Genomic DNA, 72,089 nt, shown 5'->3' on the forward strand with positions numbered 1-72,089 from the left:
GGCTTTAAATGCCTATAATCAGATATAAAAGGAAACGTCCCTGAAGACCAGGAAACGCATAACTGACCAAATAATATCCCACGATTCTTGGGGATTTACATTAATAAATGAGGATCATATCCCATATCTACAACACTTGTAGACATTCAAGGTAGTCATTGCGTATCTCCAAGGCTTCACGTCATTGTGCGAGCCGCTGACACTTCCCGAGCTTACATTTCTTTCGAGATGGCATATCGAGCTCGAGATCCCTGCTCCGAAGTTGCTTCTGAAGATGAGGGGCTCACAGAGCTATCCTTCGAGATCGAGATCATTTCGAGGTCACCATATTCGAGATCTGTACCACACTTTGCAGGCTCCGATTTACCATCGTAGAGCATACCCTTAACCCTCACGAGACCATTTAATGCGAACTCAGCTTTCGAGGTCATATTTTCTTCGGCTCGAAATCTGGGTATAACATTTTGCCCCCTCAAAAGTATTTGTTCGAATCCTAAGAGAAGGAAACTTTTGAACTACTTTTTTCGGGAACCATACTGTCACTCTCTTAAAAACGGACACGTGCCAGATGGGTATTGCTCACTTTAGGTACTTGAGTACCTTGGGAACATGCCCACGATCGTTCGTCTGACAGCTTTTCGGCGCTTATCTCATCATCGACTCCCCTCCATTCGATCTGATGAGGATTTCAATCAACGTTCCTGATTAATTCAGTTTTCCCACCTATTTATGCAAGACTCCCTCTTCGTCTTCTTCACATTTTCTCATCACAGACCAGAAAAAAGAAACACTCCCTAAACCTCTTACCACAGTTCATGCTCATTGCATGTTTTCCAGGCCGAAGAAACAAAAGAATCCTGGTTTGTACGACTCAGTGAGTTCTTTCCTGCAACCTCTTCTCCACTCGACGATTTCGCTGCACTCCCCATTACTGTGTAAGTACGCCATTTTTGTTGTTCCTTTTATATTGTGCTGGCTGTGTATGTTAGTTTACGTTATTAGCATGATGCGATAGGAGGGTTTGAACCGATAGGTTTTTAGGCTTTCTGGATTTTCACTCTGGAAGTTCGTCTCTGGTTTATATTCAGATTCAATCGTTTGAATGTGGTTTCAACTTTCTGGGTTTTGAAGATTTTAGGCTATGATTCTTGTACACCAAGTTTTCGGGTAAAAACCCTTATTCTTGACAATTACACGAAACCCGAAAAAGCCCTTTCCTGGCTAACCGCCACCTTTCTTTCCCTTGAACTTCGGGATTTTCAAAACATCATCCACGTTCTTTTTCTTCCCTGTGGAACACGTGCTCGGGTCTTAATATTTAGTTTCTTGCCCTTAGTTATCCGAGCTTATCTTATCGAGTTCGTGATCCTTGCATGCATGGCCCTCACCATTTTTTCTTTCTCGTTAGATGTCACAGAATCTGGAAAGACGGTGGGGGTCATTACGAGCAATCCCTTACGAGCCCAAATCTCCAAGCCCGGAATCGGTCTTTGTCCGGAACCAGCGTCGGATTAAAGAGTACGAGATCGCACGCGAGCAAGAAGACATCCGAGCCCACTATCGCCGCCAGATTGACGAGGTCATCGAAAAGAAGAGAAGGGTCCTTCGGGAAGCCATCTATCCGGAGCCGAACCCCGGACCTAGGCCAGTTCCCCTTGACCCCGCGTTAAAAGTCACGGTAGCATACTATCCGGGGGAACTTCAGTTTTCCTTAATGGCGGAGCCTTCGTCTTCGCAGCCTAGGAGGGAGATGTTTGAAGCCGAGTTCTACCAGAGCTCGGTTACCACCTCCGACCAGATAACTGACATCCTGGCCCTTCATGGCCTTAGCTCATTGGACACACTGAACTGCCGAGCTCCGACAAGACATGAACGGAGCTGCTTCGCTCCTGGGGGCCGCGATTCCAGTGTGAAGTACGCGGCCTGGAGCCAGGAACACCTAAAGGCAGGAGCTTTGCTGCCCCTGAAGTCCTTTTTCAGAGATTTCACCAATTTCGTTGGGTTGGCTCCATTCCAACTCAACACCAATTCATACAGGGTGCTGTCTGCCCTGAGGTCCTTATTCCACGAGCTGGAGTGGATAGGACCTTCACCCCAAGAGATTTTATACCTCTTTTGTTTGAAGAGTAATCCCTCCCGAGCTCGGGGAGGAGATGGTTTTTACTACCTTTCGAGCTATCCCAAAGAGACAAAAATCTTTGAAGACCTTCCGAACCATCCCCCTGACTTCAAAAGGGCTTTTTTCTGGACAGACGGTCTGTTCCCGTCTCGACATCGTTCGTTTAGGCGAATTCGTAAGTATTCTCGTTACTTTCTATTTTTGAGCTCGAATCTTTAGCCCTTGTATCCATGTTTAGTTGAAGTGTATCTCGCCTTTCAGCTAACTTTCAGCGTCCCACCCCCGACGAGACAATGAAGGAGCACAGAGGGAGCCTGCTCCGACTCCCTTATGGCAGGAGGTCTCTTTCATTTCTGTTACATGAGGACAAGCTTCGAGCTTGTGGCTTGTTGGGACAGGGCCAGTCAACCTCTGACTGGTCCAGTAAAAAATACGAACGCTGGGAGGAAGTGCCTCTGCCCACAGGCATCCTTCCTCCGAGGAGGAAAAGGAAAACACCTCTCCCAATTCGCTCGAGAAGTCCGCGGTCAGGGAACGAGGCAAATGATGAAGCCTCGGGTTCGGACTCTGATGGAGGTAAAACCCTTCCTACTTCGCGAATGTGGTCTCCCACTTTATTAAAACACAGGCCCAATAGACTAGTCTCGTGCCCACAGGATAGATATCACTTCTATATATGGAGTTGGGTAGATGACTGTGTCCATAGGTTTGATAGTGGGCTCGGGAAATATGACACTATGTATACCACAGACGAGATGTGGAATGGGATAGCTGTGCAGTATGGGACCAATGACTATAGGGACCTTTCGAGGTTATCACCAACTTATAGGGAAGGCCCTCCCCCCGCCTCTTCTGAAGACGGGGGAATTTCATGGTCCCCAAGCTCGATCTCGGGGGAAAGTTCCAGTTAGGTTTTTTCTTTCACCACTCTATAGTGTTGGAGTAACTTGTATTTCTTTCACTGACTCACTGTGATGACTTGTGCAGGCAACATGGACTCCGACCTCGACGCCCTCATCGACAATGCGGGTGCCAAGAGGAGCAAGCGCCCCAGGGCAAGGGGACTGACAACCAGTCAGCCTGGGAAAAGCTCCAAGAGATCCAGGAAAACGCCTCCTCCTCCCCCGCCGGCTTCGAGCTCTGCTGCTGCGTCGACTGGCCAGACTAACGTCCCCACGACGATACCACCCTCGCAGGTCGTCGTCCCTGTGGTGGCGCCGGCCTCGCAGACTGATATCGCTGCCGTGGTTGAATCCCAACCTCCTATGGCGGGTCAAATGCCTTCTACCCAGCTCGCCAAAAGACCTTCTGCTTCCCGAGCCCAGAAGCTAACTATTTCCACCCATATGGATTCGTATGTGGTGGATAATGCTGCCGGTCCTCACGGGTCTACGCTGATCTCGGATGTAATGTCCCGGATTGGCCAGAGCTACGGCAATTTTGAGGCTCCTCAGTGGCAGTGTCTAACTGGCACTCGGGACCGCACTGTCCTGTACGAGAAGAGTATCGAGCACACTGCCGCGGTAAGTATCCTATATATTCCCTTTGCTTACATTCATGCTGTCTCGAGGCTAATGATGGTTTCTTCCTTTTTTCAGGCTCTTGCTTTCACTGCCCAGCTTAATTACGAGCTGAACAACGAGGTCCATACGAGCAGGACCCTCGCCCAAGAGGAGAGGGACCTCCACCTTAAAGCGAATGACGACCTGAAGGCAGTGAATACTAAGCTCGAGGCAGTGGTTAAGGAGCGTGAGGAAATGGCCAAGGAGCTCGGAAAGCTGAAAAACGAACTCGAGGAGCAGAAGAAAGACAACATCCAGCTTCGGGAGACCAACAAGAAGCTCGAGGAAGACAAGGCCGTCACCCTCGACCTCATGGAGGATATCAAAACCCGCCTTACTGCTGAGTTCAAAGAAAAGAAGGAAACGGCGGTCGATTCAGCCATGTACCGGATGTGGGCCTATAACGAAGAACTGGACACCAGTTTTTTGGGTCCCCTCGAGGCGTCCTTCCTCGAACGATGGAATGCCCGGCTCGAGAAGGAAGAGGCTGACCAGCTCGAGAAGGATAAAGCTACTCCGAGTACTGTTTCGGAGGGAGCTCAGGAGGATAGTCATGCTATTCGTCCTGAGGGGTCCGGTGCCACTGATGCTGAGAAGGCCAAGGAGACTCCTCTTCTTTGAATCTGACCTCGGGGAGATCAGTTTTCGGGGCTGCGTCCCATTATTTCTGTAATTATTTCAACTTGTGCCCACGGGGCTGATACAATTCCCTTTATTATTCTTTTATATACTTACATTTCTTGGTTCGAAATATTTTGCATATTTTTATAATTGATGGACCGGTTATGTTTATTTATGCATACAAACATAGTTTGGATTTAGGCTCGAAATTCGATGCATTCATGCATAGTTTATTCGATTTATCCGTTTCCAACCTCGTTATTTATCAAGGTCGGACATTACTGTAACCATGAACTGAAAAGTACTTATATGGCATGTAATATGAATGATTTGGTTAATCTTTTTAGTCACTTTCCCTCATCCTTAGTATCTTAGCTCCGAGGTTATGAGTTCGAAACTATTTTAAGATGTTCCAGCCTCGATCTCGACATATTTTGTGACGGGTTTAGGCTCCCATTCATCATTGATCGATAATTTGGCTGGTTTGTTCCAAACCTGTTATGCTTGCACATCTGGTTAATTCCAAACGTTTTTGGTAGCTCGGTAATGTCCGAACTATCTAAGCCCGCATACTTGGTTATTTCCAAATACTTAATGTTTTTTATAATTCGGTTAAGTCCGAACTATCTAAGCTCGCTCGGTTAAGTCCGAACTATCTGAACTCGCGTATTTGGTTATATCCAAATACTTTTTTGTTTTTGATAACTCGGTTAAGTCCGAACTATCTTAGCTCGCGTATTTGGTTGTATCCAAATACTTTTTGTATTGTATATTTTTTCTTTTCTTTTTAAAGCTAGAGGTATGTATACCAATGTTGCCCCCTTAATATCCTATGAGTGTGACCATAGGTTATTAAATTAAGAGAGATTGCAAAAATAAAAATAAGTTACATGTGAAACAAAGTAGACCCTTTATTTGAAATTCAAAAACAAACTAAGTACAGAAAATCATGGTTACGGGCGACACTTCCTACACTATTGATAATATGGTCTAAGGTGTTCGCCATTCCATGCTCGTGGTATGAGGTTCCCATCTAATCTCGCAAGTTTGTATACGCCAGGGCGGATGACTGATTCTATCTGGTATGATCCTTCCCAGTTTGGCCCGAGTACTCCTGCTGCTGGATCTCGGGTTGCTAAGAATACTCGTCTCAAAATCAGGTCTCCTACTCCGAACTTTCAACTTCGGACCCTTTTATTGAAATATCTTGTTGTTCGTTGCTGGTAAGCAGCATTTCTCAGCTGAGCCTCCTCCCTTTTTTCTTCGATCAAGTCTAGGGTTTCTTCGAGCTGAGTATGATTGGAACTTTGGTCGTAAATCTGAATTCGAATTGTCGGAATTTCGACCTCAATGGGCAACATTGCCTCGCAGCCGTATGCTAGAGAAAACGGGGTATGCCCAGTTGATGTCCGAGCTGTAGTTCTATATCCCCAAAGGACTTGGGGTAATTCCTCAGGCCATCGTCCCTTTGCTTCTTCCAACTTTTTCTTCAAGGAACTCTTGAGAGTTTTATTAACGGCTTCGACCTGACTGTTCGCCTGAGGGTGAGCCACTGACGAAAAGCTCTTTATTATACCGTTCTTGTTACAAAAGTTGGAAAATAAGTCGCAATCAAACTGGGTTCCGTTGTCAGACACAATCTTTCTTGGCACTCCATATCGGCATACGATGTTCTTTACCACGAAATCCAGGATCTTCTTCGAAGTTATGGTCGCCAATGGTTCAGCCTCCGTCCATTTTGTGAAGTAATCAACCGCGACCACAGCATACTTTACTCCTCCTTTGCCAGTTGGGAGTGAGCCTATGAGGTCGATGCCCCATACCGCAAAAGGCCATGGGGACGTCAACATGGTTAGTTCGGAAGGTGGAGCTCGGGGTATCGTGGCGAATCTCTGGCACTTGTCGCATTTTTTCACGAACTCGAAAGAATCCGTCTTAATGGTTGGCCAGAAATATCCTTGGCGTATAATTTTCTTGGATAGGCTGTGCCCCCCAGTATGATCTCCGCAAAACCCTTCATGAACTTCTCTAATAATCTTCTTTGCCTCGGGGGGAGTCACGCATCTGAGCAATGGCATGGAATACCCTCTTCTGTATAGCCTTCCATCCAGGATGGTGTAACGAGGAAGTTGATACATTAGTTTCCGAGCCTGACTTCGATCGTTGGGAAGAATTCCATTTTCGAGGTATTCAACGATCGGGCTCATCCAGGTCGGTTCTGTCTCGATCATGCACACATCTTCCTTGTCTGACTTAGTAATGCTGGGTGCTGACAGATGTTCTATGGGTACAACATTCAGCTCCTCATTTTCAGTGGAAGTGGCGAGCCGAGCTAAGGCATCTGCATTTGAGTTTTGCTCTCGGGGAACTTGTTCGATTGCATAAAACTCAAAAAACTCCAATGCGTACTTTGCCTTCTCCAGATAAGCTGCCATTTTTGTGCCACGAGCCTGATATTCTCCCAAGATTTGATTAACTACGAGCTGGGAGTCGCTGTAGCAATGTATAGCTCTGGCCTTGAGTTCCTTTGCTATTCGTAGTCCCGCCAGTAAAGCCTCGTACTCAGCTTCATTATTAGATGCTTTAAAGTCGAATCTTAATGCAGAGTGAAATTTGCTCCCTGCAGGGGTGATCAGAATAACTCCTGCCCCCGCTCCATTTTCATTTGACGACCCGTCGACGTAAAGTTTCCATAGCTCGTGGGCCGTGGTTGTTACTTCGTCGTCGGCTGTACCGGTGCATTCTACTATAAAATCTGCCAACGCTTGTGCCTTAATGGTTGTTCTCGGATGGTAGGTGATCTCGAATTGTCCGAGCTCAACAGCCCACTTAAGGAGTCGACCAGATGCCTCTGGTTTGGACAAGACTTGCCTTAATGGTTGATCTGTCAGTACATGGATAGGATGTGCCTGAAAGTAAGGGCGGAGCTTTCGAGATGAGTGGATCAGACTGAGGGCGAGTTTCTCCATCAGTGGATACCTTGACTCTGCCCCCAGTAATCTTTTACTGATGTAGTAGACGGGTTTCTGTATTCTCTCTTCCTCTCGGACGAGCACCGCGCTTATCGCGTGTTCAGTTGTTGAGAGATATAAGAACAGTACTTCTCCCGTCTCAGGTTTCGATAGGATAGGTGGTTCGGCTAAGTGCCTTTTTAGCTCTTGAAAGGCTAGCTCGCACTCGTCTGTCCATTCGAACTTTTTACTTCCTTTCAATAAGTTGAAGAACGGGAGACCGCGGTCCGTTGACTTCGAAATGAACCTGCCCAGAGCTGCCATCCTGCCAATCAAGCTTTGAACATCTTTATGCTTCCGAGGTGACGGCATATCAATCAGGGCCTTTATTTTATCGGGATTAGCCTCGATTCCACGAGAGTTGACAATGAAACCCAGAAATTTCCCTGAAGACACCCCAAAAGTGCACTTCTGAGGATTCAACTTCATGTTGTACTTTCTGAGCACGCCAAAGCACTCTTCGAGGTCATCAACATGGTTCTTGTTAAGTTGAGACTTTACGAGCATGTCGTCAACATAAACTTCCATGTTGTTCCTTATTTGCTCTGAGAACATCATGTTTACGAGCCGCTGGTACGTTGCTCCGGCATTCTTGAGTCCGAATGGCATGACATTGTAGCAGTAGAGCCCTTTATCCGTAATGAAGCTTGTATGCTCTTGGTCGGGGGCATGCATGGGAATCTGGTTATATCCAGAATAGGCATCCATGAATGACATCAGACCATGCCCCGCCGTGGCATCCACGAGCTGATCAATTCTCGGTAGGGGAAAACAGTCTTTCGGGCAGGCCTTGTTGAGGTCTGAGTAGTCAATGCACGTCCTCCATGTCCCATTGGGTTTCGGGACCAACACTGGATTGGCCACCCAATCAGGGTAAAAAGCGTCCCTTATAAAATTATTTGCTTTCAGCCTGTCCACCTCCTCCTTTAGTGCTTTCTTTCTGTCTTCATCCAGCTGCCTTCGCTTTTGCTGCTTCGGAGGAAAGCTTTTGTCTATATTCAATGCGTGGCTCGCTATATTAGGGCTTATTCCCACCATGTCAGAGTGGGACCACGCGAAGACATCCTAGTTTTTCTTCAGAAAGCAAATTAATTGCTATTTTGATTCGTCTAGGAGGTGTTTCCCGACCTTCACCTTTTTCGAGGGACTAGATTCATCGAGCTGAACCTCTTCGAGCTCCTCCAAAGGTTGGAGGTCAATCTTCTCTTCAATCCTTGGATCGATCTCCTCGTCAATTTTTAGAACTGTCCCGTCTTTATACTGTATGACAACAAGTGCTTGCGCGCTTGTTTGTTTCTTTCCCCTTAAGGAAATGCTGTAGCACTCCCTTCCTGCCAGTTGATCTCCTTTCAATGTTCCGACCCCGCTTGGAGTTGGGAACTTAAGGGCTAGATGCCTTACAGATGAAACTACCCCCAGCCCGACCAGGGCGGGTCTCCCGAGCAATACATTGTAGGCAGATGGTAACTCTACTACCACGAACTCCATCATCTTGGTCACCGAGACTGGATAGTCTCCCAAGGTCACAGGGAGTTCAATGGACCCCATACAAGCGGTTCCTTCTCCAGAAAAGCCGTACAAAGTGGTTGCACAAGCCCTCAGGTCGCGAAGGGAGAGCCCCATTTTCTCTAGGGTTGCTTTATAAAGAATGTTAACTGAGCTCCCATTGTCTATGAGAACTCGGCACACTCTTTTGTTGGCAAGCTGTAGGGTGATGACGAGTGGATCATGATGAGGGAACTGGACGTGAGAGGCATCCTCCTCGGTGAAGGTTATAGGCTGAGTCTCAACCCTTTGGCTTTTTGGTGCCCTTGGTTCGGGTTCATATGGAGACCCGTCCCCTGTTTTCAGGTCATTCACATATCGTTTTTGAGCATTTCTGCCCCCTCCTGCGAGATGAGGACCTCCCGAGATGGTTATTACGTCCTCTCCATCTATCGGTGGAGGCCTATCCTCATCCCGAGATCGGGAGTTATTATTCTGTGTCGCCGGAAGTGCGGCTACTCTCTGGCTGGCAGTAGTCTGTCCAGTATTCTGGTTTTTGACATACTGCCGGAAATAACCTCTCGAGATCAATCCTTCGATCTCGTCCTTCAGCTGTCGGCATTCATCAGTTGTGTGGCCGGTGTCCCTATGAAATCGACAATACTTGCTGGAGTCCCTCTTGGACTTTTGATTCCTCATAGGATCTGGTCGCCTGAAGGGGACCTGGTTTTCATTAGCCAGGTATATGTTTTCCCGGGACTCGTTGAGCTCGGTATGCACTTTATATACGGAGAAATATCTTTCTCCTTTTTTCTTCTTTCCTCCATCAGCCTCGGGATTATTTCCCTCGCTTTTTTTTCTCTTGGAAGGATTCTCCGAGGCAGGCTGTGTAACTAGAGGGTCAACCGAGGTTGAGGCGGAGTTAATGTTTATCGTTGTAGTTTCGGTCTGCGAGGTCGCTTTGAGTGTTGACCTCGCTTCCTCTACATTAACAAATTTCTGCGCCCGTCTGTTAAACTCGGTTATCGACCTCACCGGTTTCCCTTGTATGTCATCCCAAAGTGCACTCCCGGGTAAAACACCAGCTCGGATGGCCATCAAGTGCCCGCTGTCATCCACGTCACGAGCTCGGTCGACCTCTAGATTAAATCTTGTCAGGTAGCTCTTTAGTGTTTCGCCTGGTTGTTGTCGGACGTTAGTCAAAGTGGATGCTTCGGGTCTGACTCCCACCATAGCCCGGAACTGCTTCTTGAAGTCTCTAGACAATTGATCCCACGAAGTTATAGAATGTCTCTTGTACTTCTCGAACCAACTTTTGGCAGGCCCGGCCAATGATGTTGGAAACAACATACATCTGAGCTCGTAACCTACGTTACTAGCTCTCATAATAGTGTTGAATGTACTCAGATGGCTGCATGGGTCGGTTTTTCCTTCAAACGCTGGGACGTGAGGAATCCGGAACCCTTGGGGGAACTGAGTGTTAGAAATATTGGGAGCAAACGGCTCGAGCTCCTCATCAGAGTCCTCATATCGACCGTTTCCTCGCTCATTCTTCAAAAGCCTAAAGGCTTTTTCGAGCTGATCGATCCTTTCTTGTACTGGGTCCTTAGGCGGTGTTTGGAATTGATAGTCATTAATCGCGATCCCAGGCTCGCGTCTCCGTGAGGGATCTCTACGCCCATTCAGATGATTCCTAAGATCCGGGTTTGTCTGATCTCCCTTTCCCCTGCTCTGATTCAGGTGATTGCGCAGGTCGGGATGGCTCTTGTGATTCCCAGTATTTTTACGACCCCGGTCGTGTTTACTGACAGACCTTGTTTCTCCGGACTCATCGCTAGTGAAACTCATCGATCGGTCATTTCGTGGTGGATCCTTTCTACGTCGCCTCGTCACTGCAGTACGAGATCGGGACGTCTGACTTCTCTCGGATGGCGCGCCTTTCCGCCCCTGGAACGTCTCCCCGTTTCCTTGTCTCTCCCCTGTACGCCCTTGATCCTGATCTCGACCAGGTTGAGCGTTCCTGCGGGGAGGTGAAGGATATCTTATGGGAGACGGAGGAAATCGTATAGGTGACGGTGGTTGCCGCCCTTGCCTCGGCCTGGAAGGTCCAGAATTTGCCCGAGATGGGCCGGTTGCGTTTGGTGCGCTACCAGGAACCTGAGTCCGAGCCTCGACAGGAGCTTGGTTGTTCTCAGTTCCTGCAGGCACTTCCACAGGTGGATTAGGCGGGACCCGAGCTCGGGTACTCCTCTGAGGCCTAGAAGGAGCAGATGGCTCTGTTGGTGCTGGAGGCTGAGCTGGCCTCCTTGTGTTAGCATTTTTTCGTGGACGTCCACGGGGCTTCCGGGGAGGAACGTGCACGTCCCTTGGAGGAGGGGCTCGGTCTTCGCGCGGAGGTGGGGGCTGAGCCACCTGCGCCTCCGCGGCTATCCTAGTCAACTCCTCGTTACGTTTGTTGGCATCTGCCAGCAGTTGTTTCAGCTGCCGATTCTCCAATTCTACAATAGGGACATAACGCTCAGGGTTATAGTACATGTCCTCATCCCTTGGTTGTGGAGGTGGTCCCCGGGAATCAGAGGACCCACTCCTTTCATCAGCGTTCGGGTTCTCCATTGGCTGTTTTCCAGGACGCCTTGGGTAATTTTCTTCAGGAGTGTTCTGATTGTTTGTAGCCATGAATCTCTCAGGGATGGATGCTTGAGGCTCTCAATGAAAGCACCAAACTGTTGACGCCGCTTTTCGTCAACAGATAAAAGAAGAGAGCACGCAAACAATTAAAGACAATGACTAAAACAAACAAACGAATCAGACACGCGGTTTTTACGTGGTTCAGCAGTTAAATCTGCCTAGTCCACGAGTCTCTGTTATTAATCTCAAGATTATCTCTGAACAATCCTTTAGCATGAATTCTCCAGAGTTTTCTCTCAAGAATCAGAAATTCGATCCTTTACAATGGTGCATGCCTTCTCTATTTATAGAGAAGGATGCAGAATACTATCCCACATATTTTGGGTAGTTACTCTTTTGTGAATAAAATAAATGGCTTTAAATGCCTATAATCAGATATAAAAGGAAACGTCCCTGAAGACCAGGAAACGCATAACTGACCAAATAATATCCCACGATTCTTGGGGATTTACATTAATAAATGAGGATCATATCCCATATCTACAACACTTGTAGACATTCAAGGTAGTCATTGCGTATCTCCAAGGCTTCACGTCATTGTGCGAGCCGCTGACACTTCCCGAGCTTACATTTCTTTCGAGATGGCATATCGAGCTCGAGATCCCTGCTCCGAAGTTGCTTCTGAAGATGAGGGGCTCACAGAGCTATCCTTCGAGATCGAGATCATTTCGAGGTCACCATATTCGAGATCTGTACCACACTTTGCAGGCTCCGATTTACCATCGTAGAGCATACCCTTAACCCTCACGAGACCATTTAATGCGAACTCAGCTTTCGAGGTCATATTTTCTTCGGCTCGAAATCTGGGTATAACAAAAATCAAATTATCAACAAAAAAGAAAAGGTAAAAAAATTAAGATAAAAATTTCTTTAATCTTAACATTTTATAAAAGCATGCTTTAAATTTATATAAAATGAATATATATAATTTGCTATGAATAAAGAAAAATAACTAGAAATGAATATCTGCACTTTATGTTTTGAATGCAAATCATTTCGTTCCAAAAGTTTATTTCAGCAAAATGAATAACTATTTAAAAAACCAGAAAGAAAAAGGTAACCAATAACCTTGTCGACCTACACTATACTAATTAGGAGTGAACATTTGACTCGAAAAACCCGCCTGATCCGCAACTCGAAAACCCGATTTTTGGGAAAACCCATCGGATTCGGGTTAAATTCGACCCGAATCCGACAGGAGTTGGGTCGGGTCGGGTTTTGAAATGTGCTGAACATGGGTTCGGGTTCAAACCCGAAACCCAAAAAAAGTTAAAAAAACTTATTTTCTTTTTAATTTTTTTTACACTGCTGCTATGTTTATTGATTTTGAACCTAAGTCACTAAGTGTAACCCCCGACCCTCCCCTTTCTCTCTCTCTCTGCTTGCCTGCCCCCTGAGACCGCCACCACACAGCTGAAGCCCACCGAGCGACCACCATAAGCCCTCCCTCGCCTCAGACTCCACGGCCCTTTAGCGACCCAGTCAGCTGATGGACCCAAAACGGGTATGTTTTAAATATTTATAAATCGCAAGCGCACGAATCGCTCATATAGAATAGTGATCGTGTAAGCAAGGATGTTAAACCCAAAGGAGTTGTCTAAAATCGAAAAGAAAACTATTTTAAACCAAAATTAATAAATTCTAACCTAGTTTCAAAGATTGATAAGAATTTGTGACAATAAAATCTAATAAGAGTCAATAATAAAGAAACTTAAGACAATAAATAAAAATAAATTAATATTAGAAATCAAGATGGTAAAATAAGATTATTAAGGATTAGAATCCACAAAATATGAGTTCAATAATATTTAAAAGTACATTGATTCCCAAGTTTTAGTGATAGTTAAAATAAATCAAACTATCATTTTCCAAATAGATTTATAATTTTAAGCACAAATTACTTCTAAAAAGATAATTTTTTCTTCACTTTTCAAAATTATAATTTCAAAGCATTTAGTGTAAATCAATCTAATGAAATAACAAATAAATCAATAAACATTATTTATAAGGAAGAACATAATATTTTTGTTCTAAGCATGGATGTGTACAATTTAATAACACATCTTACACAAATAATATTATGTTTTTGCACTAATGAAGAACAAAGTGTAAATATGTGCTAACAATCCAAAATACATGATATTTAAGATGAAAGAAGATATTTGAAGAAGAAAATTCTATAAACTTTGTTGCACAAAATGAGAAATCAACATACAAAATAAATACTATATAGTTACATATTGTTTCATCATCACCTTAATAATCTTAAAAAGATTAGAAACTCATGACTAGAATAGAAAATATAAACAAAAAAATTACAAAGAGAAATAGGAAAATTTGGATGAGAAAACCCCCAAATTTTCCCTCTAAAAATACATAGAAAATAACCAAAAAGAAGAAGAAGATGAAGAGAATAGAGAGGTTTTGAAATGTGGTAAGTGTGTACTGTGATAACCTCTCCAAAATTGACTCCCCAAATCCCTTATTTATAGCCAAAAAATGAGGTATTAAAATAATTCATTTAAATTAATTTAATGAATTATAATATGGCAAATAGGGGTAAATTATAAGGTGTAATAAGGGATTTTTTCATAAATATGGCTTTTTAGCCATTAATATGCAAAAATATGGTAATTAAATTTTTCTTAGTTTATATGGACAAATTTAATTAAAAAAAATCAGATTATGGGAAAAAAAATATGGCATAATAATGATTTTTTATAAAAATATGGCATAATAATGATTTTTTTACAAAAATATGGGGAAAAAATTCCATAAAAGGGAATACAAGTTTTAAAAAGCCATAAAATAATACTTGTAAAAAAAAAGCCATATTTTTGAAAACTTTATTAAAAAACCCATATAAAATGTAATTTTTCACGTGTAATAATGATGTTTTGGGGTAAAATGTGTAGAAAAATTTAGTTAAAAAAAATGGTAATTTTGGCAAAGGGGACAAAGGTATAAAAGTGAGTACCCTTGTTGGGCTCAAGACATTTTTTTCTTTTGTCTTGCTGGGCTGGCAGATGTGGGGCGTGGGTGAGGAGCTAGGCATTGGGCCTAAGGTGGCAGGGAGCTTTGGTGTGGTGGAGAAGCTGCTTGGCGTGAGCTGGGGAGGCAAGTGGGAGACAGGTGGCGGCAGGAGGCAGAAGCTGGAGGCGTGCTGGTGCTTCGGCTAGCAGGGGAAGGTTGAGGCGTGATGTCTGCTGAAGGAAGGGGCAGCTTGCTGGGCTGGGCTGGCGTAGGCCCAAAGGAGATGAAGGGGCGGGCTGGGCCGAATTGGAGGGAGGCAGGCCTGGGCTGAAGAGAGAAGGCAAAAATGTCACATTTTTTCTTGTCTTGCTTTCTTGAAAATGTCATATTGTCCTTCATTTTTCTTTCTTTTCAAGAGCAAAAATGTCATAAATTCCCTACAAAATAAATATAAAATAAATCATAATACAATATTTTCAACTATAAAATAAATCAATTTAATTCTTTGAAAATATTAATTATAACTTAATTTATATTTAGCATTTAAGTTCAATAATACAACATTTTTTTACCACTAACTTAACAATAATAATTCAAATAATTAACTACAACATTTTACAACAAAATAACTATAAAAACACACAAAAATATAGAAAATCAAAATAAACCTAATAAATTCAAAACTACTTAAAAACTTAATAAATCAATTAAAAACTCAAGAACTAAGTAACAATTAGTACATAAAAAGTGATAAAATAACTTTATTTTGTAGAGTTATCATCGCCTCCGCCCCAACCTCCGCCCGTCAGCGAGCCAGCCAGTCGGCTTCGCCCCAACCTCGCCGACAGCCACGAGTCCCGACCCCTCTCGGCTCTCAGCCACGAGTCCTCGACCCCGACGACCCCCTCAGTTAGTGAGTGAGTGAGTTTTCCTTCCCTATTTAAGTTTATTAATATATAATTATATATTATACTATAGTTAAATTTAATTAGTTACTATATAATATATAAGTTTATATATTATACTTTATATATTATAATTAAATTTAATCAGTGATGAACTGGTATTTTTGAAAAAAAAATGGTATATTTGCAAAATTGGGATTTTCGGCCCAAAACCCAATAGGCCCAGCCCAACCTGAATCCCACCCGAACAAACCTGAAACCCGAAACTCGAAACCCAAACAAACCCCAAATATTTGGATCGGATTCGGCACCATTTTTCTCCACCCGAAACCCGCAAAACCCGAACCCGATGCACCTGAAACCCAAAAATCCGACCTGTGTGCGCCCCTAATACTAACTCCTTAATTGTTGCCAAAATTTGCATAAATGGACAATACTACTTCATTTGTTCAATTTGGAGGCAAGTGGAATGAAAACAATGAGTACCAAGGGTAGACAATGACTAGAACATTAATTCCACCAAATTATTCTCTTGATAACTTGGTGAATTTGATTAAAAAAAAAAAGAGAAAAAGGAAACAAGGGCAACTATTGAAGTTTCTTATCAAGTAGCCAAAGGAACACCACCAATGAAGTTGGAAACAGACAACTCAGTGTTGTTTTACATACAAATAAAGAAAAAGTTGTTGTAATCATAACAGACTTACCGTTATGTGTCACTATAGTTCAAGAATCATGCAATGAAAATAACCTTCTACTAGCAAATCAGATAAATAAAGTAGAAGAAATGGAGGTGGGAACATTATTAATGCAAGTTAGGGGAAACAATCTAAAAAACACTTAAGTAACCAGTTACCCTCGGTATATTAGCAAAGAAACAGCCTGAGTACCTAGTTACCCTCAAAATCATTCTTGCCCTAATTACACCTGAAAAATTAGCTAAACAACCCATTTTGGAACTAGTTACCCTCAAATAATTTCATAAAACAAAGGAAAAACATACAATATATATTAATAATTGAATTTAAACAACAACAAACCAAGGGGGAAAAATCTAAAAAAATACTTAAGTAACCAATTACCCTCGGTATATTAGCAAAGAAACAGCGTGGGTACCTGATTAACCTCAAAATCATTCTTGCCCCAATTACACTTGGAAAATTAGCTAAACAACACATATGGGAACTTGTTACCCTCAAATAATTCCATTAAACAAAGGAAAAAAAATACAAAATCAAATAGAAAACTAACTACCTGCTTTAAAGTGTTGTATACAACATATATTAATAATTAAATTTAAAAAACAGCAAACCTAGGGGGGAAAATCTAAAAAATACTTAAATAACCAGTTACCCTCAGTATATTAGCAAAGAACAGCGTGAGTACCTGATTACCCTTAAAATCATTCTTGCCCCCAAATTACACTTGGAAAATTAACTAAACAACTCATCTGAGAATTGGTTACCCTAAAATAATTCCATAAAAACGAAAGAAAAAAATATACAAAAACAAATAGAATACTAGCTACCTACTTTAAAGTGTTATATACAATATATATATTAATAATTGAATTTAAAAAATGAACAAAAAATAAAAATAAAACAACAAATGAATTAACAAAAGGCTAAACTGATATATATATATATAACGACCTTAAGAATCCCAATGTTTTACATAAGAAAAAATTTTAAATAGCTAATTGTAAAACTAGAAATTGACACATCATTTAATAACTGTTATAACAAAATAAAAAACAAAAGAAACATAACATCACTAAAAGCCTATGCACCAATCTTCATTATGTTTTGTCTCCTCTCCAAAAGTCTTTTATTGAACTCATCGTTAGTGAAGTATTCTTCAAGTTTTTTCTTCTTTCCATGAAAGTACAAGCTAACGGCAATGTCTTCGCGAAGGAGACGAATATCAATATGTTTAGGCATCTCATTCTCCTTCCCAAGTATTATTTGCTCAGCAAAATAAGTAGAAAAAACCCCACAATCACTGCATATTGGAAACAAACAAACAAAAAAACAACTAAGAACATATAAACAAAATGACACAAAGAAAAAAAAAACTAAAATCAAATAAACAAACTACCAATTAATCTGTTGAGGAATGCCTCTAGCAATGCTCAACTTCAAAGCATCATTCTCTGCCACATCATAAGGACTAACATCAATATTTATATCTTGACGATCATAGAAATCAATCTTCTCCAATAGAAGAGGGATCAAAACAGCAAATGCTTCAACAACAGGTAAAGTCTAATTTTCATGTTTTGCACCAAACATTGATCATACACCATGAGTGATATTTGTTGTATATCAAAGTGCAACACAATCCAATGCATAAGAGCATTCACATTAACAAGAATAACGACATTATCTAGCAAATTCCAACGAGTTGCACAAAACATGGATTCCCCCTTCATTATCTTCAAAGCAACGTAGTTGTCATCTACTTTAAATGTACCACTACCTTCTTTTTTTTTTTAAATCTTCATACATAAAAACTATGTTTTGACCAAAACAACTGTTAGTGGTAGATACTCTCCCCTTCAAATCTTTAGATAATTTAACATTTCTCCTCAAGTAATACATCATTACATCAATATGTTGTATAATAAAAAAAATACATGCTTATAAGATAATATATATAGAAACCAATCAACTATAACAGACAAAAAAAAATTATTACTCAAGGGTAACTAGTTGCCATCATCAACACATCACAGTTACACAAGCTTGGGTAACCAGCTACCCAATGAACTACAACAAAGCAAACAGTAAGGGAACTGGTTACCTAATAACATCATAATATATAATAAAAATAGATCACTAGACTTATTTTCTTTTAAAATCTACGGAAGGTAATAGCAATGAACACAAAATATCACTCAATGAACACAAAAAATCACTCAATGAATACAAAAAATCACCAAGAGAAACATATTAGCAATACATAAAAAAAAAAACAAATAAACAAGCTCTATGTACAAAGTGGACAACTTCAAGCAAATCTTAAAAGAAGGCACGATTAACCAGTCCGTTGGCCGACCTTGAAGACCTCTGATGTAATGCTCCACGTCACTATGGCTGCTTTTTGGAATGACGACTGACCCTACAAATCAACATGAGTATTTCCAACGTGTTTTGTCCTCATTCGCACGCTTCTTGGGAAAACTTCCCAGGAGGTCACCCATCTTGAGATTACTCCAGGTCAAGCACACTTAACTTTGGAGTTCTCTGATGGGCTACCGAAAAGAAGATATATCTTGTTGATATAGGTAGTACCCATCAATCCATTTAAGCCCTCTTCAACTGTGTAGTACCATACCTACACAGTCTTAGAATCATCACACTTGACCTTCCCCAGGCGGTGTGGGATTGCACAGCTTTACCCGGTCTTTCCCCTTACAGATCACAGGATTCTAACTGTCACATCTGATCTACCTGTTCACCTCTATTCGCCGACATTGAAGACCTCTGTTCTGCCCCTTCACTTCCGTTCCTCAACCGTGAAGACCTCCGTTCGCCTCCATTCTCCACAGTTCACTTCCGCCCCCTCCTTTCGTCGAAGATGCTGATAACTCTACAAAATAGAGTTATTTTACCACTTTTTATGTGCTAATTTTTGCTTAATTTTTGAGTATGTAATTGATTTATTAATTTTTTAAGTAATTTTGAATTTATTAGTCTTATCATGATTTCATATGTTTTTGTGTGTTTTTATAGTTATTTTGTTGTAGTTTAATTATTTAAATTATGTGTTTAGTGAGAAGTAAAAAAATGTGTGTTTTATTGAAACTAAATGTTAAATTAAATTAAATTTTAATTAATATTTTCAATGAATTAATATGATTTATTGGATAATTGAAAATATTTAATTTTGATTTAATTTATGTTTATTTTGTTAGGGATTTTGGTGTATTTTTGCTCTTGAAAGGCAAGAATAATGAAGAAAAAAAATGGCATTTCAAGGAAAAGAAAGTAAAGATGTGGCATTTTCTAAAGGCCCAACAACAAGACAGCCCTTTGCCGTCCAGCCCAGGCCCACGCCTTTCAGTTCGGCCCAGCCTTTCTCCCAGCCGTACGGGCCCAAGCATCCCCTTCCGAAGCAAGCCCAGCCCGCCTGCCATTTCTCTTCCAGCCAAAGACTCCACCTATTGCCTTCATCAATGCCCCAGCTCCTTTCCACGTGACCCATCAGCAAGCCTCCATCCAGCTGCCATCGAAGACCTCTTCCAAGCGCAATCCGAAGGCCTGCCATTCTCTCACCCAGCTGCCTCAGCTTGCTTCCCTGCCACAAAGCAGCCACCCTATGCATGCCATTTTTTTCCTTGAGCCCAACAAAGGCCTACTACTTTGTATCATTGTTCCCTTTGCCAAAAATACCACATTTTTACTCCACTTTCTACACATTTTACCAAAAAACATCATTATTACACCCTATAATTTACTCATATTTGTCATTTTATAATTAATTTAATTAATTAAATTATTTTAAATTTATTATTTTAATGCCCATTTTTTGGCTATAAATAAGGGAGTTTGGGTCCATTTTGGAAGAGATTACTATACCATAATTTCTACACATTCAAAACCTCTCAATTCTCTTCATCTTCTTCTTCTTTTTGGTTAATTTCTATGTATTTTTAGAGGAAAAATTTGGGGGTTTCTCCTCCAAATTTTCCTATTTATGTTTGTAATTTTTAGTGTGTATTTTCTATTCTAGTTATGAGTTTTTAATCTTTTTAAGATTATTAAGGTGATGATGAAACAATTTGTAACTAGATAGTGTTTATTTTGTATGTTGATTTCACATTTTGTGCAACAAAGTTTATGGAATTTTCTTCTTCAAATATCTTCTTTCATCTTAAATATCATGTATTTTGGATTGCTAGCACATATTCAAACTTTGTTCTTCATTAGTGCAAATACATAATATTCTTTGTGTAAGATGTGTCATTAAATGGTACACATCCATGCTTATAACAAAAATATTATGTTTTGCCTTATAAATAATGTTGATTGATTTATTTGTTATTTCATTAGATTGATTTACACAAAATGCTTTGAAATTATAATTTTGAAAAGTGAAGAAAAATCCTATCTTTTTAGAAGTAATTTGTGCTTAAAATTATAAATCTATTTGGAAAATGATAGTTTGATTTATTTTAACTATCACTAAAACTTGGGAATCAATGTACTTATAAATATTATTGAACTTATATTTTGTGGATTCTAATCCTTAATAATCTTATTTTACCATCTTGTTTACAATTTTTAATATATATTATATATATTGTCTTTAATATCTTTATTATTATCTTTTATCTTATTTTCATTATACAAAAATCTCACCAATCTTTGGAACTAGGTTATAATTTATTAATTTTGGTTTAAAATAGTTTTCCTTTCGATTTTAGCCAACTCCTTTGGGTTCGATCTCGTGCTTACACGAACACTATATTTCATATACGATTCGTGCGCTTGCGAATTATAAATATTTAAAACATATTCGTTTTGGGTCCATCAGATGCATAAAAGGTAACCCCAAAATCGCACAAACAAGGAAGAAGAAGAGTTAGTTTTGTCACAAGGTAAAAATGAAATATGAAAAAAAATATATATTAAGTTATAACGTAATAAAAAAACATCAAAACAAATAAAAAAATGTAAAAGCTGAAAATGTAATAATGATTAGTGAGTAGGTTAACTAAAATAGTTAAAATAAATAAAATGAAAAGAAATTTACATAACTACCCTTCTATTTTAATAAACTCTCATTAGTTATAAAAATATGGCATAATCAAGATTTGTTACAAAATATAAAAATATGGCATAATCTTTAGAGGATACCCTACAACAGTTCATGCAATCAACCTACCAAATCTTACTAGCCCAGTCTCAGTCAATCTCAAAAATTGAAACAATAGTAGGACAACTTGGAACTGTTATAGAGTCGGAAAAACAAGTTTATCCCAACCAACCCATTCCCAATCCAAATAGTCAAATTGAAAATGAAAAGGAGAATGAAGTTGTTGAAGAACTTATAATATGCTTCCAACCCCCTAATAAAACCAAAGAGTTGGATGAGATAATTTTTTAGGCTCATGAAGAAAATAAAAAAGATATAATTATATTTCAAGAGCCCATAATTGAACAAATTTGTATATTTACTCAAAATAAAAAGGAGCTTAATATAGATATGCAATTTTCGTATTTTATTGATATTCCATTAAAATTGCATAATTCTAATTTTCTTGTAGGTGTGATGTTATCAATTATTATTTATGGCATGTGCATCAAAGTCATAACTCACTCTACAAATGAAATTTTACACCATCGATTGGGTGTAGGTTGAAAGAAAAAAATATATAGTCGAGCTAAAGACTATAAACTAAAGCGCTTTGTGGGAGACAACCCATACTTTAATGTTTCATTTTATCTTTCACTTTTTGTTGTGTGTTTTTTTTTCATGTTTTTCAAAAGAGCTTGAAGGAAACTTCTTGTCCAAAAAGAAAAGAAGAGAAGAAAACAAAAAGAGCCAAATCAAGGAAGCATTCGTCAAAGGGAGTAGTTCTTAATTTTTTCCATTTTATTAAACATTGAGGACAATGTTTCATCACTACAAGAAAAAACAGTATTCATAACACTTAAAAACTGCTAACCGAGACTATTGATAGCACTTTTGAAAATGCTAACATAGCCCCTGTTATTAAAAGTCCAGTATTTTCTATAACAGTTTTTGAATGTTATGTTCGGTGTTATCTTAAACTATTCAATAACACATTTTTAGGTGCTATAATATTCAAATAATAACATTTAGATAGAGTTTTTGGTTACAAATTTGAAGTTTAATCTTGTACTTTTTTCATAACACTTTTCAACTGTTACATTTGATTGTTTTGATAACATTTTTAGTTTGTTATATTATATAAACCATAAGGATTTTTTACGCTTATAATATGTTTTTAAATCATAACATATAGTAATAAAATTTTAAATTTTATTTTGATAAGTATACTTATATGGTTTTTTTTTAATTAAAAGATTTTCATTATTATATTTTGATAAAAAAAATTCAAAATTAATCATAAAATGTAATTCTCAATAGATTGATAAACCATAAGTATTACATTAAACAATAACTAATTCAAACCATGAATGTGTCTACTTCATGAGATCTTAGTTCTAACTTAAGTTTGAATGCATAACATAATAAAGTTTTATAATCTTGAACAATTTTTACTTCAAAAATAAAAAATAGAAACATTACAAGATACACAAAAGTAAACCATTCGTGAAACTTGCTCCATCCTTCAATTCATCATCCTTTGTGCACTTGCTCCATATCTCTCTTCAACAACCTTATCCATTTCCAAATTTAGTCTAAAGCTCTTCCTCTTTTCATTGAGGAGTTTAACTAATTTTCCTGTAGGTATGTGTTTTGGCCTCTTTCCTTTTGTAGATGGAGGTGACATATCTTGTACTTGGCAAACTCTTTGACTAGTTTCTGATCAACCGTTTCTATAATTAGTACGAATTTTGATGAGTTACAAAAATCATATATAACAACATATTATCAATTATCATAAAAAAAAACTTATAATAAAAGTCAGAAAGAAAGAAATAAACAGTCATTCTTGGCATCAAAGAAATAAAAATTCAAAGTGTCATACTAATAGTAAAAGAGCGGATAAGCATCTCATGGTCCATTTTTGCCACTTTTATCCTCATATTATTTTATATTTACTTTTTCCACTCCATAAAAATGTAGAATTTTTACATTACATACGACTGTTTTAGTAGCCACTGTCAGCAAAAAATAAATAAATAAAAGACATATGTTGACTAAGAGAATATTCTTAGTGCCAGCACTTAGTCTACTTAGTGACTAAGAGAATATATATATATATGTGAGGTAGCTTTACATATCCTATGTACTTCTTTGTAGAATTTTTGGTTCCTATAAGTGTATATCTGACAAGTATAGAATGCCAAATTGCTATACTCCTCTTGAAGAGTTTCTTTATACTTTTGGAGGACCCTGGCATTTCTCAGTTTCTTTAGTGTAATGGTTTGATTTGAACCCATAAGTAGATCACTAGTATTACATCACAATAGCTGTCATAGAAAACTCTTGCTTGGAGAACCTAGAAGCAACATGATTCTTCACTGTACAATATTTGCATATTCAGGTGAGGGTTAAGATAGAAATAGAAGAAAGACTTGGATTTTGGGACAATTGTGAAATTGAGGAAGTACTTTTAAAGGACAACTTTAAATTCTAAGATTTTAGCTGTTTACTTTCTACATGAATGGAACTCACTATGTCTATTGGAAAGGATCATTCTACTCTGTCTCAGAGCTGGTGTTTTGCACAAAACCAGCAATGAGACAGTCAATCATTTATTTATTCATTGCCTTTTTCTGAAAGATTGTGGATAAATGTAAAACTATTTATAGTTGGAGGCTTTTTGGATTACTTTACAGTACTCTGTAAATTTGTTAAGTTTCAATTTTTAGGAGTGGGTAACGAAAATAGAAAGTAGCTGTGGGATTCTTCTGTGATGGCTATTTGTTGGTCATTGTGCTTAGAAAGGGACAAGATAAATTTTTTAATATTGAAAAAGAGATTGATATTATTTGGGCTAAAGTAGGCATCTCAGTGATTTGTTTAAAAAGAATTCAGGAATTGTATTTTTGGTTTTTCAAGAGATTGAACATTTTTTGTTATTTGGATTTCAGTGGACTTTTCATCTCCTTTATATTTTGTCTTTGACAATAGTAGGGTCTAGTTCTTATTAAACAAAATAAAATAATGTATAAATAATATGTTTTCTAAAGTCTATGGTTTAGCTCATTTCATTTTGTCAAACTTTCTGATTATGTTCATTGTGTTTCTCTCACACATAGATTATGATTAGAAGGCTGAAGATGCTGTTGATTATGAAGGACCAGAGATTCAAGCGGCCACTGAGGAGGACTATCTTTTGCCCAAAAAGGCATACATTTGTATATCAAACACCTTTAGGAATGTGCTATAAATGTAAAGTATTTGTATTTGTGGGTATATGTTTTCAACACAAAGTCCATATATGCATGTATCCAGCAATATGTATTTGAGGAATGAACATGCCTACCTAGGACACAAACACAGCATTTATTGATCAACGAAATAGTTGTAGAATGAGGGAGATCATACATTGCTTTTACGATGGTATACATTTCTATATTGGAGCAACAAGCAAAGTATGTGGATGCTTTGGAAATTCTCACTGGGAATTTAGGATCTCTGTTAATGATTAAAGTTGATAAACTATGTATACAGGTACATTAGAAGATTTATTTGCACTGTTTGATGTTTTTGGCTTGTCACCTACTCATGAACTCGTGAATATTGGTTATTACATTACATCTTATGAAGCATATTACATTAAATCTTTCATGTTTACAGAGGTTTAAGAAAATGGATAATTAATATAGGGTAATAATATTGATCCTCTAATCTTTTATAAGTGTATACAAAAGGGATACTAATCTTTTGAAGTTTATTAGATATACATCAAATAACTAACAGAAAATCAGAAAACATTCCAACCATATTTATTAATCAACCATCAATAATTATCAATTCAAAATATTCAAACACACAAGTTTTCTTCCTTATCTCGCCGCAGCACACAAATTTCTCAAAACCTACTTCACTAATACACACAAGTTCTCAACCTTCCGTTATCACCGCAGCACACAATAATAATAATCTTAGAACCTACTTCACTATGGATGAATATCTAAGATATTCAAACTCCTCTAACATTTGCAAAGTATTTTAACAAAAATAAAAGATAACATACCTCTTGCAAACTGCTGCAAATAAAGTTCCCTCCAATTTGAAATCCAATGAAGCCACTAAAATGAAAGCAAAATTACATACCAATTAATAAACTATCAACATCATTCGACCTTTAATTAGGAGTCATCATTAAAAAAAATTACAACTCTTACAGCCAAGAAACTATCCAAACCCACTATAGAGTCCTTGGAAACTAGAGCTCACAAAATAAAAAGAACAACAAAAATCTTAAATACAACGACAAGAGGCAGCAAAAACAGCAGAAAAACTAATAGCAAAGGCCAACAATAATGCAACAGTTTGAAATAAAACCAACAAGAAAAAGAAAAGCAGACACAACACACATAGAAAGAACAAAAAACCAAAAACAGTTTGTATTCCAATTTAAAAGGATGAAAAAAATCAAATTTATTATCAATACAAATAAGGGAAATGATAAATCCATGAAAGTTTGTTCTATCTTGAGCATTTTCTCTACAATAATGAATACCTTGAAAGTGAAAAAATAGCCAAATGAACCAAACCTAGCTGAGATGAAAATATGAGATCCCTTTATAAATGCCTCAGTTCCCTAAAAGGTAACAAAAATAAAAACAGGGTCAAGAAAAATAATAAGAAATCAAAACAGTTATTATGCATAGGTTAAGCACACCATATCACATAAAAAAGCTGATGAAACTGAATTATGATTATGAGAAAACAGAGCTTAAACAAGGCAATGTAACAAGACAGAGCACAAAAATTATTGATTCAAATCAAATTAGATTACTGCTCAAATAAAAAAATAAATACTCAAACCACAATATCAATAGCCTACTTATTTTTATTCTGAAACACACTATATCACATATTATTATTATCATATTTGCAATGATAAAACTAATGAAACGAAATCAATGATTCAGTGATAAACAAAACAGAAAGAGAAATTGAAGGAAAGATGATAAGGAGAGTGAGAATTAGGGTTATAATTGGGAAAAAATATGAGTGGAGATCGCAAAAGTGAAGATTCGAAGTACATACCCATGCCGATGAGAGCTTGAGATTGAGAGAGTGATCGCCAGAAATCGAAGAGAGTGACAGGAGAAATGGATGAGAGACACAGAGATGGAGAGAGAGACAAAATGGAATGTTAGTATTATATTTTTTTGACAAATATATCAAGGTTATTACTAAATAATAAATGTATATTAATATGAGTTAGTTACGTTTTTTAAAACACGCTATTATTTAATGTAATTAAATGGAAAAATTCTTGTAGTGGCTCTTTCCGCTGTGGTTCCAGGTCTAAAGAAGGTACTTACTGCTAGTTTTATGCCAATTAATTCAGCATGATATGACTATATAATCCTATAAGTTTCTTTTTATGGGATCTCAATACTACATTGTATATATGTAAAGCCATTAATATTTCTCAAATTTGTAAATGATGGTAAACTCTTAACAGATGGACAGGACTTCTGTTCTGGGAGATGCCATCAATTATGTAAAACATCTGAAAGAACGAGTAAAGACACTAGAGGAACAACAAGAAATGAAAACCGAAAACCGTAAACCAGTCATTTTGATGAAGAAATCTCTGCTATGTACTGTCGAAGATTCTTTGTCTGATAATGACATGGTTATGCAGCCACTGCCTGAAATTGAGGCCAGAGTTTCCAACAAGGATGTTTTGATAAGAATCTATTTTAAAAATAATAAGAAAAAAGAAATCATTCCTTTTAAATCGAAGTCCATAATATTAAGTGAACTGATCTAAAAGCATGTTGCTTCATGCATTTTAATTTCTCATTAAGACCTGGCTAAAAGCAATCAATACAAAATATTATATAACCACTATGTCAAAAAGCAATCAGTTGAATATTTATATTAGATGAAATTAACGCATAAATGATCAACTCTTAATATACCTTAATGTAGCAACAAGGAAGGGGTGGCCCTACACGGCCCACTGCTGTGTCATTTGCCTCAGAAAAAGCAGCTCCAGCAAAAGTTTCTGTCAAGCCATATCCTTGGCCAATAGGAGCCCTATTTAAGCATAATCAACCAAAAAGAAAAGTATGCAATAATAAGCAATAGATACACATGAAATGAAAAATAACACGACCCATTGCAAGAATTTCACAGTGCATAGTTAATCTAGCATGGAACTAAATATGGAAGTATTAGCATCTAAATGAATTTGGACGAGTGATTGCGTGCATATAAGTATGACATATAACTTCACATGTGGACACACTAATCTAGTAGAGTTTGCAATCCAATAATTTAACCTTTTAATCGTATTAAATAACAAGGTTAAACCTCAAATTCAATTATTGTAAATCTCAAGAATATGAAATAATTACCCCATGCAGATATTGATGAAGCGTAGAGAATCCGCAGATAATGGAGCTCCACCACAGAGCATAAATCTAATATCTCCTCCAAGTACAGAGCGTATTTTCTTAAAGATGATTAAATCCCACAGCATTTTTTCCAGTCCCCAAGCCCCAAACCAGCTTCCTTCTACAGATCTGTTAATCAAGCTTTATGGCTGAGATGGGAAGTTAGGAAGACTGAATTATTTGTAGAACAAATTTTGTGATGCTATAGGCTCTAACCACGAAATGAACTTATAAAGAACTTACAAGACAAAGTCACAAAAAGTAAACTTTGATGCTCTCAAGCAGTCAGTTGGATGCACAATATCAAGCCTCACAATATAATTCAAGATATATATATATATGTATATATACATGTATATAAGAGGCATTTACAAGAATTTGAACCTCACACCACTCACACAAGCAGTCACTTACAAATTGAGTTAGCCTCAAGTGGCATATATATATATAAGGAATAGTTTGCCCTTAGTCCCAGATAGGGGTTAGCCAAGGTAGAAACATCACAGTAAAAACAAAGCAAGTTTTCTCATTTCAGAAAGAATAGGAAATTAAGTGCCAAGGATTACACTACATATGTAAATTGCTAAAAAAACGTATGTACTAGTTTATGGGATATTTTTTTTTATCCAACAGTTGGTAAAGAGGAAGTAAAGGGAAAAGCAGACATAAAGAGTAAAATGGGCAGTTTGGTTGGAGAGAAAAGAGTGAAAGAGACAAGAAAAGTGAGACCTGCAATTTTTCTTTCTCCAGAAAAGGGGTGAGAACTTTTTGAAACAAGTGTTATACAATATTTCTATTTTGCCCTACATAGTACAGTTACCCACATACCCCTCTATTACCTATATTCTATTATTTTACCACTTTACCCCTCATTCTAGTTGCTTCTTAGGATGCAGTTTTATACATAAACCATTTAATGAAATGACTAGTGAACAATATAAGAACTCCCCACATGATTTCTATATACTCAACAGAATAAAATTCTACACACTTCCGTCAAAAAGTGTATTTTAGTAACAATGCATGCACAACATTTCTAGTCCCTTGATATGAAGAACCATATCTCATATCATATCTATACATGTATAGTGTATGTGAGAAAAGAGACATATTCTCTGTTTTTGTTTCCAATGCATTAAGCTCTGTTAAAAGGGACTTTGGAAGAGCTACTAAGTTTTGTTTCCAATGCATTAAGCTCTGTTAAAAGAGCATCGAAGCTCCAATCAGGTTCAGGGTCGGCAACAATTCCCTCAACAGTTTGGGGACAACGAAGTTCCAACTTAACAGCTCCCCTAAACAAATCCAAATTGATCCCACAGATCAGAAACAACCCATGATATCAACAGCCATTTGCTTATACGATTTAAAAATCATAATTTTTCAGTCAAAAAGAAAAGTGTCAAATTCGTATCTCTATTCCTAGATGATAATCAAACTATGAATTCCAATAAAAAAAACTGCATTCTCTCTTTATAAATGTAACTGAATTACAAAAGAAAATTTAACCAAAATATGAACGATAGAAAGAATCAAGCTTGAAACTTACATTGCGTAAAACTTCAATTCGAAAAGCTTCGGTTCCCCCAAATAATAGGGTTTCCGCAATCGACTGTATAGTACCTCCCCCTGTTCGTGGCTCAAAACGCAATCACCAACACCGAGTTAGGGTTTTTGGTTTTTGACCGTTGGCAGCAATACCACACTGGACGAAAGAGGTTGTTCAGTGATGGCCAAGCAAACTGTTTTAGTCCCTTCTTGGATTAAAAAGAAAAGAGAGAGAGTACTCACCATGAGACAAGAGCAAAAGCTGGGCCTAGCCTCGCACTGAGAGAGAGCCTCCTCTACTGGCTTGCGGACTATTTCGTCGCCACTCAATGAATTGGTCAAGAACGAGTATATCGCTGGGAGGTCCGATTTCGATAGCGTCATTACAAGCGAGCTTTCGAATCAGTGATTATCTGATATTAAATTGCAATCTTAAATTAAAAAAATACCTCACATAGACAAACGAGGTTAGAGTGCTCTTGCCTGGGTTTTTGCTTCTAGCAGGAGAAATGCCGTGAAGGAGAAGGAGCAGCAAGACTTGCATGAGGGAGACGGGGGAGACTGAGCAGCAAAAATCGCGTGAGGGAGAAGGAGCATCAAGAATCGTACAGATCTTGGTGATCCAGCGGCTGAATGGATTAGAGACATAGTATGAGAGAGAGTGAGAGAAGGAAAGATAGTGGAGTCTGAAAGAGAGGGGCAGAGGAGGAAAATGGGTTAGACAAAATTTTCATTAGGCGCTTCTTTCTTTTTTAATTGGCGCCTAAATTGGCTGTGAAAAAAAATTAAACGTGTATTAATAACGTTTTTTAATAAGTGCTATTTTTTACTGTAATATATACTCAAAATTGTTGTAGTGCATTTAAGTTTGGGGGTAGTGTGTACGTGTTTTTCTTAGTGTTTATGTGTGTTTTCTTTGTGTTTATGCATGTTTTTCACTTGTTGTAAAATTCAAACAAAAAAAAAATTATTTTCTTTATTTATTTATTTTTTTATGTGATTTTCACTTGTTATATATATACTTTCCTTGTTTTGTTTGAAAAAAAAAAATTGGCGATTGTCATAAGAATTATGATTGAAATTGTTCTTAGTTCTTAGAAAAATATAAATAATTATTAAGCTTTATTTTTAATTTCTAAGTTAGCTTTGTTTAAATATATATTTTTCATAATGTCACTTTATGAGTCCGTTTTTAGCATAGTTTTAACATGTGTTTAGGGTAAGTTTGAGTCATTTTGGTGGAGTGTTATGCGGTATTATGCTTGTTTTGGTATGTTTGCAGGAAATAGTTTAAGAAAATATGAAGTTTGGGAAATGACTGAAAAATCAGCTGAAATTGGGAAATTTGTGCTAAAAGTTGACAAGAAGAAAGTTGAAGACTTATTTGTGGAGATAATTGGTAGATTTGGAGTTTGGAATCAAGATTTTGGAAGAATTAGAGGGGCCGCGGCGCTTGAATGGAGAGCTGCGGCGCAAGGGAGAAACAGAGAAGGCAAATTCTGGAATTTTTGAAGGGCCGCGGCGCCTGAGGGAAGCGCCGCGACGTTCGCCGAAGTCAGAGAAGGGGCGCGCTAGGCATAGATGCGCGTCGCGGCGCCCGGATGCTAGGGCCGCGGCGCGTGTGGCTGAGCGTGACTTTCAGAATTGTCGAATTTGTTAGATTTTTTAGGGTTTTTGTTTAAATATGTTTTTAGAGTTAATTATTCTATTCTATTCTATTCATAATTAGAAGGGGGGAGAAGTCATTAGAGGCATAAGGAAAACATTGAAGACCTAGAGTTTGAATTCTTATTTTCTTCTGTAATTTCTTACTGGATTTCATGTTTATATTTAATTTGATTGATGTCATTATGTCTGCTTTGAACTAATTTTGTTATTAGGGTTTTAGTGGATTCTTCTTGAAACTTTTGATATCTTAATGAAATTTTCCTGAATTTATTTCTTCTGCTGTGGATTATTTATCATATGCTTAATGTTTGTGAATGTTTGATCATCATTTACATGTTTATATGATTTTAACCTAAACTCTGAAAAGAGAAGGATAATTATGCTATAGATAAATAATCACAATTTTATATTAGACGAAAGTACTTTTATGAATTGTGTAGTTTGGGGATTATGCGTTTAACGCCTGCAATATATTGATTTACCACAGAGACGTAGGAAATAGTATATTGTAGAGAATTATAGATCCTAACAAGACTATAATTTATAATTGTAATCTGCTACCACAATAGACTTAAGAAATCTTGAGAATTGGTTAGAAATCATAAGTGGATGGTTGATGAAACTAAAGCCCTAACTTTTGCATCTATTTGAATTAAATCAAATTTCATCTTTGCATTTCTTTAAGTGCTTAGTAGTTTTCTTAATTTTTAGTAATAGTTATTTTATTTATCAATCTGAAATTATTATTCAAATCAATTAGAGTTAGAGGTTAATTATTGGTAATTAATAGCAGTCTTCGTGGGATCGACACTTTACTTATCATATATTACTTGATTAGACCGCGTATACTTGCGTGTTACATTTTGGTGATCAAGTTTTTGGCGCCGTTGCCGGGGACTGTTTTTATTAATATCAATAAGTTAATTTTTGTTCTAATTTGATTTTTTTTTTCATTTTTTTTAACGTTTATTTGGATCAAGGTTCTCTTGTGTTTCAGGACTAGTTGGTATATGCGAAGCAATAGACAAAAACAGATTATACAAATAGACCGGGAAATTGAAAGAACGTGCAGGCAGAACAGAAAATAAAAAGGAAATTGGAATTCACCATGGCTGATAATTTGGGAAATGGTGCTAATAATGGTCAAGGGGCTGCTGAGGTTCCAAGGGAGCAAGGGGCACGAATATTAAGAGATTATGTACTCCCTACTGTTACAGGAGTGCATTCATGCATTAGACCTCCAACCATTGCTGCCAACAACTTTGAGATTAAGCCAGCAATCCTTCAGATGGTTCAAACAACTGTTCAGTTTGGAGGTATGCCGACGAAGGACCCTAATTTACACATAGCTAATTTTCTAGAGTTATGTGCATCGTTCAAGATGAATGGGGTGAGTGATGACGCTATAAGACAGAGGTATAACGACCTCCTTACTTAGCATACATATATAGTGTAAAAACAAATTTTAACCTAAATACGACAATACTGAAATTCTGAATTTACAAAAACTTTATTAAACAATACATAAATAATGTTTATAACCTCAAACCACACAATACTCACAACTAAATAAAAAACTTTATCTTACATACAATTCTTAATACTTTTATAAATCATTTTTGTGGCGTTACTACACCTTAACGTAGAAATGAAAATGTATCCAACTGATAAATTGAAAAGCTTTATGTAAATTACAAAGTTCATGAAATACTTTTAAAGCTTTAAGTAAATGATAAAGTTCACAAAATACTTTTAATGAAATATAATAAAACCAAGTTTCTTGTTTATTTATAAAATAGCATAGCAGAACTCCACTCCCTTCAGGTCAGCCCCATATGTACAGTCATGTTGGCCCCACGTATACTCATCAACAATTTATATTTGGGGTCTCTTACCTACAATACAAAACATTATCTGATGAGCTAAGGCTCAGTAAGCAGAATAACTACCTCATATGCATTAAAATAAACGTGCAACATGCTATGTATTCTCTTTCTTTCTTTCACTTTCCTTTCTTTTGGGCCCTAGAGGATGCTGCTGCCGGCATTACATAGGGAATCACATTCCCACCTGAACATAAACATGATAATAGGGAATTTCTCCCTCATAAACATTCATCATATAGGGACGTACATCTCCCTCCTTACATTTTTGGGACTTAGGTCTCCCAAGCAGCACCTCTACTTTAACGTTTTCAATAACTTGTCTGTGAACATTAAGCGTGCTTATGCATAATATAACATTCTTGAAAATAACTTATGCATAAGAACAATATGACAGATTAACATATAAAGCATATAAATGCACATAAGACACATAAAATACTTGTATTGTAGATGAGGATTCTACTTACCTTGCGTCTTGATAAAACAACCGAAATTGTTAGCTTCCTGGTAAAAACACAAACTATTAACTTACATAAAATCTACATGATGTAATTTTAGTTTATAATTGTTGTTATTCTATTTTTCTCTTCTTCTTATTTTATTGTTTATTTTATGTCCAGGCATATGGTCATACTATAATTGTCCATGGCAAGATCCTGGTCTAAAAGTCGTGGTCATGGTCATGGCCATACGGAAATGTCCAGGTCATAGTATCAGTCCATAATAATAGGGAATAAGGTCATAAGAGTCCATAATAATAGTCCAAAGTATGACCATAGCCTATATAAGTTTACTATTATGAGGATACATAAAAAAATAGTTCATATTTCAATTTTGGCATTTGTAAAATATGACGACATGGTAAAATAATCCATATATAAATTTTTGCATTTTAATGGCATAGTAAAGTAATCTATATAAATTTTGGCATTATAATGGCATGGTAACATAATCTATATATAAATTTGGCATTATAGTAAAATAATCTATACATATATAATAACTAAATAACTGAAAATAAAGGCTCGGGAAGAGCTTACCTAAAAGGTTTTCGTGGGCTAGCGTTATGGACAGAACTTCGCCTAGATTTCCGAGGTTTAGAACTTTAGAAGGATGTTAAGAAGATTTTTGGGTATAGTAAGAGAAAGGAAAATGAGGTTTTTGTGATTTCAAGATGAGTTTTGGAAGGGCTATTTATAGGAAAAACTTGGGATACTATTCTAATAAAATATTAAAAATAATAAGCATAGTGGAATAATAACATATTCAAAATATCAAGCATAGTAATTTGCTTAAGTCATCAATGTGTCACTACTGCATCAACATGTGGAACCCATGGGGTGGACCCCGCTGTGGGACCCATGTGGACCCTACTGTGGGACCCTTGCGGACCCCACTGTGGGACCCACTATGAATAGTACCCGGTGAATAGTAAAAAATGAAAATTTCCCAATCTTCTTATATTACTTAGTCTAGCATTTTTGACTCACAAACTTTTCTGAAAAAGTTTCTCTAACACCCATAAATTAATTATTCCCACCTGTTGGTTACTTCAACAACTTAGAATTGTTAAAATCCCATAATAGAAAACAACTACACCCCCAACGGTCATGAACACTATTCACCAACGGTCATAAACGGCTAGTTTTTGCCCTATAAATACTTGTTCCTTCAACCATTTATTTGCACAACTTCTTCATCTCTTAACCTTCTAGATAAAATCCATCATCAAAACATGAATTTCTCTTTATTTTTCATAACTTTAGTGATTGTTTGCTTGTATTTAGCATCATTCTATGGGTATTATACTAATGAAATGCCCATGAATGTTATAGTTGCATATTCATTAGTTATTCTTCCACTTTACTTAATAGCTCTAACATTCGGTTAGCATTGTAATGCACTCAAAAATGAATAAAAAAATATCTTCTCTTATCTTTCATAATTGTTATAATTTGTAAAAAGAAAATGGGAGTTACAAGAGGCTATTCCCATTTTCATTGAGGGATAGGGCGAAAAGTTGGTTGATTTCCTTACAAGCGAATTCGATCACTACATGGGAGGAGTTAGCTCAAAAATTTCTTGCCAAGTTCTTTCCTCCAGCAAAGGCTGCAAAGTTAAGGGGTGAGATTAATAATTTTTATCAGTTGGATGGAGAGTCACTGTATGATTCTTGGGAGCGCTTTAAGGAGTTGCTAAGGAAGTGTCCGCACCATGGAATAGAAAAGTGGATGTTGGTGCATAATTTTTATAATGGGTTGAATGGGACGACAAGAACAATTATAGATCCTGCAGCGGGAGGTGCCTTTATGAGTAAAAGTGATAATGAGGCATATGAGCTGTTAGAGGAGATGGCGATGAATAATTATCAATGGCCAAATGAAAGGGGACAGCCAAAGAAGGTGGCTGGAATGATGGAATTGGATGCCATAACCATGCTTACAGCTCAAGTAGCAGCCTTGATGAAGCAATTACAAAAGACTACACTCCCATCTCAAGCTATGCAAGTTCAAAACTTATGTGAAGTGTGTGGTACATCCCATCAACCAAACCAATGCCCTGCTATAGACATGAATAATATGCCCATGGAAGAAGTCCAAGCCATAGGAAATTACCAAAGACAGCCTAACAATCCCAATTCTATGACCTACAACCCAGCTTGGAAGAACCATCCCAACTTTTCCTGGTCTAACAACCAAAACACCCTACAACCTTATCCTCAACCTCAGCCACCATATCAACCTACCCAAAATAGGCCACCTTATCCACAACAATATGCACACCAAAATCCTCCATCGGGCTATTATCAACCACAAAATAGACCACCTCCCCAAATGCCAATGAAACCAGCTGAAACCCAACCTGATGTGCTTAACCAATTCATGACTGAAACTAGGGCATCCATAAGAAGTTTGGAGACTCAAATAGGGCAATCGGCTACTTTAATGACTAATAGAGCTCAAGGAAATTTGCCTAGCACTACAGAAGTTAATCTTAAAGAACAGTGCCAAGCTATTACTATGAGGAGTGGAACGAGATATGAAGGGCCAAAGAAGAGTCAGTCCGAAGAAGAAGAGAAAAAGTTGGATGATAAAAAGGTTACTGAAGACCTTAAGGAAGAGGAGGAGACCCCACCTGTAACTATTGAGCATCATGTGAGAGTTCCATATCCACAAAGACTTCGCAAGCATAATTTGGATAAGCCGTTTGCAAAGTTTTTAGAGGTGTTCAAGAAGCTACATATCAATATACCATTTGCGGAGGCATTAGAACAAATGCCTAGTTATGTAAAGTTTATGAAGGAGATTCTCTCGAATAAGAGAAAGTTGGACGATTACGAAACAGTGGCATTAACAGAAGAATGTAGTGCGATTTTGCAAAGAAAGCTTCCTCAAAATTTAAGAGATCCTGAGAGTTTTACCATTCCATGCACTATTGGGGAGTTTGAATGTAAGCATGCACTTTGTGATTTGGGGGCGAGTATTAATTTAATGCCTTTGTCTGTATTCCGGAGGCTTGGTTTGGGGGAAGCTAGGCCAACTACAGTAACATTACAGCTGGCTAATAGATCTGTGAAGCATCCCCATGGTATTATAGAAGATGTGTTGGTAAAGGTGGATAAGTTTATTTTTCCGGCTGATTTTATAGTTCTTGATATGGAGGAGGATGAGAATGTTCCTATTATTTTGGGGAGACCATTTTTAGCAACTGGGCAAGCATTGATTGATGTGCAAAAGGGAGAGTTGAAGCTGAGAGTTCAAGGGGAGGAAGTAGTATTTAATGTGTTTAAGGCTACGACTTATCCTAAAGCAAGTGATAGTTGTTTCTCTATTGATGTGGTCGAAGAAGTAGTAGAAAGCAAAAAATTAAGAGAGGACCCTCTTGAGTTGAGTCTCATAGTTGATGATGTAGATGGTGAGGAGAATGAAGAGGTGATGAGTTATTTAAAGTGGATAAAATCAGCTGAGCCGTGGAAGCATAAGAAATTTGAAGAATTGGGTGCAGGACCAGACAGACCATTACCATCGATTCAGAAGCCACCTGTTTTAGAATTGAAGGTTTTACCGGACCATCTCCGCTATGCGTATCTTGGGGAAAAAGAGACTCTTCCAGTTATAGTCTCATCATTTCTTTCGGAGGTTGAGGAGGAGAAATTGTTGAGAGTGTTAGGAGCTCATAAAACTGCTATAGGGTGGACTCTGGCTGATATAAGAGGAATTAGCCCATCGACAGTCATGCATAGAATTCTTATGGAAGATGAGGCGAAATCGACTATTGACGATCAGAGAAGGCTTAATCCAACAATGAAAGAAGTGGTGAGGAAAGAGATTTGGAAGTGGTTGGATGCTGGGGTGATTTACCCAATTTTTTATAGTGCTTGGGTAAGTCCAGTGCAAGTGGTACCGAAAAATGGGGGTATGACGGTGGTAAAGAATGAAAGCAATGAATTGATTCCAACTAGGACTGTGACGGGTTGGAGGATATGTATTGATTACCGGAAGTTGAATAAGGCAACGAGGAAAGATCATTTTCCTTTGCCTTTCATTGATCAAATGTTGGATAGATTGGCGGGGCATAATTACTGTTGTTTTCTAGACGGGTACTCGGTCTATCACCAGATTGTAATTGCACCGGAGGATCAAGAAAAGACAATTTTTACATGTCCTTATGGGACTTTTGCTTTTCGGAGGATGCCATTCGGGTTATGTAATGCACCAGCCACGTTTCAACGGTGTATGATGGCAATATTCTCTGACATGGTTGAAAAGGGGATTGAAATTTTTATGGATGATTTTTCGGTATATGGGTCCTCTTTTGACATGTGTTTGACTAATTTGGAGATGGTATTGAGAAGGTGTGAGGAGTCGCATTTGGTGCTTAATTGGGAAAAGTGCCACTTTATGGTTAATGAAGGAATTGTATTGGGGCACAAAATTTCTAAGAAAGGAATTGAAGTGGATCGGGCCAAGATTTCTACTATAGAGAATTTTCCACCGCCAATTTCAGTTAAGGGAGTGAGGAGTTTCTTGGGCCATGCGGGGTTTTATTGGAGATTTATCAAAGACTTCTCTAAGATCTCAAAGCTGCTGTCTACTTTGTTGATGAATGGGGTTCCTTTTGATTTTAATGATGATTGTTTGATTGCTTTCAAGGCTCTCAAGGAGAAGCTCATTTCAGCGCCGATAGTATGTACACCTAATTGGGACCTTCCATTTGATCTTATGTGCGATGCTAGTGATTATGCGGTTGGAGCGGCTCTTGGGCAGCGAGTGGACAAGGTATTTCGAACTATATACTATGCTAGTCGAACTTTAAATGATGCTCAACTAAATTATGCAACAACCGAAAAAGAACTTTTAGCCATAGTTTATGCCTTCAATAAGTTCCGTCCATATTTGATTGGAAATAAGGTGGTAGTCTATACGGATCATTCGGCAATAAAGTATCTTATGACTAAGAAAGATTCCAAGCCTCGTCTTATTCGGTGGATTTTGCTATTACAAGAATTTGCTGTGGAAATTAAGGATAAGAAAGGTACTGAGAACTTGGTGGCTGATCATTTGTCTCGTTTAGAGGTTGGGGTAAATTCCTCTTAATGAAGAAGTTTAGATTAATGATGCTTTTCCGGATGAGCAGTTGTTCGAAGTGAATGTTGGCAAGGATGTTCCATGGTTTGCGGATTATGTAAATTATTTGGCTGCTAAGGTTATACCCCCTGAAATGACAAGGCAACAATTAAAGAAATTTTATTCGGAGGTGAAGCATTATTATTGGGAGGAGCCTATTCTATATAAGCATTGCCCATATCAAGTTATTCGAAGATGTGTGCCTGAGGAGGAGATGTTGTCAATCTTAACTCACTGTCATAGTCTGCATTGTGGTGGTCATTTTGGCGAAACAAGAACAGCTGCGAAAGTTTTGCAAAGTGGGTTTTACTGGCCTACATTATTTAAGGATGCTAATGATTTTGTCAAAAGTTGTGACCGTTGTCAACGAGCTGGGAACATATCGAGAAGAGATCAAATGCCGATGACTGGTATTTTGGAAGTTGAGCTATTTGACGTGTGGGGGATAGACTTTATGGGACCCTTCCCATCATCGTATAATAACAAGTATATTTTGCTTGCGATGGATTATGTTTCTAAATGGGTAGAAGCCGCAGCAACTCCTACTTGTGATGGGAAGGAAGTTATTAAATTCCTTCATAAAAATATCTTCACTCGATTTGGTACTCCAAGAGCTATTATTAGTGATCGGGGAAGTCATTTTTGCAATAAGTGGTTCACCGCTCTTTGTGCTCGCTATGGTGTTCATCATTGAAAAGCATTATTTTATCACCCAATTGCAAATGGCCAAGCTGAAGTATTGAATAGAGAAATAAAAGGTATCTTGGAAAAGACAGTAAATACTTCGAGGAAGGATTGGTCGAAGAAGCTCGATGATTCACTTTGGGCTTATCGCACGGCATTTAAAACTCTGATTGGTATGTCACCATATCGATTGGTGTTTGGTAAGGCTTGTAATCTACCGATGGAACTGGAGCATAGAGCTTATTGGGCTGTGAAAAAGTTGAATGTTGATCTCTTCATGGCGGGGCAGAATAGGCTTATGGAGTTAAATGAACTTGAGGAATTCCGAAATGAAGCATATGAGAATGCGAAGATATACAAGGAGAAATCGAAGGCTTTTCATGATAAGAGAATATTAAGGAAGGATTTTCAACCAGGGGATAAATTTTTGCTCTTTAATTCTAGGCTTAAACTTTTTCTTGGTAAATTGAAGTCGCGATGGTCTGGACCGTATACGGTAGTCTTCTCACTTCCTTATGGAGCAGTACAAGTTCATAGTGAAAAGACGAGAGATTTTAAGGTGAACGGACAGAGATTGAAGCATTACTTGGAGGGTCCGGTGGAGACATGTAGGTTCGTGGTCGAGTTGGAACTTATTTGATCTGAAACTAAAGCAGCGTCCGGCTAAATGACGTTAACGACAACGCTCTTAGGAGGCATTCCTATGTTTAATTTTAATTTTTAGTTCAGTTTGTTTGTAAAAAAAGTATGAACAATTTTTAGTTTTTATTTTTTTTAGTTGTGGTTGGACTTATTATTATTATTTTTTTAGTTAGTTTTTAGTATTTTTTTAATGTAATAGAACCGTGGAAATCGTGAAAACTCAAAAACAAAACAAAAAAGAGAATTTGGCATTCTGGAGAGAGGGTTGCGGCGCATGCAACAAGAGCCGCGGCCCTTGACGAAGTCAGAGAAGGAGGCTCGGGTTTGAGGAGCGCGCCGCGGCGCTTGGAAAATTCCCAGAAACAAAATTTGGGGCGCGTCGCAGCGCTTGGAGGAGCGCGTCGCGGCGCGTATGCGGGTCCGAGGAATATAGGGGGTTTCCCTCTTCCATTTTTGCCATTCTCCCCATTTTGAAAAAAATCCACAACCCATTTCTCTCCATTTTCTCTCTAAATTCCTTTCTTCTACCCAGAAATTTCTTCCCAATCTCCCTATTATCTTTTGAATCCACATATAAATTCAGCCACATATTCCTTTCTCCTTCCCAATTCCTAATCTGATTTTGAAATCCCTAAATACCCAAAAATTCTTCAATACCTAAATTTTCAATTTCTATCAATTGGAGTGGTGATTTTATGCTTACTTGGTGCAATTGGAGAGTTCAAGAGGAGATTATCATTGTCAAGTAAGTGTTTCTCCAAATATTCAGATTTTTGTTGGTAATTTCTTTATATAGAAGGCAAAGAAGGGGTTTTTGATTGAAGAGTATAGTGGGGATAGTGTAGTATTGAAGTGAATTGATTTGCTCTGTTTGAGAAGTTATTTGGAATTGGGGGAATATTGAAAAAAACAGGGGAGGTTCTGTCCAGTTTTTCGTAGCATACTATGGGACCTAAGAGAAATCCTTCTCGGGCATCCTCTTCTAGGAACACCAATAGACCATCTTCTTCTAGGCCATCCACTTCTAAGGAACCCGAACCACCCCCAGAATATGATGTTACAAAATTTGTAAGTAAGGCCGCTTTTGAGCGCTATACAAGGATTCGTAAGAGGAAGGTAATCAGTGAGAGGGGTTTTGAATATACGGAATCACCATGTGCACTCTCAACTTATGAAGAAATTAGGGGGGAAATTCAAAGAAGGGGTTGGGCTATGTTTGCTGCAAAGGATGTTAGTCATGCCAACTTTTCCGTGGTGTTAGAATTTTATGCAAACTATGTGGAGATGAAGAATACAGAAGTATTTGTTCGAGGTGTTCAAGTTCCGGTTGGTATAGACACTATTTCTGAATTATATGGTATGCCAACGTATGAATGGGAGGATGATGAATATCATCAATGGGCTCATGGGGATAATATTAATTGGGTCCAGGTGGCGAAAACTTTAAGTATACCGGGAGCTCGGTTTACCGTTGTTGGTGGTGTGCCGAAATATCTGTGGTGCTATCAATTGAATCATGTGGCGCGGGCTTGGGTGCACTTTGTGAGTGCAAGGCTAATGCCGACAACTCATATGTCGGATATCAACAAGGAGCGGCTGTTGTTGGTTTATGCCATTATGACTGGCATGACAATTAATGTAGGCCGAGTGGTTAGGAAGAGTATGAAGGATATCAGTATGTTGACCACTACGGGAGGATTAGGTCATGTTTCCTTAATCACAGATTTATGCCGAACATATGGAGTGGTTATGTTTGGAAGTGATGTTGTTCGGAAACCTATGTCGGCAATTTCTAAGAATAGGGTAATGGGGTATGAACTACCTTCCTTAGAAGCACCACCACCTCGGCAGCGTGCCGTTGATAAAAGACCCTGAGTAGATGAAGTTGACGAAGAGGATAATGAAGCGGATATGGAGGGTACGATTCTGGAGGAGCATGCGCAAGAAGTACCGGTTGTACAGCCGCCTATTCAACCTGCGGCTGGTACTTTTGATCTCTACATGCAGCTGATGCAGAATCAATTCCAGTATTTGGTTCAGCAGAACAATTATCAGATTGCGCAGCAGCAGCATATGCAGCAATACATGGCGCAGCAAAGTGAGTATCAAATTGCTCACGTGGACCAGCTAAATGCATTAGTAAATCGGTGGTCTCTCTGGAACGATGAAGATGTGGCTCAATTTCCTTTACCATCTCAATTTGTCCCGCATCAACCGCCGCCGCTGCCTCCACCATTTTAAATGTCTTTGGTAAGTCTCTTTTCCTTTACTTTTGTTTTATTTTGTTATCAAACATTGGGGACAATGTTTAGGTTAAGTTTGGGGGAAGAGATTTATTGTTGTTTGGGTCGTGTTTGTGTTGTTTTGGTTTTAGTTGTGTTAGTCGTGTTTTGTTTAGGGTGTGAGTTGAATCAAGTTACCAATGATTAGCCAATGATAATATGATTGAATGATGAACTGTGTAAATTGAATGGGAATAAAGCTAAAAAAAATCTGTGTGCTTGGTTGAATATTTTGTTCTATTTTTATTAAACACTTAAATAATTGAGAGCTTAATCATGAATTTGATAAATTTTATGTGATGGAATAAACTTTATGCTTGCTAAATTTGAAATAGAAAGGGAAGATTGGATTGGTTTATCCTAGAACTTGTTTGCTTGCTTTTTGAGGCGAAATTTTAGATCATGCATGCTTAGAAAAATGATTTAGACAAATTTTTGGACCGTTTGAGCCTTTCAAGCCAACCTTGTTATGTTTAATCCTTAAATACCCATTGTTGAGCCTAAATTGACCCTTTTATTGATTGACATTTGCTTGAGCTAATAACTTGAAAACCTAACTTTTATTTTGTCTTTCCCTTGCGTGTACCATGAACATATATGAATGATAATTGGGATTGATTTGTAATAGGGGGGTTATGTATGACAAGTTGTGTCAACAATGGAGAAAATACATTTTGAGAGAAAGAAAGAAACACAAACAAGAAAGAAAAGAAAAAATATATATATTTCAATGATAAGATAACATTACACTCCAAATTGTATTATCAAGAACTAAGTTTGGGGGAGTGTAATGTTATATATATATATAAAAAAAAAAAAAAAAAAAAAAAGGAAAATTTTTGTTTGTGCAATTTCTCTCGAAATGATAAGATATTGGGAACAGTGGGATTGGACTTGTGATTTGTATTCAATTTAGAGTTGGTTGGTTAGTGTTCATGGTATATGTTGAGCTTAAATGACTTTCTCATCCACCTTTGCCTAAGCCATTTAGTTATAAGCTTGAAAAGACCTATTGATTTCTGAGCATGTTTTGTCTACATTAGTGGAGATTAGCAAGTATAGCAAGCTTATGGGATATTATTTGGTTGTTGGATTGGAATGGAAACTTAGTGAGCATAAATGAATTCGATTACATATTATTTGTTAATCATGATTTTGAGAGCTTTTATTTTTGTTGTTTAATTGAATGGAATGAATGTTTCAACTGAAATTCTGGATTACAAGTTGAGTTCCTTGAAGATTATATAAGTGAGTTATTTGTCATAGCTTGAGGCTTAGTATTGTTGTTGGCTTGATTCGAAACTGTGTGTGTGTATTTTAGTTATTTGTTGAGTTGTTTGTTTTGGTTTACTCGAGGACGAGTAAAAGTCAAGTTTGGGAGAATTTGATGAGTCCATTTTTAGCATAGTTTTAACATGTGTTTAGGGTAAGTTTGAGTCATTTTGGTGGAGTGTTATGCGGTATTATGCTTGTTTTGGTATGTTTGCAGGAAATAGTTGAAGAAAATGTGAAGTTTGGGAAATGACTGAAAAATCAGCTGAAATTGGGAAATTTGTGCTAAAAGTTGACAAGAAGAAAGTTGAAGACTCATTTGTGGAGATAATTGGTAGATTTGGAGTTTGGAATCAAGATTTTGGAATAATTAGAGGGGCCGCGGCGCTTGAATGGAGAGCTGCGGCGCAAGGGAGAAATAGAGAAGGCAAATTCTGGAATTTTTGAAGGGCCGCGGCACCTGAGGGAAGCGCCGCGGCGCTCGCCGAAGTCAGAGAAGGGGCGCGCTAGGCATAGATGCGCGCCGCGGCGCCCGGATGCTAGGGCCGCGGCGCGTGTGGCTGAGCGTGACTTTCAGAATTGTCGAATTTGTTAGATTTTTTAGGGTTTTTGTTTAAATACGTTTTTAGAGTTAATTATTCTATTCTATTCATAATTAGAAAGGGGGAAAAGTCATTAGAGGCAGAAGGAAAACATTGAAGACCTAGAGTTTGAATTCTTATTTTCTTCTGTAATTTCTTATTGGATTTCATGTTTATATTTAATTTTATTGATGTCATTATGTCTGCTTTGAACTAATCTTGTTATTAGGGTTTTAGTGGATTCTTCTTGAAACTTTTGATATCTTAATGAAATTTTCCTGAATTTCTTTCTTCTGCTGTGGATTATTTATCATATGCTTAATGCTTGTGAATGTTTGATCATCATTTATATATTTATATGATTTTAACCTAAACTCTGAAAAGAGAAGGATAATTATGCTATAGATAAATAATCACAATTTTATATTAGACGAAAGTACTTTTATGAATTGTGTAGTTTGGGGATTATGCGTTTAAAGCCTGCAATATATTGATTTACCACAGAGACATAGGAAATAGTATATTGTAAAGAATTATAGATCCTAACAAGACTATAATTTATAATTGTAATCTGCTACCACAATAGACTTAAGAAATCTTGAGAATTGGTTAGAAATCATAAGTGGATGGTTGATGAAACTAAAACCTTAACTTTTGCATCTATTTGAATTAAATCAAATTTCATCTTTGCATTTCTTTAAGTGCTTAGTAGTTTTCTTAATTTTTAGTAATAGTTATTTTATTTATCAATCTGAAATTATTATTCAAATCAATTAGAGTTAGAGGTTAATTATTGGTAATTAATAGCAGTCTTCGTGGGATCGACACTTTACTTATCATATATTACTTGATTAGACCGCGTATACTTGCGTGTTACATTTTAGTGATCATCTATTCTATTTGAATTTGTGATATTTGGATATAGTTTATTTAAACATTAAATTCTTTAAATCTCTAAAAAAAAAAATTGAAAAAATCCTAGAATTTGCTTGATTATCTCTTGAGATTTAATTTATTTTTGTTTGCATAAGTTTGTCCAAATGTTCACATAATGATTTGATGTTTTTATATTAAATATCTATTTTGAAAACAATTTTAACTTTTCAAATTAATTACATAAACTTTACTTTTATTTGTGATTTTCTTTGAACTATTTCTATTATGTAATTTTTGAGTTAAGCATTTGACATCACCAATTAAAAAAAATGTGTGTTTTTAATTTTTCTTTTGCTCGAGGACTAGCAAAATATTAAGTTTGGGGGTGTGATAACTTTACAAAATAGAGTTATTTTACCACTTTTTATGTGCTAATTGTTGCTTAATTCTTGAGTATGTAATTGATTTATTAAGTTTTTAAGTAATTTTGAATTTATTAGTCTTATCATGATTTTATATGTTTTTGTGTGTTTTTATAGTTATTTTGTTGTAGTTTAATTATTTAAATTATGTGTTTAGTGAGAAGTAAAAAAGTGTGTGTTTTATTGAAACTAAATGTTAAATTAAATTAAATTTTAATTATTATTTTCAATGAATTAATATGATTTATTGGATAATTGAAAATATTTAATTTTGATTTAATTTATGTTTATTTTGTTAGGGATTTTGGTGTATTTTTGCTCTTGAAAGGCAAGAATAATGAAGAAAAAAAATGGCATTTCAAGGAAAAGAAAGTAAAGATGTGGCATTTTCTAAAGGCCCAACAACAAGACAGCCCTTTGCCGTCCAGCCCAGGCCCACGCCTTTCAGTTCGGCCCAGCCTTTCTCCCAGCCGTACGGGCCCAAGCATCCCCTTCCGAAGCAAGCCCAGCCCGCCTGCCATTTCTCTTCCAGCCAAAGACTCCACCTATTGCCTTCATCAATGCCCCAGCTCCTTTCCACGTGACCCATCAGCAAGCCTCCATCCAGCTGCCATCGAAGACCTCTTCCAAGCGCAATCCGAAGGCTTGCCATTCTCTCACCCAGCCGCCTCAGCGTGCTTCCCTGCCACAAAGCAGCCAACCTATGCATGCCATTTTTTTCCTTGAGCCCAACAAAGGCCTACTACTTTGTACCATTGTTCCCTTTGCCAAAAATACCACATTTTTACTCCACTTTCTACACATTTTACCAAAAAACATCATTATTACACCCTATAATTTACTCATATTTGTCATTTTATAATTAATTTAATTAATTAAATTATTTTAAATTTATTATTTTAATGCCCATTTTTTGGCTATAAATAAGGGAGTTTGGGTCCATTTTGGAAGATATTACTATACCATAATTTCTACACATTCAAAACCTCTCAATTCTCTTCATCTTCTTCTTCTTTTTGGTTACTTTCTATGTATTTTTAGAGGAAAAATTTGGGGGTTTCTCCTCCAAATTTTCCTATTTATGTTTGTAATTTTTAGTGTGTATTTTCTATTCTAAATGTTTTTAATCTTTTTAAGATTATTAAGGTGATGATGAAACAATTTGTAACTAGATAGTGTTTATTTTGTATGTTGATTTCACATTTTGTGCAACAAAGTTTATGGAATTTTCTTCTTCAAATATCTTCTTTCATCTTAAATATCATGTATTTTGGATTGTTAGCACATATTCAAACTTTGTTCTTCATTAGTGCAAATACATAATATTCTTTGTGTAAGATGTGTCATTAAATGGTACACATCCATGCTTATAACAAAAATATTATGTTTTGCCTTATAAATAATGTTCATTGATTTATTTGTTATTTCATTAGATTGATTTACACTAAATGCTTTGAAATTATAATTTTGAAAAGTGAAGAAAAATCCTATCTTTTTAGAAGTAATTTGTGCTTAAAATTATAAATCTATTTGGAAAATGATAGTTTGATTTATTTTAACTATCACTAAAACTTGGGAATCAATGTACTTATAAATATTATTGAACTTATATTTTGTGGATTCTAATTCTTAATAATCTTATTTTACCATCTTGTTTACAATTTTTAATTTATATTATATATATTGTCTTTAATATCTTTATTATTATCTTTTATCTTATTTTCATTATACAAAAATCACACCAATCTTTGGAACTAGGTTATAATTTATTAATTTTGGTTTAAAATAGTTTTCTTTTCGATTTTAGCCAACTCCTTTAGGTTCGATCTCGTGCTTACACGAACACTATATTTCATATACGATTCGTGCACTTGCGAATTATAAATATTTAAAACATATTCGTTTTGGGTCCATCAGATGCATAAAAGGTAACCCCAAAATCGCACAAACAAGGAAGAAGAAGAGTTAGTTTTGTCACAAGGTAAAAATGAAATATGAAAAAAAAAATATATTAAGTTATAAAGTAATAAAAAAACATCAAAACAAATAAAAAAAATGTAAAAGCTGAAAATGTAATAATGGTTAGTGAGTAGGTTAACTAAAATAGTTAAAATAAATAAAATGAAAAGAAATTTACATAACTACCCTTCTATTTTAATAAACTCTCATTAGTTATAAAAATATGGCATAATCAAGATTTGTTACAAAATATATGTGAAAAAACCCCCATAAAAGTGATTAAATTTATAAAAAGCCATAAAATCATTATTCTTAAAAAAAAAAAGCCATATTGTTGTAAACTTAAATAAAAAAACCCATATAAAGTGTAATTTCCACTTATTTATTTGTGTTGGAAAAATAATTTATATATATTTTACAAATTGGATATCATGAGATTGACTAAAAAAACTGTATGCATAATTTAAATACATACCATTACTCTTATATAAATGCATTCCTAAGATTAATTCTACTAAAAATCCCGTTGATTTGATTGCCATTTTATGTATATTGGCAAATTATTCTCCAAATTTAATATTTTTAATGTTAAAAAGTAAAATTAGTTTATATTTTTTTAGACTATGTGTTTTACCTTATTATTTATTTGAACCTTGTGTTTTGACAAATTATTTTTTGGACCTTATGTTTTGTAAAATGGTTCAAATAGGCCCCTAAACTTGATTTTGATAAACAAAAAATTAAGTATAACAATACAGTTCTTAGGCAGAATGACTGTATTTTTGTTCTGAGTTGTTAGTTTGATGAATTATTTGTAATTTTAGTTCAAAAAACTTTGATCAAAATCGAGTTTAGAAATTTATTTAAACTATTTTAGAAAACACAGGGTCCAAAAAGTAATTTGTCAAAACACATGGTCGAAACAAATAATGAGACAAAACACAAAGTCTAAAAATGTATAAAACCTTTTTTTTTATTTAGTTTTGCTTCTTTGTTATAATTTTGTTTTATTTTTATTAAAACTAAATTTTAAACATTTAATTAATCAAAATATAATTTTAATAATTAAAAATATTTATTTATATTTTAATTTTAATTGTTCTAATTAATTAATTTATAAAATCAAGGACAATTTGGTTTTATTTAAAATTATTTTGATAAATTCAGATTCAGAGAATCATTTCTAGCCAATTGACAAAATGTGGAGTCCAAAAATCCAAACTGAAATTTAACTCAATATAAGGAGCAAAAACGTATAAACCACTCAAATTATTAATATCTCTACTAAAATTGATGGCCAAAGAAAAGGAAAATACTTGAATTTGCCATGTTCAATCCGCTGTTTACATTAACTTGTCACATAAACAGTCATTAGTGCATTTTCCTTGTCGAAATCGGACGATACATACAAATACAAAACTACAAACAATAATAATAATAATAACAACAACCCCAACTAGAGGACTAGTAACTATATTTATACATAAGAAATGCTCTGAAATGGCTACGACTTGACTGATTTGAAAACAGCTTGTGGAACTTCCTCTCAGCAAAATTAGAAGCTCTCAGAATCGTAACAATAATTCCAATAGATTTGTTACTGAAAATGTCATATAAATACATAAATATAAATAACTAAATAATAGCATCACCGAGCTGCATTCTAAATATGCAAAAGCGGAGATCAACCGAATGGCTGCCTATATGTCTTGTGACAAGCATGGTATTTACCTTTGCTTAACGATATCACTGCTAAACATCTACTTTGTTATTAGTGTTGTCTTTGACAAATGCTAATTCGGAAGCTAAGGCTATATGATCGCTACCCCATTTCTGCAAAAAAGTTGGAGGTACATAGATTTACTTGAGTATGTAGCTATATAACAATTTGACTGAGATTAATAATTCAGTTACTTGTAATAAGAAGCTGGTGCAAAAAATAATTGGAAGACCAAAGTGGGAAAGAAAGAGACTACACCATAGGAAGATACTTTTAGACAACTAATTCATACAGCATAATTGCTTTATTTATCATTACCATTGGAGCTGACTATTAAAAATTCAGCCATATGACACATTCGTCAAGACTTGAACTCCGCACCACTCACCCACTTGAGCTAGCATCATGAAGCTCATTGGAATTTTCTTTGTTACTAAAACATTTTGAGAATTATACCTTTGTTGGGAATCCTGGAGTTGCTTGCATAACATGTTTTGGTATAGGAGATAGCACTTTGACTGTCTGTAACCCTTCAGAACGCCTGGATAGCAAAACAAAGTATGCTTCATTTTGACGTGATTCCATTTTATTATTATTCCAACGTGAGGGAGCATTTAACAGAAAAGCACACCAGAAAGGGAAGAAACATAAAAGTATTTACCAAATGTAGTCAACTGTTCCCAAGAAACATCTATGATAACTGGTTACAAGGGGCTCTCCATTTGAGTCTCTAGTCCCCAAACAATCCTGCAAAAATATAGACAGATTTTTTTAAAAATTACAATAATTATCACCTAAAACACGGAAATTGGCTTACAAGATTTACCTCGACTTCAGTATACGTGCTTTTAAGCTTCAAAGGATGTTCTAAAAAAGTACATGTTGCATTGCCTGTTGCAGTTTCTATGTCTGCAGGAGTCCATAATGATGGGTCATAAAAATTTTCCTCCACTTCAAGAGGCTGCTCCAGATCCAAATCTGTAGGCAAGTCACCTTCAACTCCAATGTTTGATGAAGGGTTAGAGTTCACAGTGCCTGATCTTAGCAATTGACCAGGATCGCAAGAAAAATCCTCTTCATAGTTGTGTAATGCCGATAAAAAAGTACTACTATCTTCAGCTATATTTCCTCCACCAATCATGGTTTCATCTAAAGTTAAATTGTCAACTTTTTCTTGTACCTCAATGCTAGTAGGTGAAAATGCCAAGTGTGCTTGACTTGTGTCCGAGAAGTCACCCTGCCTGTCACTACAGACTTGCAGGGGGGATGAATCTTCAGAGTTCTGTGGAGAAGTCTTGTTAATATCGCATGATGAGGTAGTCTGGCTGTAGGCCTTTGCATCAGTCTCAACCATGAAAGAACAAGTTACATCTGGTAAGGACTGCAAAATATTATCACAGCTTTTTCTTTCCTCTTCTAAATAATTGGTCGGTTCAGAACTTCCAGTAAATAATAAATTGATTGAGTTATCCATTTTCTCAGGAGTCAAATTACCAGTTGAGGAGCCACCCTCACAGTAAGATGTACATATATCTTTCCGTAAGCTAGCACCTGAAATACCATAAGTTGATGTACAGCTATCACTAGGTTCATAGACAGGAGTCTTCTGAGTTTCTTCCTTCACTTCATCACCTACTTTGACATCATTTCTTTCATGATCTGTGCTGGTGCTTGACCTATCATTCACACTCAAAGCATTATGAGAATGAAGTTGAGAGAAGTTCTCCACCAAGGGCAAGTTCTCTGGACTGCTATCTAGATCAAATGGTTTCTGCATGTCTAATGATGATTCATTCATCTTGACAACTTCGTTACCTTGTACCATTAGTGGAGCTCTAACCAAATTATCACCAGACTTGACACTGAAATTGTTTTGGCAAGCTTTCAGTTCAACATTATACGGGGTTATTTCCAAAATCCAAACGCAACAAGTTAAACATTGAGAAGTTGACTTGCACAAAACCTACCCATAATTAGGATTATAAGTTCTTTGTTCACGAATTTCAGCAGAAGCTTGTCCTGACAATTTATTCCTATCAACTACTGACAAATCTAACTGCAAAAATAATAACAATTATCTTATTTGGAATTCATGTCCAGATAGATCCATTTATCATTAAAAGTATGATGCCGATTACATTCATAATTTACTTATTGCTTAATCATAAAATCTATAAGTTGACAAATGATTACCTTCTGTTCTGAGATATAATTGTATAATGGACTCTGACACCAAAAAAAAAACGAAAATTCAATTGGGAATAATAGTAGATTAGATTGAAAATATGCAATATAAATAAAAACCACATCCTAGACCAAAGATTGAGTGGGAGAGGAAACCTTTGGGACACAATTAAAATCCCCACAAAGAACAACTGGAGCATCACTCCAGACCTTTGAAACTGCATGAGCCCTATCAAGGAGCGTCCTGACCTGTTTAAAAATACATAGGCATATCTTATTAAACAAATCAAATTTAACTTAGCAAAATTACCAATGCTATGAAAAGAAAACTTAATATCTTGCCATTGTCATTCACACATTATACTATTATCGGCAAATGGTTACCAAAAGAAAACTACATATATAGGTTGAACTCATATAGCTTCAAGGGAAAAACTAATATCATGTATACATTATCTTAGAGCAGCATCAGTCAGCCTAAAATTAACTATGGCTGTCAATCTATAATATAAAAGCATACGTTTTGAATAAATACGCAATTACCTGGCCAAGCTTGATTTCTCCTCTTCTAGGGTTGAAAAGCACATGAATGTTACAAACTACAACTTTATTTGAACTGGTTGAGCTGCAATGCAGAAGATTACTTATATTTTTTGTTCTAGCATAGATGAGGATAAAGTACATATACTTAAATGATCAACCAAATAGTATGAATACAAAACAGAGAAAATCAAGCTTAAATCATGCCAATGAACTTATTTATTATTTTAGTACAGTATTTCTATATTTCACAGCATTTTAATCATTCTTCTTCATGGTTTCTCCAAATAATAAGGTCGACAATAACTTAATAAGAGATGCTCGTAATATGAATTATGTTAGTCCATCCAGTAACTCACTTGAACCAAAATACTCAAGTTATTCTGACAACACTCAATTGATAGACAGACATCACCACTTTAAAAACTGTCATAATTTTAAACAACAGTATCAGACAGAAAACACAGCTTTATTAATCTCTATTCGATAAGAAAAAGCACCCTTAGATATGAGCCAAACCAATTACTCAAAACAATTATAAACCGCTCAACCCAGAAATATATTTACCTTGTTGGTTGGTAAAGTACAAATTTCACAATGATGTAAACTTTGATTGAACAAAAGATACAAATAAAATATATAAACTGGAAGCAAATCATTTAAATCAATAATTACCTTGTCTGTAGAGCTGCAGCATTTTCATCACATTTTTGACTTAGCAACTGTTGAAAATAAAATTAACATCTATCCCGTTAAAAAAAATTAAAAAAATCAAATTAAAGCAACAAACTTTTGGTGATTCAAAAAATTTCAAAAGATGACATCTAAATTACCTCCAATACACAAATCTGAGCAACATTATCTCGAAGTCCAAGCTTATTAAACTCTATAGATTCTTCATGCAGCAACTTGAATCTAAAATGGAGGTACATACCATCATAAACTAGACAACAATAACTATGTGGTGGATCTTTAATTGTCATCCTTTTTCAATTCAAGAATACAGCAAATGGGACAAACAACGGATACTGTAACTCTTGAGCTATTTTAGTGCTCAGATGATCAAATACATGTCACTACTGTAGAGATTTAAAAGCACTAAAGTCACGTTTAGTGCTTAGAGCTTCAGCAACATCAATTTCTACCTTAGCTGCATTGATCTACATACCAGAGGTTCATTTAGATATATTGTGGGAATTACAGACACACAACATGAATTAAATCATCATGAAAGTAGGATTTATCACTACCAATACCACCATCATCTACAAAACTAAATTGGTGAAACCACACAAAGAATATGAAGATTTATATCACTGCAACAAGGGACTGGATATCCTACTTTGATAGCTAGATCAAGAATAAGCATGAATACGAACAAACCACTCACTTATCGAGTAAACCAACATCTCCCTATCCATATGGAATACTATAGATTAAAGAAAGAATGTCCAAAATCAAGCATGTAAAAAAATTGGAGTTGAAAATATAAAATTTACCTCGATGAACGCCAAAATATTGCACACCCATCAACATGATAACCAGTCCGCCTCTGTATGACAACCAAAGCATTCATTAGACTCCTGTTTATTTTCGTTCTTTCTTAAAAAATAGCAAACAATTATGATGCCACAAACCTATAAGCAGGTCAATATCACAATAATAATTATAAAATAAATCTTACAACATAGAGATAATTTTTTTCTTTCTCTTTTTTCTTTTTGGATGCATAATGACGACCAAAACCCGCCCCCCTCCAACACACACTCACACACCCAACTACAAGGCCAGAAACAAACTTGTAAGAATAACCCTCAATCCCATCAGAGGTTATTCTGCATTTGGTGGAAATAGAAAAAGGAAAAACATAGTTATAATTTGATTGTTCTTCTCTGTGGTAAATAGAAGAGAAAATAAACTTTTTCTTTGTCTTCATTATTAAAAAAAAAGAAGAAGAAGAAGAAACCTTAGATGTTCTTGATCCTTGTATCACATAGCTTCAAAAGAGCCAAAAAAAATTCTGAGCATACCTTCCAAATGCCACTGTATCCTCGAAACTTTAACTCCTCTTCTAGGCCCTGAAATCTATCGACCTCCTAAAAACAAAATAAAAGCAATGCAGGTTAAGACAGTAACAACTTGACTTATAAAACATGATAATGCTTGAGAATGATCAGCCACCAAGCCACAAACTTAACTTGAATTTCATACACCAATTCATTTTGAGGAAAAAACAAACGTCAAGAAAGGCGCAGAGCATAATAATGAAGTTACGAAAGAGATCGCACGAGTAAGAATGAATGTGAAAAGAAATAGTGAGTTTGGGAACCTGAAAACAAATTATATCAGTGGACCACAATCCCAGCTCGAAGAGTATATTTTTCTTTCTCCATTGCCAATCCAACATGTAACGAGGAATGTGATAGTAAAGTCTGCTTCGGTGGTCCGTAGCCAGATAGTCAGCCAGTATATTATACGAGAGAATTGTAAACCGCTCTGCTTAGAACCCAAAACCCAATAATAACAATTATATTACTAAACAAACCCCAATACCATAACAAGCACAAAATAGCATAATAAGGCTCACTTACCACTAGTTGATGGCGGTGAAGTTTTGGCAAACTCCCAATTTCGAAAATCTGGAGGCCGAGGCCGAGGCCGGTATTGATGAGCTAGAGCTACCCTGCGCGGTTGATTATGTTCAAACGGCAGAGCCGGAGGCCGACGAAATTGTTGGTTCTGATAACTGTAAGGTGGAAATGGAGGTCGAAACTGCTGGTGGTTCTGATAGAAGCCCGGCCGAAACTGCTGGTTTTGATTAGGATGAGGTGGCCGATCCGGCATTGGAAACTCGGAGTCATTCCTGAAGCTTCCCCCCTCACCTTGGTGGAACCCTAGATTGGCCTCCCGGACTGGCCGGAAATGGGAGCCATCGGAAACGTAATGGCCTCTTCTTCCACCAATAAAGGGACGGTCGGACAAATTCCTCCGCGGGTGGTTCCGACCACCACGGTACTACAATAGAACATACATAAAAATATATTCAGAGACAGAGTTTATGATTTGAAATTACTATATATATATATATATATATATAATAGACGAATAGGGAAAACATTACAGAAGACATGGAGGTGGTGGTTATGGTAGAAGATAAGTCGGTGACGAAGAGTCGGAGACGATGAAGAGGTCGCCGCATGAAAGAGTCGAAGGGAACTCAACTGAGTGCCGTTAAAAAAATAAATAAAAATTCCAAATCAAAATCAAAGTCCAAGTCCAAGTTGAAATTAAATTAAGTATTAAATCAAAACACAAATACAGTCGAAGTGATCATTAAGTAAAATATTTTAACAAAATTTAGTATTAGATTAAAACTAAGAAATAAATAAGTAACATTTTACTGATACCATCGTTACATATTTCTAAAGTCATCTCTATGCAGTCGAAGTGAACCAAAACTACTTTATGTAAAAGTTTGTTCCATACCTATTTTTTGAGTGTCACTGTCATAGCTCCATATCATGCATATTGTACAGGTCACTTGTTGGGCACTTGTTGCTTTGACTAATTATTGGATCAAGCACAATAACTTAACTTAACTTTACCTATTCAATATAATTAAGAAGAGTAAGGACTAGATAGAAAGAAAAAAAAAAAGGCGACAGCTTCTGAAAGAGAAAGCTTTTCATTTTCAATGGTGGCAAATAGCTAAAAGTTATTTACAAATATAACTCATGGTTGGCAAGATAAATAATAGTGACTAAGTAGATGTAGGTCATTTTTTTGGGACTGAATCACTATGAAACTTTCTCTATCCACTATTTATGGGCACTAGAAACATCTGTTATACTTTATTTAGCTCTCACAAATCTTCTCAATATTATTTTTTGGGTGTTAGACGAGTTAACGAAAAAATGAGGTTCATTGAGAACCTCGGAAATCATCTTGCTCGATTCTTAGAGGTCCTCGGAACTTGGAGCAACAAACTTGCTTGGTTCATGGAAAACCTCAGAATCTGGAGCAATCATCTTGCTCGATTCTTAGAGGTTCTCGGAACCTGGAGCAATAGACTTGCTTGGTTCCTGGAAAACCTCGAAACCTGGAGCAATCATCTTGCTCTGTTCCTAGAGGTTATAGGAACGTGGAGCAATAGACTTGCTTGGTTCCTGGAGAACCTCGGAACTTAGAGCATTCATCTTGCTCGGTTCCTAGAGGTCCTCAGAACCTTGAGCAGTAATCTTGCTTGGTTCCTAGAGAACCTCAGAACTTGGAGCATTCATCTTGCTCGGTTCCTAGAGTTCCTCAAAACCTGGAGCAATAGCCTTGCTTTGTTCCTGGAAAACCTCGGAACCTGGAGCAATCATCTTGCTCGGTTCCTAGAGGTCCTCAGAACCTGGAGCAATAAACTTGTTTAGTTCATGGAGAACCTCGAAACCTGGAGAATTGATCTTGCTCGATTCCTAGAGGTCCTCGGAACCTAGAGAAGTAGTCTTATTTGGTTCATGGAGAACCTCAAAGATCTTTTTATAGTCACTATTTGCTACGCTCAGGTTTGAGGCATTTTAAATGGCTTACAAGAAGACTCGTGAGGCTATTCGCACCAGAATCACTATTTAAAGATCGACGAAGTCGAGCGATGATACGTCCAATGCCTGAAGATATGGTCCTCATGAAAAAGATAGTTCACACGATAAGTTAGCCTTATGCAAGCTTGAAGACTGACTTGGGGGGCAATTATTATACCCATTTTTGGAGTGTTACCACCCATCGGCCCAGATCATGCATAATGCTCAGTCACTTGTTACTTTGTCTAATTATTGAGCCAAGCCCAATAACTTAAGCACACTCAAATGTAACCCTAACTTCTCAATATAAATAGGAGGAGTAGGGACCAGAGAGAAAGAGAGAGAGAGAGAGAGAGAGATAGAGAGAGATAGGAGCGACAACTTCTGACAAAGAGAGCTTTCCATCTTCAATGGAGGCAAATAGCTAAAATATATTTACAAATGTAACCCATTTCAGGCAAGATGAATAATAGTGACTAAGTGGATGTAGGCCATCTTTTTGGGGTTAAACCACTATAAAACTCTCTCTATCCATTAATTCTGGGCACTAGAAACATCTCTTATATTTTATTTAGCTCTCACAAAATCTTCTCAATATTATTATTTGGGTGTTAGACGAGTTAACGAAAAAATGAGTCAACAATTTGTATTGGCTAAGTCATCGATACAAATAGAAACTATATTAATTATAAAAAGAGAAAGAAATATATTAATGCATTGCAAAGTTGCAAACAAATGAAATAGTGATATTTGTATCTAAGACGAAACTCGCTGTATCCTAATAGAATTTAGAGTCATTGCATGGTCATGTATTGGCCGAAAATCACAAATCAAGATAAATAAAAGGTATTTAGGATTTTCACTCCTAACTACTACCATTGATGTATCATGCCCTGATTTTTTTAGGCCGTTAAAAATGCTCTCAAAATATTCACAATAATGTAAAGTAAGACTTATGTTAACTCTCATCACATGTGGCTAACAGAATACTCACGTGACTCTTTACTCGATGATGTGTATTAGCCACGTCAGCACTACGTGTGTAATTTTAAATTTAAAATAATTTAAAATTTTAAAAAAAATCTATTATCTTAGTAAAAAATAATTAAAAATAGATTTTAAAATATAAAACAAATTAAATTAATTTTACACTAAAAAAATAAATAATACATTAATTAATTAGATATAAAATTTTAAAAAAAGATATAAAAATAAATCACAAAATTAAAAATCAGATCATTAAAAATAAGGTTACAGATAATTTTTTTTTTAAAAAAAAACTAAAACTAAATAAGAACATTAAAAAATAAAACTTTTCTTCTTCTTCCCTCCTCCTCCATCTTCTTCCTTCCTCAATCTACAAGAACCTTGACTACCGACCCCCTTGCATCGTCGTCCCCATCCACCTAGCATCAAACGAGCCCCAACCACCTTTGACCTCGTTCTAGATCTGAGCCATCCAATCTGCATCGTTGGCATTCTAAGTCTGGGCCATTGATCTGTGTCGTCTTTGTTCCAGGTCTAGGTCGTCCGTGCCGTCGTCGAGCCCCAACACCCAGCCCCCATGTCGCCTCCTTCCACCCAGCCACGTCCCCTTCCACTCAGTCATCTGTGGAAGTTCATCGTGGATCTAAGAAACAAATGGGTCTCCGACAACACCAGATGGAGAAAATGAAGATGGTGAATGAGGAGCTTCTAGTGATGGGTCTTGAAATCGACATGCCTTGGTTTGTCTAAGTTTTTTTTTTTCATTTATTATATTGAGTTTCAGATCTGGTGTTGTATGTTGACTTCATATTTATATTTTCTAATTTTTTGGATGTGTTGTGGTATTTGTTCAAGCAATCTTAAGCTTATTGTGTTGTGAAATCTATTCGAGCAATGTGTTGTGAAATATGTTCAATCAATATTGTCATATTGGTGTGTTGCAGAAATCTCAATTGATCCATTCTGGGTGTTGGTTGAACTAGCTAGACTGAATTCATGGGATTTTGAAAGCAAACTTGTGATTTCTGATTTTGGTGTTATCGATTTCTCTAATTGAGATTTTGATTGTGTGGTGTTGAAGTTTTTGTTTCGAATCTAATTTGAATTCTAATACTTCTGATGAAATAAAAAAAATGATGTTGAGTTTTTTATTTTGAGTACTATATTAATAAGTTGGATTTGAATAATGGTTTGAGTTTTAGATTGATGTAATGATATTAATTTTTTTCCCATTGAATCTGGGTTGGAGATGAACTAATTCTATTTTATTTTTCTAATTTTTGATCTTTTTCTCTTTGAAAACATCTGATTATATTTAAGTTTACTTTGAATTTAATTTAGTTTTAGTTATAAATTTGAAAATTGGATTTTTTTATAATAAATGTAATTGTTTTTTTAAATATGGTTTTATTTTTTTTTGTCAAGAAATATTGAATTCGGTTAAAGTTAATGTTCATAAGTATAGATATGAGAAGAGATCTCTTCCATCCAAGAAAGCTCATCGCCTAGCCTAAGGGCATGCTTAGCCAATCCATGAGCCGTAACATTTAAGTTACGACTAACATGAGAAAGAGCCCCTTGAAAGTTAGACACTAAAGCTTTTATATCCGAAAAAATGACTCTCATCTCATTGTGATACATAGTAATTTTATCCAAAGCTTGGACCAAAGACAATAAGTCAGTGAAGAAAGCTTTAATAGGAAGGCCAATTCCTCGAACCCATGTTAGTCCCACCAATAGAGCAAATGCTTCTGCCTGAAACGCTGATAAGAGACCTGAATCATAAAAACGCCATATATAAAAATCTTTTCAATCGACCATTCATGTAAGAAATTATTTATTTTGAAATTTTATAACCAACAAGATCTAAAGGGTGGCTATTTGGTTATGTACTAAGGTATTTTCTACCTTGTAGCGGTTTTGCAAGGGATGCTATAATATTCTTATCTGCTGATAAAACAACCACTCCAAAGCCAACCATATTAGTGGGTGCTGAAATAGTTGCATCCACAAAAAGAGCGAGATCGTGTATTTCCATTTCTTCCCTCCTTTGATTTAAAGACATCCCTCTTGTGGGTACTTGATCATTTTGAAATAATACATTTCTTATAAAGTCACAATAAGAGGATAGCCAAATCAACACTTGTTGTGGTGTTCTTGCATGTTGATCATGAGTTTTCTTATTTCTTTCAAACCAAACAATCTATGCCACAATTAGCATCTTTCCAAATGAATCTTTTTCTAAAATTTCATAAGCATATAGTAAAACACCTTTGAATGATATGTCTCCTTTTTTATTTAAGAGGAAAGGGTAGCCCAATAGCTTCCATATATATTGTGAGAAAGGATACCAAAAAACTATTATGATTGGTTAAATACAAATGATAAAGTGTTAAAATACAAAAAATGTATAAACACTTAGTAGAATTTACATAGTGAAGATGTGAATTTGAGTTTCGATTGTAGGCACTTATAAAATGTAAATTTGGGTCCAAAGTGATACATAAGAGTATCTAAGGGTTCCCAAAAAGTTTGGTGGCATTTGGAGCATTTTTGGGACCTTTGGAAGTGTCCAAAGTCAGAGGGAGTGGCGATATGTCGCCACCCAAGAGGCGACACATTGCCTGAAGGCTAGGGTTTCCAGAAACCCTAGCAGGTGATGCATCGCCTACTGTATAACGTGGACATACGTAAATGCTCCAAATTACGTGTTTTACAAGTCTAATCCTATTGGTTGGACTTAATGATGGTGTCTACTGTATGTATGGGTCAAAAACAGTGATTTGGGAGACTTGACCACTCTCTCCAATCTCTCTCTACCCTCTCTCTCTCTAGCTCCAAGAATCTCTAGTTTTCTCCAAGAAAGTGCTTGACTTAGAGAGTTGAAGGCTTGTTCAATCTCAATCCTCATTTCCTCAAGAGAAGGCTTCAAGCATCAATGGTGGTTGGGAAATAGAGTATTAGGATAGCGTTACAACGTGTATAAGCCTTGGTTTTTATTTGGTTTGCTCAAAGTGGTGAATTTGCCTAGGGTTTGAAGCTTCATCAAAACTTGAAGAACACCATTGTTCTACTTGAGTTTGCATGTTCTTTCTTAATCTTTTTTAAGTCTCTGTCAATCCAAATTTTGTGTAGATTCTATTTTTTGTGGTGGTATTATCTCACTCTCCCCCAACATTCTAATACTCTATAATTTGAGATAGCATATCATGGAAGAATCTAACTTTGAAGGTTTTCTATGTCTTGGACAAAGACCTAAAAGTCTTGGAAGAGCCCAAGGAAGATGATACTCAAGAACTTGTCAAAGACAGGAAGAAGCGCAGAGAAGATGAATTGATTTGTAGGGGTCAGATCCTCAATGCTCTATCGGATAGGCTCTATGATCTCTACACCAACACCAAGACCGCCAATGAGATTTGGGAGGCCTTGGAAAAGAAGTACAGAGTGGAAGAGGATGGTACAAAGAAATTCTTTATTACTCAATATATGGAATTTAAATTTTATGATGATAAACCCCTTCTCCCTCAAATTCATGAGTTGCAAATTATTGTGAATAAATTGTCTACTCTTAAAATTGTATAGTCGTAACAATTTCTTGTGGGTGCCATTATAGCCAAGTTACCTCCTTCATGGAGAGGCTATAGGAAAAAAATGCTCCATAGAAATGAAGAGATTTCTTTGGAGGAAATTCTCAAACACTTGAGAATTGAGGAGGAATCTCATTCTAGAAATATGAATGATGAGAAGTCCAATGGAGAGACTTCTAAGGCCAATGTTGCAACAAATCCTCCTAACAAGGGCAAAGAAAATGGCAAGAACAAGAGCAATGGCCAAAAACCCTTGGGCCCCAAGAAGAGTGAGGGACAATTCAAAAGTTCCAAGGGACCTTGCTTTGTGTGTGGCAAGAATGGCCACTTTGCTAGAGATTGTAGGTTCAAGATGAGCCTTAACAATGAGGCAAAAGTCAACTCAGCCCAAGGGGAGCTAGTGGCAACACTAAGTGAGGTTGATGCCATACATGGAAATGTGAGTGGTTGGTGGTATGATACTTGTGCCACCATTCATGTAACCTATGATAGATCTCTATTCAAGACCTTTGAATCTTCAAAGGAAGGGCATGAAATCCAAATGGGCAATGAGAAAAGGTTCACAGTTGAAGAAAAGGGAACTATTGACTTGTTGTTCACAATTGGCAAGAAGCTTCTTGTAACGACCCAAAATTACTAATAAGGCTTAAAGACCTTGATTAGTGTGCCAGGAGGGCATAATTGGAGGTTATGTGAATCAATAGTGTGAGAATGCATGTTTATGAGTATTGGGTAAGCATGCGGGCCTTGTTCGACTGGTAAGGGCTTAATCGTAATTTTGGCCCGTTAAGGCATAAACGTAATTGTGTGTGATAAATTGTTGAGACCACATTATTATGTGGATAGGTAGATATATATGTGTGAAATATGTGAGAACCACATTATTATGTGGATAAATATGCAGCCGGTGACTTGGGGCGATCCTAGGGAGCTAGATAGCAGGAAAGTCACAATGGGGCTTAATGCTTGACTTTGGGTAAGTCAGGGGTATTCTAGGTATCGTGTAGTGATTTGGACTATCGGGTGATGAAAATAAATATATGGAGATATATTTGAGGTTAGAATGCTTAGGCGGGAGTACTGGGGAATTTTACTATTTTGCCCTCGGGGACGTTTCCGGTACCCCAAGCTTTGGGATTAGTCTAACAACCTAAGGATATACTTGGAAAGACTTAGAAAATACTAGATAGAAAATTTAAACCGACCTCTCAACCTTCTCTCCCTTCTCTCTCTTTCCTCTCCCTCTTAAGGAAGAAAAACTCTGATTTTGTAAAGGGAAACAAGCTAATTTCTGGGAATTGAAGGAGATAAGTTAGAGGATTAGCTCAAGAACTAACAAGGACTGAATTAGAGCCAAGGGTGGAATTTGAGGCTGGAACTTTGAAGCTAGGTCAGGGAAACTCGTGGAGAGGTGATGCTGCAGCTAAGGTGCTAAGCTAGGGCTCGGGGATCGGATCGCGCTCAAGGAGCATCGCTTATAACTAGCTCGTTTGAAAGCCAAAGGTAAGAAAACTATATCCGGTTGAATAATTGAATGGGACTAAGGGCTCCCTGATATATATATATGATTGAGAGAATGGTATTATGCCATGTAAATTGTAAACCAACGGCCTAAGCATGCCACGGTTAACTTGCGCATCGGCCCTAGTAATTGTGTAAGTATTGGCTATAAATGTTGATAGATGAGATTGTTGAATAATCTAAGTATAGATGAGGTTTGTTTGTACCTGGAAATATGCTTACATGCTATGGACTGAATGATTGAACATGCTTATAAAAGTACTTGATTGTCATTTTTATGTATACTGTATATGTTGTTTTCTTGCTGGGCCTCGGCTCACGGGTGCTGCGTGGTGCAGGTAAAGGCAAGGGCAAGATTGATCAACCGTGATTGGAGAGCTCTGCAGGGTGAATGTACATGACAGGCCGCTCAACCGCCACGGTTGAGGAGATTATAGGGACGAGAGGACCAGAACCTTGTATTTTGCCTTAGTATGGCTAATGTTTACTTTTAATAGTTGAATTTTGTAAACCAGCTTTTAAACATTGTTTTGGGGATCCCTTCTGTAAAATTGTTTATGATTTATAAAATGTATCTTTTGAGGCCAAGATGTCTTTTAGCCCTAGAACACTTTAACTAATACATGTTTTGATTAAATGACTTGATTAGCAAGTCTCACACCTTTATAAACACACAGTGTAGCGGTCTTGGCTATCCAGGACATTACACTTCTACTCACCAATGTTTTGTATGTACCGGAAATGAGTAGAAACCTTGTGAGTGGAAATTTACTTGGCAAACCGGGAATCAAGGTTGTGATAGCTTCCGGCAAGCTTATTTTATCTAAAGACAATGTTTTTTTGGAAAGGGATATGTTTGTGATGACATGTTCAAACTTTGTACTTCTATTGACCATGTGAACAATAAAGTTTCTTCTTATTCTTCTTGTTATATGCTTGACTCAAATTCTATTACTTTGTGGCATGTTAGACTTGCACATATAGGATTTAGCACAATTAAAATGGTTGTCAAATGTGGATTAATTGATTGTGATAATGTCAAGCATGAAAAATATGAATTATGTGTTAAATCTAAAATGGTAAAGAAACATTTTACTAGTGTTGAAAGAAACTCTAAGTTGTTAGATTTGATACATAGTGATTTATGTGAACTTAGTAGGATGTTGACTAGAGGAGGAAGTAGATATTTTATTACTTTCATTGATGATTGCTCTAGGTTCACATATGCATATTTGCTTAAAAATAAAGATGAAGCATTTGATTTGTTTAAAGTGTATAAAATGGAAGTTGAAAATTAACTTGAAAGGAAAATTAAAATACTTAGAAGGGATAGGGGTGGTGAATATTTTTCAAATGAATTTGACTTGTTTTGTGAAGAACATGGAATAATTCATGAATGTACAGCCTCTTATACTCCACAACAAAATGGTATAGCAGAAAGAAAGAATAGAACATTTATTGAGATGATTAATGCTATGCTATTACATTCTAAATTGAATTTTAGTTTGTGGGGTAAAGCATTGCTATCAGCTTGTCATATTTTGAATCTGTTCACGGTGAAATCTCGTCAACGAAATTAGATCGGAAAACTCAATGGTAAGTTAGGTGATGTTTATATAAGAACTGAGAATAAACTTTAAGGAAAAGCAAAACACGGATCAATGATAGAGCAAGTCTTGGTATATTTCTCAATAGCCTCTGCTTACAATGAATTTCCCAACCCCCTTTCAGGTGGTGTTCCAGTTCATTTTATAGTAGACTCTAATGGCCTTAGGTACATGGTGGTCAAGGAGACCAAGTGGTACATAAGTACTATGTCAGGGGAGTGGCTTCAGAGGTTATTTTCGTACATCCAGTACAAGAGCAGGTGTCAGGAGGATGTCTCCACTACTTGTCTGTACCCATGTCTGATGAGTGGTGGCAAGCATAGTGGCGCAGGTGATAGTGGTGTCGCCTCTGACCTTTGGCCGTAGACGTACGGACCATGACTCTTATCCCAGCAGTCCCACAGGTACTAGTGTCCGTACTCAGTACTAGATCGTACAAGTATGTCCCATTCGACTCGTATTGGAGCCTCTAAGCATAGGGGTCTCAAGGTGTAAGGAATGGGACCCTTGGTGTGAGGTGGAGATCTTGGGTCCTTGGCATGAGATGCCTGAAGCCTCCCGAGGTCACTCACGAGTCTGAGCGATAGGCATGTGGCCCTGGCAGATGTATAAGAATGCGTGGCGAGACGCCCTCCTTGCGACCCCCTTGATGGCGTGGCTCCTTAGCTGTTCACGAGGCCCTCCTCGTCTCGCGTGGCCATGTGATGGTGTGTGCAAGCCTCCTCGGAAGCTCTCACAAAGCATGCTTTCAATATAGTGCCCTGCCTCGTTATATGAGGCTCTCAATATGTCGCGTCCTCAGAGGAGCCCACCCCTCACATGGCCCCTCGCCCGAGTGTTTTGTCATCGACGTCTAGGGATGTCCCCTAGCCTCGCTAGCCCCGCTCGATGGTACCTAGCGTGGCACCCTGCATGGCTGTCGCGGCCCACCCCTCGCATGGCCCCTCGCCCATGTGTTGGCCTCGCGATATGGGTGGCCTCGCCCATGTGTTGGCCTCGCGAGATGGTTGGCCTCGCCCATGTGTTGGCCTCGCCCATGTGTTGGCCTCGCGAGATGGGTGGCCTCGCGAGATGGTGGCCTCGCCCATGGGCTGGTGCGCGCGGAAGGAGGCCTCGCGAGATGGTGGCCTCGCCCCTAGTCTGATGCGCACGGATGGAGGCCTCGCGAGATGGGTGGCCTCGCCCATGGGCTGGTATGCGCGGAAGGAGGCCTCGCGAGATGGTGGCCTCGCCCCTAGTTTGATGCGTGCGGATGGAGGCCTCGCGAGATGGGTGGCCTCGCCCATGGGTTGGTGCGTGCGAAAGGAGGCCTCGCGAGATGGTGGCCTCGCCCCTGGTTTGATGCGCGCGGATGGAGGCCTCGCGAGACGAGGGCCTCGCGAGATGGGTGGCCTCGCCCATGGATGGTGCGCACGACGCTTAGGAGCGTGAGGCCATCAGGGCTGCTGCTTAAGAGGCAATGGCAATTCGGGGTTACCCCCAACTCAGCCATATTTTTGAATGTCTATGGGACTTGAGCATACGCTTCTAGCCTTTCAAGGATGTATTTTTTTGGGCCTCAACAGGGCCTACAGGCTCGAGTCCAATTGCATGATTAAGTGGCCTTTATCCCTCTGTTCTAATCAGGGACTAGAGATTTCTTATTTGGTGGATTTTTGGCATCCACACTTGCCCCCCAGTCTATAGGGAGGCCTTTAGGCGTTCTTGTAGACTCTTCCGTTCCTTTTTTTTTTTTTTATCATGTTCGAGGTCCTTTGGAACCCACGCGAAAGGGGGTTCGATAGGTCTCTCTGTGGTGCGCCTTAGTTGCACCTATAAGGATATAATTACCCATTGGGTTCTAGTTATCCTTTTACATATTTTTGCGCGCGCTTATTATATCTTGCGAGAAGCGTCCTCCTCGTCATTAGGCATAGTACTATTTTTGCAAGCGTCTTCTTTGAGACCCTTTTTGCAAGCGTCTTCTTTGAGACCCTTTTCGGAAGCGTCTACTTTGAGACCCTTTTGGATAGCATCTACTTTTGAGACCCCTTTTGCAAGCGTCTACTTCGGAGACCCTTTTAGGTGGCGTCTACTTTGGAGACCCTTTTTGGAGGCGTCTACTTTGGAGACCTTTTTGGAGGTGTCTACTTTGGAGACCCTTTTTGGAGGTGTCTACTTTGGAGATGATTTCCCCTCGGGTGGGGACTTTCATGGCTAGAGGGTCTCGTTCGATCTCAAACATGGTCTGCGACCCCTCTAGCACGAGGCCCCCTTCTATATGGAATCTCCAGACGTATTGGTAGTATGGCCACTGGAGGAAGGTTCGCTTTCTTCGACCTGGAAGTTCTTATGGCCCTCTTCCACACGTATGCACCTCTGTGCTCTCTCTCGAAGTCGTCCAAATCTGAGACTTCTCTTTTGAGCATGTTACTCCATAACTTGCTTCCTGGACGAACTCCGGCTGTAATAGCCATCTTGAGCTCCGCTTTGTTTAAATCTCCCACCTTTGTTGCTTCTATACTGAACCTATGGATGTAGTCCTTCAAACTTTCATTCTCGCCTTGTTTGATGTTAGCAAGGCTGGTAGTTGGCATGACGTAGTCACACGCTGCATGGTGTTGCTGAAGAAATTCATCAGAGAATTGTTGCCATGACTTGATTGTTCCTGGCCCTAACCTCTTGAACCACTTGTACGCCACTCCTTTAAGCGTAACGACAAAGCAGTGACACTTTGCCCTGTTGTTAACCCCTCTTAACCTCATCAAGTTATTGAAGGAGTCTATGTGATATTTTGGTTCTGTCGTACCCTCGTACGGAGTCATGCGAGGCTCTCTGAAGCCAGTGGGCACTTGCTCAGCCTGAATCTCCCTTGTGAAGGGTGAGTTATGGTCGAATTCTTCGTCATCCATGTGCCCCCCAAGCGCAGTGGTGATCTTGCCTCGAGGGTTTTGCATTTTGGAGTCTAGTCCCCTCCTCTTTTTGCATAAGGAGTCTTGCGGGTTCTTGGGCTGATCCCTTGCCTTGGTCGTGTTCCTTGGGGGAACCGCGGGGGGTGCATGTCTTACTTCTGACCTCTTCCCATGGAGCTATTTTCTTAGGCTAGGGGGTGCCTCTTTTGAGGGGACTTCGGCCTCGTTCTTACGACCATCATCTTCTCTCTGCCTATGCTCCTGGGGACATTTCGTCGGCCTAGGTACTCCATGGCACTTTGCATGGGGGGTTTTACTGGTGGAAAGTTGGGTTCCCCCATCGTCTATGGGGACAGTGCTTTCCCCTTTTTCATACTCCTCCCCTTTACGCTTTGGGATGGGTATCCTTGACTTCCCTTGCAGTAAGTCGTTTAACACCTCCTGCATGTTCTCTATCATGGTTTCCAGCCTTCTAGTCTTTTTATGCAACTCGTGAATCACATCCTTGTAGAAGCGCGTCCTTAAGCTGGAGCTTACTGAGCGTACCCCGGGACCCTTGCCTGGCCAGTGCGTCGAGGGACCAGAGTCCTGGTGGCCTGAGTGTGGGGTCAACCGGGGCCGGTTAAGTGGATACACTAGTGGCTCTAAATGACCTCCATCGGGCTGGATAGCTGAGGGCGATGCTTCCTACTCCTCCCCTGGGGGAAGAGGTTCTTCTGGCCCACCTCCATGCTCGGGCGGAGGGGGGTCTTTCTTGGAGGCCCTCCGCTCTACTTCATCTCGGTGAACCTCAACCTCTTGTATTTGCCGTAGGCGTTTTGAACGTCTTAGCATCTTTCTTTGTTGGAAGTGATGGAAGAACACCAACTTGATGCTTGTCCTTCCCACAGACGGCGCCAAACTGTTGACGGTGAAATCTCGTCAACGAAATTAGATCGGAAAACTCAATGGTAAGTTAGGTGATGTTTATATAAGAACTAAGAATAAACTTTAAAGAAAAGCAAAACACGGATCAATGATGGAGCAAGTCTTGGTATATTTCTCAATAGCCTCTGCTTACAATGAATTTCCCAACCCCCTTTCAGGTGGTGTTCCAGTTCATTTTATAGTAGGCTCTAATGGCCTTAGGTACATGGTGGTCAAGGAGACCAAGTGGTACATAAGTACTATGTCAGGGGAGTGGCTTCAAAGGTTATTTTCGTACATCCAGTACAAGAGCAGGTGTCAGGAGGATGTCTCCACTACTTGTCTGTACCCATGTCTGATGAGTGGTGGCAGGCATAGTGGCACAGGTGATAGTGGTGTCGCCTCTGACCTTTGGCCATAGACGTACGGACCATGACTCTTATCCCAGCAGTCCCACAGGTACTAGTGTCCGTACTCAGTACTAGATCGTACAAGTATGTCCCATTCGACTCGTATTGGAGCCTCTAAGCATAGGGGTCTCAAGGTGTAAGGAATGAGACCCTTGGTGTGAGGTGGAGATCTTGGGTCCTTGGCATGAGATGCCTGAAGCCTCCCGAGGTCACTCATGAGTCTGAGCGATAGGCATGTGGCCCTGGCAGATGTATAAGAATGTGTGGCGAGACGCCCTCCTTGCGACCCCCTTGATGGCGTGGCTCCTTAGCTGTTCACGAGGCCCTCCTCGTCTCGCGTGGCCATGTGATGGTGTGTGCAAGCCTCCTCGGAAGCTCTCACAAAGCATGCTTTCAATATAGTGCCCTGCCTCGTTATATGAGGCTCTCAATATGTCGCGTCCTCGGAGGAGCCCACCCCTCGCATGGCCCCTCGCCCGAGTGTTTCGTCATCGACGTCTAGGGATGTCCCCTAGCCTCGCCAGCCCCGCTCGATGGTGCCTAGCGTGGCACCCTGCATGGCTGTCGCGGCCCACCCCTCGCATGGCCCCTCGCCCATGTGTTGGGCTCGCGATATGGGTGGCCTCGCCCATGTGTTGGCCTCGCGAGATGGGTGACCTCGCGAGATGGTGGCCTCGCCCATGGGCTGGTGCGCGCGGAAGGAGGCCTCGCGAGATGGTGGCCTCGCCCCTAGTCTGATGCGCACAGATGGAGGCCTCGCGAGATGGGTGGCCTCGCCCATGGGCTGGTACGCGCGGAAGGAGGCCTCGCGAGATGGTGGCCTCGCCCCTAGTCTGATGCGCGCGGATGGAGGCCTCGCGAGACGAGGGCCTCGCGAGATGGGTGGCCTCGCCCATGGGTTGGTGCGTGCGAAAGGAGGCCTCGCGAGATGGTTGCCTCGCCCCTAGTCTGATGCGCGCGGATGGAGGCCTCGCGAGACGAGGGCCTCGCGAGATGGGTGGCCTCGCCCATGGCTGGTGCGCACGACGCATAGGAGCGTGAGGCCATCGGGGCTGCCGCTTAAGAGGCAATGGCAATTCGGGGTTACCCCCAACTCAGCCATATTTTTGAATGTCTATGGGACTTGAGCATACGCTTCTAGCCTTTCAAGGACGTATTTTTTTGGGCCTCAACAGGGCCTACTGGCTCGAGTCCAATTGCATGATTAAGTGGCCTTTATCCCTCTGTTCTAATCAGGGACTAGAGATTTCTTATTTGGTGGATTTTTGGCATCCACAGAATCGTATTCCCATGAAGAAAAATAATATATCTCCATATGAGTTATGGAAAGGAAAGAAACCGAAAATTGGTTATCTTAAAGTGTGGGGGTGTCTTGCTTATTGCAAGAGCACTGATCCAAAAAGGACTAAGTTAGGTCCAAGAGCTATAAGATGTGCATTTGTGCGCTATGCCCAAAATAGCAAAGCTTATAGATTATTCGACTTGGAGTCTATTGACCCTCAAATTAGCCAACGACATGAAGTCAAGAATATGACAAGATATAGAACGACACTTGAAAAGATAATCTAATGGAAAGGAAAAAAAACACCAAGGAATTATAGTGGTTCGACCCCAGTAATTGGTAATGACCTATGTCCACTTAGTAATATTGTTAATATTGAATCTTAAAGTCATGATCAAAGAACTAGGGTTCTTGAGTTTCACAAACCTTAGACGTAATACAATAAGATAGTAACTACCCACTTTAGCTCTTTTTTTGTTAATCTTAAGCAAAAAAGCTAATGAATCCCAAAAGTCTCTTCCTTGAGCTATTTCATGCATATTTATAGGCTCAAGGAGGGTTACACATGCCAATGTGTCCTATCTTTCCTTAATAATCACGTATCAAGGACAATTATGAAGAAATATTCAAATGCAATTAATATTAGATTACAACTTAAGAAGGAAATAAATCGGGCTTCACGACCAACCTGGTCGTATAAAAATTAACACTGACGATGAGGCGCGCTTCTGGTCGATAGTTGAACAACACCTTTGCCCTTTAATTCCACCACATGTCAATCCACGTGTAAATAATCTTTGCCACGTCATCAAAAACCATTTTTGGGTAAACAGAGTCTAATGTAATAATTGAATATAGAGAGGTTGAGTTCTTTGAGAACATGTCAAGCGATGACAACAAGTTAGAACCAACTCAAACTAGAGAGCCTCAAGAGGAAACTCCTAGAATAGTTGGTGAGCAACCTCAATTGCCTAGAAGGAGCCAAAGGCTCAAAGATTTGGGATCAAATGAGAAGTGTTCTCCAATAGAGACACTATACCTTGTTCAAGATGATAATGAGGAAGTTACTTAGAAACATCCAATAGTACTTCAAATAGAAGATGATCCCAAAACTTTCAAGGAAGCAATGCCCTCTAGCGATTCCGCTTTTGGAAGGAGGCAATTAATGATGAAATGGATTCAATTATGTCAAGCCACACTTGGGAATTGGTTTACCTTCCAAAAGGGTCCAAACCAATTGGTGCAAATGAGTATTTAGAAAGAAATACCATACCGATGGCACCGTACAAACCTTCAAGGCTAGGCTAGTAGCCAAAGGTTTCAAACAAAGAGAGGGAATATATTATTTTGACACATATGCACCGGTAGCAAGAACTACTTCTATAAGGTTGTTGTTTGCCTTATAATCTATATACAACCTTTATGTTCACCAAATGGATGTCAAAACGACATTCCTAAATGGGGATCTCGAGGAGGAGGTCTATATGGAACAACCGAAAGGTTTTGTTCTTCAAGGAAATGAACATAAAGTATGTAGACTTCTCAAATCATTATATGGTTTGAAACAAGCTCCAAAACAATGACATGAGAAGTTTGATAAAGTCATTGTTTCTAATGGATTTAGACACAACAATGTGGACAAGTGCTTATACTCTAAGATTTGTGGTGCCTATGTCATACTTGTGTGTCTACATGTAGATGATATGTTTATTTTGAGTAATGACATGAAAGGAATAATGGAAACAAAGAGGTTTATATCTTCTAACTTCAAAATGAAAGACCTTAGAGAGGTGGATACCATTATAGGTATCGAAGTTTGAAGGAATAGTGGGGGTTTTGTGTTGAGTCAAACCCACTATGTTGAGAAAGTGCTCAACAAATTCAATCACCTCAAAATAAAAGAGGCACATATACCATTTGATTCAAACATGAAGTTTGAAAAGAATGAAGGAAGAGCGGTGACTCAATTGGAATATGCAAGTGTAATAGGTAGCCTAATGTATGCCGATCATTGCACAAGAGCGGATATTGCATATGCGGTTAGTAAACTTAGTAGGTTTACTAGCAATCCAAGTATCAAGCATTGGAAAGTTATTGAGAGAATACTTGGTTATCTTAAGGGTACCAAAGAGTTTAGTCTTCACTTTACAAACTTTCGAAAGATACTTGAAGGATATTTTGATGCTAATTGGATATCAGGAATTGGAGATAATCTCTCCACCACCGGTTGGGTGTTTACTCTTGGACGAAGTGAAATCTCATGGGGCTCCAAGAAGCAGACATGTATATCACACTCAACCAAGGAAGCAGAGTTCATAGCTTTAGCGGCAACCGGCAAAGAGGTCGAGTGGCTTAGGAATCTCATGATGGATATTCCTGTAACCACGGATATGGTATCAACAATTTCAATACATTGTGATAGCCAATCTGCACTTGCTAGAGCATATAATAGTGTTTATAATGGAAAGTCTAGACGCATTAGTCTAAGACATTAATATGTGAGACAATTGATTCAAGGTGGAATCATATCGATCTCATATGTTAAAACAAGTGAGAACTTATCGGTTCCATTTACAAAACCTCTTGTGAGAAGGTTAGTAAGTTCTACTTCAAAAGGGATGGGATTGAAACTCCTAGAAGAATAGATTCACCAATGATAAAAACCCAACTCTCAACTTGTACAAATAAAGGGAAAGAGTTCAATGGGTAAGAACAAGTCATTGATAAGTGAATAGTGTCAACACTAAAATTTATGATGAGTTCCATCCAAGATGGTTAATGTTGGTTGCTACCGAGTTAGGGTTAAGCCTAGGACTTTTAATGAAGTTCATTT

General features: G+C 37.9%; 2 protein-coding genes and 1 non-coding gene across 4 annotated transcripts; 1 reads left to right on the forward strand and 2 right to left on the reverse strand.

Annotated features, from left to right (window-relative positions):
- Positions 1 to 3,393: 3,393 nt before the first annotated feature.
- On the forward strand, positions 3,394 to 4,690 carry LOC133777516 (uncharacterized). The gene is made up of 2 exons (XM_062217168.1): positions 3,394 to 3,642; positions 3,718 to 4,690. Exons 1-2 carry the CDS (start codon positions 3,397 to 3,399, stop codon positions 4,300 to 4,302), a joined length of 831 nt encoding a protein of 276 aa, XP_062073152.1. The 5' UTR covers positions 3,394 to 3,396; the 3' UTR covers positions 4,303 to 4,690.
- A 30,135-nt stretch (positions 4,691 to 34,825) lies between these two features.
- LOC133813213 (small nucleolar RNA R71) lies at positions 34,826 to 34,932 on the reverse strand. Its single transcript, XR_009884249.1, has one exon. It is a non-coding gene; the product is annotated as a small nucleolar RNA R71 (small nucleolar RNA).
- A 13,418-nt stretch (positions 34,933 to 48,350) lies between these two features.
- LOC133807380 (carbon catabolite repressor protein 4 homolog 6) lies at positions 48,351 to 54,872 on the reverse strand. 2 transcript variants are annotated; one of them, XM_062245690.1, is made up of 16 exons: positions 54,622 to 54,872; positions 54,092 to 54,515; positions 53,830 to 53,996; positions 53,531 to 53,596; positions 53,000 to 53,052; positions 52,334 to 52,415; positions 52,176 to 52,222; positions 51,504 to 51,585; positions 51,117 to 51,209; positions 50,970 to 51,002; positions 50,744 to 50,832; positions 49,603 to 50,638; positions 49,438 to 49,523; positions 49,233 to 49,317; positions 48,788 to 48,889; positions 48,351 to 48,656 (listed from the first exon to the last, which is right to left on the reverse strand). In XM_062245690.1, exons 1-15 carry the CDS (start codon positions 54,697 to 54,699, stop codon positions 48,809 to 48,811), a joined length of 2,502 nt encoding a protein of 833 aa, XP_062101674.1. In that variant the 5' UTR covers positions 54,700 to 54,872; the 3' UTR covers positions 48,351 to 48,656; positions 48,788 to 48,808. The 2 variants fall into 2 exon arrangements, with proteins under 2 accessions (XP_062101674.1, XP_062101665.1); XM_062245681.1 differs by having other exon boundaries at positions 48,351 to 48,889.
- Positions 54,873 to 72,089: the final 17,217 nt, after the last annotated feature.

This window comes from Humulus lupulus, chromosome 1, assembly GCF_963169125.1.
Source record: "Humulus lupulus chromosome 1, drHumLupu1.1, whole genome shotgun sequence".
Lineage (NCBI taxonomy): Eukaryota > Viridiplantae > Streptophyta > Magnoliopsida > Rosales > Cannabaceae > Humulus > Humulus lupulus.

What these genes read in the sequence shown, in the direction of transcription:
- LOC133807380 (XM_062245690.1), bottom strand. Translation starts at nt 54,699, where the DNA reads ATGCGGCGACCTCTTCATCGTCTCCGACTCTTCGTCACCGACTTATCT. An exon ending in ATATTTTGGCGTTCATCGAG is followed by an intron (nt 52,416 to 52,999) that starts GTAAATTTTATA and finishes CCTCCATTTTAG; the next exon opens with ATTCAAGTTGCTGCATGAAG. An exon ending in ACTTATAATCCTAATTATGG is followed by an intron (nt 50,639 to 50,743) that starts GTAGGTTTTGTG and finishes AAACAATTTCAG; the next exon opens with TGTCAAGTCTGGTGATAATT.
- LOC133777516 (XM_062217168.1), top strand. Translation starts at nt 3,397, where the DNA reads ATGCCTTCTACCCAGCTCGCCAAAAGACCTTCTGCTTCCCGAGCCCAG. An exon ending in GTATCGAGCACACTGCCGCG is followed by an intron (nt 3,643 to 3,717) that starts GTAAGTATCCTA and finishes TCCTTTTTTCAG; the next exon opens with GCTCTTGCTTTCACTGCCCA.